The sequence below is a fragment of the Pithys albifrons genome, chromosome 3, assembly GCF_047495875.1.
Source record: "Pithys albifrons albifrons isolate INPA30051 chromosome 3, PitAlb_v1, whole genome shotgun sequence".
In the NCBI taxonomy this organism is placed as follows: Eukaryota; Metazoa; Chordata; class Aves; order Passeriformes; family Thamnophilidae; genus Pithys; species Pithys albifrons.
Genome location: NC_092460.1, coordinates 49,044,956 through 49,112,450, shown reverse-complemented (window position 1 = coordinate 49,112,450; position 67,495 = coordinate 49,044,956). Strand labels below are relative to the sequence as shown.

General features: G+C 51.7%; 5 protein-coding genes across 19 annotated transcripts; 1 reads left to right on the top strand and 4 right to left on the bottom strand.

Annotated features, from left to right (window-relative positions):
* Positions 1-8,258: 8,258 nt before the first annotated feature.
* On the bottom strand, positions 8,259-10,353 carry PDXP (pyridoxal phosphatase). Its single transcript, XM_071551746.1, has 2 exons — positions 9,737-10,353; positions 8,259-9,487 (listed from the first exon to the last, which is right to left on the bottom strand). Exons 1-2 carry the CDS (start codon positions 10,311-10,313, stop codon positions 9,162-9,164), a joined length of 903 nt encoding a protein of 300 aa, XP_071407847.1. The 5' UTR covers positions 10,314-10,353; the 3' UTR covers positions 8,259-9,161.
* An 858-nt stretch (positions 10,354-11,211) lies between these two features.
* SH3BP1 (SH3 domain binding protein 1) lies at positions 11,212-21,015 on the bottom strand. 8 transcript variants are annotated; one of them, XM_071551743.1, is made up of 20 exons: positions 20,587-21,015; positions 20,110-20,325; positions 19,895-20,016; positions 18,088-18,130; positions 17,602-17,706; positions 17,138-17,256; positions 16,747-16,858; positions 16,572-16,648; positions 16,059-16,194; positions 15,394-15,462; positions 14,916-15,006; positions 14,500-14,642; positions 14,292-14,403; positions 14,116-14,197; positions 13,733-13,813; positions 13,498-13,614; positions 12,949-13,040; positions 12,638-12,767; positions 12,358-12,473; positions 11,212-11,934 (listed from the first exon to the last, which is right to left on the bottom strand). In XM_071551743.1, the coding sequence occupies exons 3-20, from the start codon at positions 19,954-19,956 to the stop codon at positions 11,600-11,602; spliced, it is 2,022 nt and encodes a 673-aa protein (XP_071407844.1). In that variant the 5' UTR covers positions 19,957-20,016; positions 20,110-20,325; positions 20,587-21,015; the 3' UTR covers positions 11,212-11,599. The 8 variants fall into 8 exon arrangements, with proteins under 8 accessions (XP_071407844.1, XP_071407843.1, XP_071407839.1 ...); XM_071551742.1 differs by having other exon boundaries at positions 19,895-20,003; XM_071551738.1 differs by having other exon boundaries at positions 19,895-20,325.
* A 1,008-nt stretch (positions 21,016-22,023) lies between these two features.
* GGA1 (golgi associated, gamma adaptin ear containing, ARF binding protein 1) lies at positions 22,024-32,383 on the bottom strand. Of its 2 annotated transcripts, XM_071551736.1 has the most exons (17): positions 32,230-32,383; positions 31,743-31,827; positions 31,385-31,460; positions 30,677-30,775; positions 29,342-29,465; positions 28,743-28,843; positions 27,622-27,702; positions 27,075-27,212; positions 26,854-26,935; positions 26,535-26,642; positions 26,199-26,354; positions 25,382-25,446; positions 25,059-25,237; positions 24,668-24,951; positions 24,297-24,466; positions 23,941-24,051; positions 22,024-23,764 (listed from the first exon to the last, which is right to left on the bottom strand). In XM_071551736.1, exons 1-17 carry the CDS (start codon positions 32,258-32,260, stop codon positions 23,654-23,656), a joined length of 2,001 nt encoding a protein of 666 aa, XP_071407837.1. In that variant the 5' UTR covers positions 32,261-32,383; the 3' UTR covers positions 22,024-23,653. The 2 variants fall into 2 exon arrangements, with proteins under 2 accessions (XP_071407837.1, XP_071407838.1); XM_071551737.1 differs by lacking the exon at positions 30,677-30,775.
* A 2,434-nt stretch (positions 32,384-34,817) lies between these two features.
* LGALS2 (galectin 2) lies at positions 34,818-54,133 on the top strand. Of its 7 annotated transcripts, none has more exons than XM_071549852.1 (7): positions 34,818-34,887; positions 35,350-35,503; positions 40,297-40,435; positions 42,069-42,121; positions 52,532-52,614; positions 52,851-53,010; positions 53,951-54,133. In XM_071549852.1, exons 5-7 carry the CDS (start codon positions 52,559-52,561, stop codon positions 54,095-54,097), a joined length of 363 nt encoding a protein of 120 aa, XP_071405953.1. In that variant the 5' UTR covers positions 34,818-34,887; positions 35,350-35,503; positions 40,297-40,435; positions 42,069-42,121; positions 52,532-52,558; the 3' UTR covers positions 54,098-54,133. The 7 variants fall into 7 exon arrangements, with proteins under 7 accessions (XP_071405953.1, XP_071405951.1, XP_071405949.1 ...); XM_071549850.1 differs by having other exon boundaries at positions 42,069-42,404; XM_071549848.1 differs by lacking the exons at positions 34,818-34,887; positions 35,350-35,503; positions 40,297-40,435; positions 42,069-42,121 and adding an exon at positions 45,798-45,849.
* Positions 54,134-55,374: 1,241 nt separating this feature from the next.
* CDC42EP1 (CDC42 effector protein 1) lies at positions 55,375-63,633 on the bottom strand. The gene is made up of 3 exons (XM_071549847.1): positions 63,258-63,633; positions 58,857-59,743; positions 55,375-57,818 (listed from the first exon to the last, which is right to left on the bottom strand). Exons 2-3 carry the CDS (start codon positions 59,296-59,298, stop codon positions 57,019-57,021), a joined length of 1,242 nt encoding a protein of 413 aa, XP_071405948.1. The 5' UTR covers positions 59,299-59,743; positions 63,258-63,633; the 3' UTR covers positions 55,375-57,018.
* Positions 63,634-67,495: the final 3,862 nt, after the last annotated feature.

Here is a 67,495-nt window from a genome sequence, read left to right as displayed (position 1 = left end):
CTTTTTAATGCAGTGTTGTTTGGACTTCTGGGTTGTGTGTGCACAATTCTGGAAACACCATGACATCTGCTAAGGAGAATCATCCAGCACTGTAATATAACAGACCAGGTCTCAGCAGCACCAGCAGAGCTGATAGGAATGCAGGACTAGGCATGTGGCACAAGAGCCAGAGACAGATGTGGCCTGGTCAGTGGGTGAGAGTATGGTGGGTGAGCAAGCAGTGCCTTGGAATGACAAGAGGGAACCTCGGACCTCGAAAGGCAACTTCCTGGGACATTACCATATTGCACTGCTCCTGCCCCCACTGGTGATGGAGGAGGATGGTCAGGGCGTGCCAACACCTACCAGTCTTTTTCAGTAGCCATAGCACTCTTCCCAACTCTGGGTCTCCCTATCAGCGCCCAGAGCAATTTTGACCTGATGTTCCGCAGAGTGCTGACACACTGACTGTTATCACAATAAAACTGAGTGCCTGGAGGAAAACCTGCCTCTCACTCACACCTTGCATGGGTGGCTTCACTGGCTTCCACTGCTGGTAGCATCTCAACACCACCCTGGCTACAAGTGGACCCAGTCCCTGTCCTCCTCTGTCTGCAATAAGAAAAAGCACCAACAGCCCCAGCTCCCCAGCAAGCTTTTGCCCAGGTGGCGTATTTCAGCTCTGCCTAAAGAAGGGCAGTGAGTTCCCCCTCCATATTGCATCAGAGTGCCAAGCCCAACTCCACTGCAAGCCATGCCGGTGGGACTTCTGACTGCAGCTCTGGCTCTCCCAGAACTGGGATGGCTGGGCAGGCCCGTGGTGGCAAGCTCACTTGTGTGGCGGCTGCCCTGCTCTGGCTGAGTGTCTGTGGCCTCCTCCTGTTGAAACATCACCCCTGAGGGCAAACCAGATGGGCATCAGTGAATGAACTGGGATGAAGCTGAAGGCTGCCATTGCAACACCAAGGTTGCATTTGTGCAGCTTCCCAAAATCCTGCAACCACAGTCCCAGGTGCTCTCCTTGCCCCTGCCTGGCCAGCCCTGCATAGCTGCAGGCACCATCTGGCTGTGCTGTGCAATCTGGCTGCTCACCCAGCCTGCATCAATAACTGCCCTCCATCTGAGTCTGGAAATGGGCACTGCACATAGATTGGGGGTTGCTGCACCCCTCAGAAGGGATTACAGATAGCTCATTGTGGGTGGCTGTTTTCCCCATCCTGCTGCTCCAGACTTCAGGTCTGATTCATAGAGATTTAGGCTAAGGGCTTTACAGCAGTGCCTGAACAGATTAGGTACTCCTTCACTTTGACTTGGAAAGGCAAAAAGATTGTGCTACAGTTCTAGAAAACAGAAAATGGGACTCTTGTAGCAGAGCAGCTGATGGAGCAGCAAGTAAAGCAGCAAGGCAGGGCATCTGGCATTCATCAGGACATGATGGAGAACTGCACTGAAGAGAGGATGATGTGCAGACTGGAAAACATACATCTATGGCGTGGAACTATAAAGCGTAGGTGGAGGGCTCTTAGTCCTGCTAAGAGCAACTGGAAGCGTGACAGAAGATGCCCAGCACAGAAGGAGCTGATTAAGCATGCACAAAAGAGAGCCGTGACTTGGATGCAAACTGCAGAGCTGTTGGCCACATGGTGTGCCATTTGCTCTCCAGTACACAGCCTTGTGTTGCCAGCAACCAGGCCCTCCTGAGCAGAGACACTTATGTGACCAAGCCATTGCTGGCAGGAGCCGTGGGGCAACGTATGGATGAGTAGTGATGAGAAACAGCTCTGGACCAGAGAGCTGCAGCTGCAGGGTTGCTGAATGCACTGAGGGGGCCAGCAGTAGTGAGGAGCCCTGCAGTGTCAACAACATCTAGCAAAAGAAGCTGACACCTGAAATACAGCCAAAATTGTGGTTGTAAATCCAGCTTTTCAGCTCTTGGGAAGGAGGCTTGTTTAACAGCTTGGAGGAATAGAAGTTTAAAATGTGCAAAGGGATAGGATTTCACACTCTTTCCCCAACCAGTTGCCATTTATCAACCCATATTTCTATGAGTGAGCTCACATCAGCCAGGATGACACCCTACACTATCCCATTCCACTCTTCAATCTTCAGCTGTTCACCCCTGCTTGGCACAGCTTCCTCTCTTGTTGTGAAAGCATTCCTGTTGCTGAGCATCAGACTGATGTGAAAATAACTGTGGTTTCTGCAGCACCAGCTTGCACTAGGTTTACAGATCTATGGAGAAACTCTGATGTTTCCCACTCCTCCCACTCCTTCCCTCCTACTGAGACAGACCGTAGGCTCAGGCAACAGTGAAACTAAGGTTTTGATGGAAAGCAATTTCAGCTGCACTTCTTTTCATCCAGTTGCATTTTTATTTCTCTAGGTATCACCCAGCTATGTGTTAAAGGACAGGGTAACAACTGGTCCTGGTGGGTTGGATGGTGGCAGGGATGCAAAACTCACACTCTGTTACACAAGAAACAGTCAGGGAGTGGACCCTGGGGTAGTAGTAATACAAAGAAAAAAGGAAAGAGAACTTTTGACAAGAATATTATGAAATGAAGGAAAAATCTCGTGTCAGTTCACTCCAGCCAGCATAATGGGAACACAATATAGGAGTCTTCTACTTCTAGATTTATTTTCAGCCTAAAGAACAATAGTCCAGGGCATGGGAGAATAAAATCCCTAGACAGATACCTTACTAGAGTTGTCTGATTTTCTTATTGCACCTGGCACAGCATCCAAGTTCAAGAGACAAGGAGCAGAAAAGGATGATCTCTTGCAGGTGTCTTACTCTTCTGCATTGCAGAATATTGCCAGGGTAAGAGGAGAAAATATAGGTATTAGACAAGATAACTCCATATTCTGAGCCTGTAGGTTTGCTGCCAGAAGGAGTCCCAGGGTAACTCACTCTTTTCCAGGTAGTTCTATCTCTTCCTAAGTCACTATAGGGATCAGACAGATTTTCCTGCTGCTGTTTGCATCCCATTGCTGGAGATGTTGTTCTGGAAAGCTTACAACGCACACAAAGGAGTAATGGCAGAGTTTTTTATTGCATCAGCAAGCAGTACCATGGAGTCTGCCTCATATCCTGCCACTTGAAAGATGTGCCAGCCAGGACAAGGTACTACTTGCAATGACCAGCCATATCCATCCCCAGATTGACCTGAGAATCAGATATGACCCACCAGGTAAGACTGTTCTGCTGCTGCTTCTGGGTCATCAGCAAGTGAAAAGTCATCAGGAGGAAGACTGCTTCTGTAGAGAGTTCTCTTAAGAATCCTTAATATCAGGATGCCCAAACACACTGACAAAAAAGCAGCTCAAAAACCTGCACCAACAGGTGGATTTCTAGCAACATTAGCTCAAGTGCATGTGGCCAAACAGGCATCATAGTGTGGATTGCTCAATGACATAGGTCCTTTCACCCCGAAGTTGTTGTGGGAAGGTAACTAATGAAACTGTAGTGGATTGCAAGGCAGTGAGCATCATGAAATTCAACCTAAACACAGCCAACACTCTCCATGGAAGGAGTATGGCCACTCTGTCTCATGAGATGTGTCAATCTCCAGGTTACCAAGGCTGTGGCAGGCACATGGTCCTCCAGTCATACTGAAGTGCTGAACAAAGCATATTGCCAGTCTTCACACCTGCACCCCCAAACTTGGCAAGTGCACAAAAAGGGACTGGCACTGCTGTAGCCACTCCTAAGCTTTGCCCAAAGTTGACTTAATCACCAGTCTCCAAGCATTAGGCCAGAGAAGGACACCAAGACAGGAACAACGCTGTTTCATGAAGAAAGGGCACCTTGCCAGAGCCACAATCAAGTTGTTCTGGCAGGTGGGGAATCTCTCATCCTCACCCCACAAAGACAATTTCCTCTGGCTTCTTTGCTACAAGGATAAACCACAGGCAGCTGCAGTACAACAGCAGAGTGCACCTAGAGGAAACAGAAGCTCATATCTGAGTTATTTCAGGTTGCTTGAAACAGGTAAAGTATGGAAGCAATTCATGCTGTGAATTTTACCCAGGCACCACTTTCTGTGCAGCTTCTGTCAGAGCCAGGCTAGAGAGGTTCAGCAAGGGCTGGTGAGCTGAAAGGCTGGCAAAGGGCTTTGGGTGACCTGATAGACAACTGTGTCCATTTAAAGAACGGGTTTCTCTCATCCCTAACATGTGAAGAGAGCATCTCAGTGCTCAGCAATATCCTATACAGACGGGAAACTGCTAGTTGCTGGAGCTGCACATCTAGCAGGCTAAATCACAGGGCAGAACAACCTGGATTGTCACAGGCAGCTGCCCTGTGATCTGGGAATGTTTCTGGCCTTATGTCTCCCTTGTCTCCATGGAGGAGGCTTTCAGAGCTGACAGTGCTTTGCTGTGATGGTATAGTGAAGCTACAAAAACCAGTATAACTCAAAAACCATTAAGAACTTCACCAATTTTTAAATTGCTCTCAGCAAGTTCAACTGTTCAGTATCTCCCAGGATTATAAGGAGTACCAAAACAGCTTGTCTGCCAGGGGCATTTCCAATACATCATCCGAACACAATTCCCAGGCAGAATCCAACCACACTGCAGCAGTTCCTAGATGTTCATAGCCATGTAACTCTCCTGGGCTGTCTGATGAGTTTGCTCGGGTCAGAGCCCATAGAGCAAATGAGGTGGCAGTAAGGAAGATAAAAAATGGATAGCATAATGGGATGGCAAAGGGGAACTTGAAAACCCATGCTATGGGATGGAGGGGACAATGCCTTGAGTAAGGAGTGAGGAGAGGTAAGCTATGCTGCAGAGGAGGGATTTCTACCCACACTGCTGCTGGAGGAAGAGCAAATGCTGGCTGCTTCCCCAGGGCAGGCAGCAACAGGCTGGTGCTTCTTGCCTCCTCCTCCTCCTCCTCCCTGCTCCAGGTGCTGCGGGACAGGGTGGCGCCAGGGCCGCCTGCCTTGGCAAAGGGGGACTCTCACATCAGGTTGGGCAAGTATCGAGCGAGTTCCTAGGATCATGATCCTTTCTTGGCTCTGGAGGCACTTTCCCAGGAAAAAAAATCCTTCTCTGTCCTGCCAGTCCCAACACTTTCCAGATCCTCCCAGTCCTATTACCATGTCATGTGGCTGAGCACTCACAACTTCCCAGCCAGGATGATCACAAGTTCCTCATATTAAAGGCAGCTACTCACCAATTAGTATCTTTGGGCCCATTTGTTGTCTTCCTGAAGTGTCAGTCACTCAACCAACTTGATAAACTTCTATGATGAAATGGTTGGCTTGGTTGATGTGAGGAGAGCAGTGGACATCTACCCTGAATTCAGTAAGGCCTTTAGCATTGTCTCCCATATAATCCTCCCAGAGAAGAAAATGAAAGTATGGGCTCTGTAAGGAAACACTAAACTGGACTAAAAACTATGTGAACACTGGGTTCAGGGGATACTGATCAGTGGCATACAGTCTAGCTGGAGGCCAGTAATTAGGGGTGTCCCTCAGGGGTCAATACTAGGTCTAACTCTATTTAGCATCTTCATTAATGAACTGGATGATGGGGCAGAGGGTACCCATAGCAAGTTTGGTGGTGACACAAAACTGGAGAGAGCAGGTGATACACCAGAGGGTTGTGCTCCCTTCCAGAGGACAGGCTGGAGAAATGGGCTGGCAGGAGCGTTATGAAGTTCAGTGAAAAGTGCAAAGTCCTGCACCTGTGAAGTAATAACCCCAGATACCAGTAAATAGTGAGGACCACTCAGCTGGAAAGGAACATAATAGAAAAGGACTTGGGGTCCTGTTGGACACCAAGTTGAACATGAACCAGCAATGTGCCCTTGCAGCAAAGAAAACTAGGAGTATCCTGGACTGCATTAGGAGGAATGTTCCCGGCAGAAAAAGGAAGGTGATCCTTCCCCTCTACTCAGCACTGGTGAGGCCATACCTGGAATACTGGCTCCAGTTCTGGGCTCCCCAGTACAGGGGAGTCACAGACACACTGGAGAGAGTCCAGGGAAGGGCCATGAAGATGACTAAGAGACTGAAGCTTTGCCCAGAGCCGGTGATGCTCATCAGGTTGCTGCTTACATCATCCAGCCAGCGGTTGCCACAGTAACTGCACTTATAGATGAAGGATAGGAGATTCCTGGGGTAATGGAATGACTGCCACCCGCCTGAGTGTTGTCTCTGTTGTATGGCAGGAAAGCATGATGCAGTTTTCTGAAGATGAGAAAATAAATATCCTTTGCTACACTACACCAAGCTGGCCTTCCCATCTGCTCCACCCTCCCATGTGCAGCCACAGCTCTACTCTTCACAGCCTTGTGCTTCCTGGCAACTGCACTGCTTCCTTAAACACTCAACCCAAGAAGAAAAATGGCATTAGACAAGAAGCAATCAGCCTACCCAGGCAGGAGCCATCACTTTTTTCAGTTTCAATAGCTGATGTGCTCTGCAGCACAACCAGAGCTACCACAGAAAGAAGGAGGGCCTAATTCCCTATGAGGATCACAGACCCCTTATTATCAGTGGTTGAAGGGATGTCTAATGGGTTTGGATGGAGAACTCATCATCCCTCAGAGGCCCTTCCAGTCTAGTTTTCTAGTAAGGTCTGCTGACACTCATGCTCATTACATGCAGGAGTGGTAGTAGCAGGGGGAAGCCACACAAGAACAAAGCCTAGCAGAGGATCCAAAGCAGGAGCAGCCCTGTGGACACTTACAGGACAGAGGTCACCTCTACCTGGTGCCCTCACCTACGTGAAGAACAAAGGGAAGGGAAGGGCAGGTAAAACTATACTCTTTCTGCTCCAAGTCCACCACTGCTTCATAGCAAAGCCTTCATGGAGAGCTGCACCAGATGAAAAGAAGCTACGTAGTCACAAGAGATAAGGATCAGCCACCACCTTTGCTGAGCTGTTTTCAGTCACGCGAAAAAGAAAACCTGCAGTCTCACCATCTGGGATCCAAAGGACGAACTTCAAAGTCTCTTTGGAGAGGGCCCAAACCTAGGCTATAACACTCTTACTAGATATTGAATTCCCAGATTCCCAGTGTGCTGAGCATTCCCAGCTGTGGCTTCGTCTTAACACCAGCACTCCAAATTTAAGCCTGATACAAGAGGTCTGAAAAATAAATCAGGGTGTCTAGATTGGCAGGCCAAGTTAGCAGACACGTTTGATCTCAATCTTGCTCTGCTTAATGACACAAATGTTGGTCAAGAGCTCATTAAGGGAGTTCCAGTCCTCTGGCAGTCTAATTGGAGACTGGACAAAAGAGAGAGATGGTTATATATAAAGGGGACTGATTAAGATGACAGGCAGCCTTCATAAAGCTCTTTGGATATAATTTTATTTTGGAAGGCTGTTTCCTAAGTTATTTTGGAGAGGAATAAAAAAAAAAGAAAAAAGAAAGGTACTCAGCACCTGGAATTATCCTAGGGACAGTAAGTTGCATCCAGTTCTATCACGTGAGCTGACACCGCACTAACTTCCACTGAGAACAGCTGAGTTATTGAGCTGAACAGCTGATCTCTCCAGCGGGAGACGTGATGCTTGGCTATCGTTAACAGCAGTTAAAGGGGTCTGACAAATGGGAGGGTTTGGCTCCTGTATGAGGAAGGGAGGCAAAGTACATTTGAGTGATTTCCAGCTCTTCTTACCCAATGTTTTGTCCCTCCAGGCTGGGACCACAGCCAGACCCAGGGAGAGGATGCAGGCCATGACAAATTATAGTCTTGTGAAGGTCACCCCAGAAGTACAGTGACAGCCACCTCCCTGACACTTAAAGCTTAGCATAGTTGAGAAGGTCACAGCAAAACCTTACCTGGGCAGCTTTCATCCCCTGCAAGCTATCTGCAGGTGACAGACATGGTACCTCACCCCAAACCAACCAGAACTGGATACCACTGTGCAGGGCCATATGGATCATCCTTCTGGGGTTGCCCTGGCTAGCAGAGGGCAGCCTTCAGGCACAGCACAAGTCACTGTTCTCCAGCAATGAATCACCTGTGCTGTGAAGTGCAAGGGCAGGATCGCATTGCTCCCTGCTCCAATTCACCCCTTACCCTACACCACAGCCCCACCAGCCACTTCCACCCTCGACACCAGTTCTGAGACACCAGTGAGACAGCAGCAAACAGCAGCTCAAAGACACTATCCACAAGATATTATTCACCCTTCTCATCTACCCAGCAGCATCCCCTTGAGTGAGGAAAGGTCTTGCCATGTTCTCATCTTTGAGGGCTCAAAGATACCTAGGGTAGTTTCATCTTGATAGGAGCACATGTGAAAAAAGGAGGACATTTCCAGCCTACGCTCACACTTTATTATATACAGAGACACAGTGAGTGTAAGAACATCAACATGGGACATGGACAGTACAGAAGGCCCAAAGGCACTGCCTCCTGTCCCTTTGGTGTAACCAGTCAGCATACTTTATAATACAATATTTGAACAATAAATAAATTTGAATAAATTAAATCAATAAATTAAAAAAATTTAGAAAGACAAAGCAGCAAGGAATGATTTTGAGGACTGTGACACATTCACAGCAGTGACACCACCATCACCATCTCACCTGCACACCAGCAGCTGGAGCACAGACCCCCATCAGCCCTTTTCTCTCACTGTACTATGACAAAATCCCACTGAGGGGAAACCAGGATGTCCTACAGTTCACTAGTCCTGTGTTGTCATCATCTAGGAGCCCTCTCTCCTTCACAAGCCTTTTCAGAAAGGGTGCTTGAAAACACGGTACAACTGCAGACCCAATGTGTGCAGTCACAGCCTGTCTGTTTGGCACAAAAGCCCCTGTCAAAGGACAGCAGTCAAAGGCCGCCACCAGTTATCCAAGGGAAAAATAATACTAAAACAGGCAGTCCCTAACTCCTGCAGGGGAAGGGGCCACAGACACACTGATTTGACCCCCCTGTCAATCTCAAGACCTCCAGCTCTCTCTCAAGAGACACTGGCAGCTGATAATGAGAGAGAGAAGGACTCTGTTCATCATGGATAGCTCTAAACAAAAAGGAGACAACTTGAAACCTGTCTCCTCCTGCCAACCCCCTTCCCATCTGCCCCCAAAGCAGGATGTTGGAATGTGAAGAAATCCGGAATTGGGGGGATAGGGCAGTGAGAGAGAAATGGGAACAGATGGAGATCTGGGATGGGGAACCTGACCCCTCTGCCCTCACATGTACAGACCGCTACTCATCCAGGCCTGGTATCAAGTCTGCAATACTGTCCACGTAGTAATTGGGCACCAGATCCCTGGCAGCGGCACTGTCGCTGGCCATGTAGGCCTGCGCCTCTTCCAGGCGGGAAACACCTGTCAGGGTGAGAATGGTGGCGAGGCCGCAGTTCTTGCCGAAGAGGATATCTGTCTCCAGACGGTCTCCCACCATGAGGGTGCGGGACGGGTCGACGCCGAAACGCTCCACAATGCAATCAAACATGTACGTATTGGGCTTCCCCACCACCAGTGCCTTGCGTCCCGAAGCAGTTTCCACCGCGGCTGTGAGGCTGCCAGTCCCTGCAAGGAGGGAAGGACAAGAAAAAGAAGTAGCCGCGGGCGGCTCAGCACCCTAGGGCCCCACCCGAGGACGGTCAAGCGGAGTGCTGGCAGCTCCAGGAGCTGGCAGGGACGCGACTGGGCAGCCCTGCCCGTCCTGGCGCTTCAGGGATCCGCCTCGCCCGGACTTGGCATAGCGAACCCACCCAAGGGCACCCCCGCCACCAGACCCTTCCCCCGGAGGCGGCGCGGGACGAGGCGCGGGCTCACCGGGGGTGCGCTGGCCGTCGCTGAGCGGGTGCCAAGGGTCGGGGTCGGTAGCCACCAGCAGGCACTGCGGGTCGCGCAGGTAGCCGCAGGCCTGCGCCAGCTTGGCGAAAGTGAACTGGTCGTCGTAGCCCACCAGGACGGCGCGCACCGGCTCGTCGGGCGCCTGCTCGCCCTCGCCCGTGAGGCGCAGCCCCGCGGCGCGCACCTCGCCGCGCAGCCCCTCGCCGCCCAGCACGAAGACGCGACCGGCCCCGCCGCCGTTCCCTCCGCCACCGAGAAGGCGCTGGCGGAGGAAGAGCGCGGAGCAGAGCGCGGAGCTGAAGACGTGCTCAGCGCGGACGCCGCGGAAGCCGAGGCGGCTGAAGCGCCGCTCCAGCTCGGCCACCGACCGGCGGCTGTTGTTGCTGACGAAAAGGGCGGCCTTGCCGCTGCGCCGCAGCCGCTCCAGCAGCTCGGGGGCGCCGGGCACGGCGCGCTCGCCGGCCCACAGGACGCCGTCGCAGTCGAAGAGCAGCCCCTGCGCCGGGCCCAGCACCTCGCGCAGCCCCGCGCCGCTCAGCCGCCGGCAGCCCGCCATGCTGCCGCCGCCCGCCCCGCCCCGCCGCGTGGCCAATCACCGCGCCCCGCCGCGCCCCGCCCCGCCGTGCCGCCAATCACCGCCCCCCGCGCCCGCCGCCACCAATGGCAGACCCTAACGCCGTGCGGGGGGCGGAGCCGAGGGCCGGCTCCCGCAGAGTTGCCCATTGGCTGGAACCGCCTGCGCGGCCCCGCCCTCCGAGGGGGGGCGGGGCGCGCGGCGGCAGAGCGCCCCCTGCTGGCCGGCGGGGTCTGCGGGAGCCATCGTGGCGCGGCCCGGCCTGGTCCGGTGTGTGTGTGTGTGTGTGTGTGTGTGGAGGGGGGGTGTGTGTGTGGGGGGTGTCTCTGTGTGTGTCCGCACTCGGCCCTGCCACCCTCAGCTCCTCCCCACTGCATCTGCAGCACCTTGGGCGGCCAAGTGCACCCTGCTCACACCTACCTCTGACTTTGACACCAGGTCCTCAAAAAGCAGCAAAATGTCACAGAATCAGTTAGGCTGGAAAAGACCTCCGAGGTCATCGAGTCCGACCTATGACCAAAGTATCACCGTGTCAGCAGACCAGGGCACTCAGTGCCACATCCAGGTTTTCCTTAAGCACCTCCAGGGACGGTGACTCCACCCCTTCCCAGAGCGGCCCATTCAGATGTCTAATCAGCCTTTTGGTGAAGAGTTTCTTCACAATGTCCAAATGGAACCTCCCCCGGCCCAGCTTGAGGCCATTTCCTCTCCTGTCACTTCTTGCCTGGGAGAAGAGGCCAATGCCCACCTTGCAACAACATCCTTTTGGGTAGTGTAGACTGTGATGAGGCCACTGTGAGCCTCCTCCAGGCCAAACATCCCCCACTCCCTCATCCACTCCTCACAGGACAGGCACTCCAAATATATATATCTCTATATATATCTATACACACACATATATATCTGTATTTATATATATCTGTCTGTGTGTTCCTGGGCCAACGCGATCTAAGGCAAAATGGGGCTGGGCATCCGCAAATGGCCTCGCAAGGCCAAGCTGCCCCTGCTGGCCCAAAAGCTGCAGGCAATGTCTGGACCTTGGATGGGGCATCTGGGCTGAGACCTGGGCCCAGTAGGGACAGGGTGGTGTGGGGAGCTGGAGACAAGGGCAGGCAAGTAGAGCGTGCCAGGTGGTGTGAGCTGAGGAAGCAAGGTGGAAGAGCAGGAGTCCCTCAGGCCACCACCCTGGTGTTTCCACAGCACCTGCTGTTGTTCCCAGAGAGGTGCTAGGCCCCATCTCTCCAGCCCGTGATTCTCCAATGTCCTGCTCAGTTCTCTGTGGGCTGTCCTGTGGGAGCCGATGTGGCCAATGGGCTCCTTTCTCCCACAAGCAGAGGCTGCCCCTCGTCAGTGGTTCTTGGATCACTGTCCATGGCAGCTGTTGTGTTGGCCTCATCAGTGGAAGGCTTGGGGGATGGTGGGGTGTCTCGGCTGTGACGGGGTGCCGGCTGTGGGGGGAGCGGTGGTGGGACAGAGGGGGCTCGGCTGGGTGCGATCCGACGTGGCAGGGCTTTGGGGCTGGCTGCCAGGGCAGGAGTCATGCCCCGGGATTGGGCCATAGGTGGTGGTGGCATCGTGGGTCGGGCTGGAACAGGGCGCTTGCCTGAAAAGAAAGGTGGGTGGGCTGGGGTACTCTCCACCAGAGCGTCTCCATAGGGCAGAGAGGGCTGCAGTGTCCCCCACGGGTCAGGCAGAGGGGTTATGGGCAGATGGATGAACAAACTGCCCCTTGCCCAGCTCCCACACTGGAGACCCAAGTGCACACCAACTTTTGGGGGCTTTTCCCTCTTCCTCTCGCAAAGGGCCAGGAGCTTTGACACCTCTTACAGGAGGTGTTCAACCCAACACTGGAGGACGTACTGTGTCCATCCCATGGTTCCACCTCAGCTGGATCCTGGTCATGCTGCCCTGGCCAGAGGTCTTCTCTCATTTGGTGACAAGGACATCCCCAGTGCCCTTTTTTGCACAGGGACTGGCATTCAAGGGTGTCATTTCCCAAGCACTATGCCATCTGGGGCACCCTAACCTTTGCAGGTGGTGTCATCAGTCATCATTGCAGTTGGTGGCTCCATGGCTTCAGGAGATGGTTTGGTCAGTGCTGGGGATGTCAGCTGGAACCTGGCCTCGGGGTCTCTGGATGTACTGCACAGAGAATGGAACAAGTCAGGCTTTGGTTTAGCATGGTGGTCCTGGCCCGGAGGGCAGGCATCCACCTGCGAGGGTACAGACCCTGGCATGGGGTGGGATGGAGGTAGAATATAGGGAGAGCTGGGATAGGCAGAGCCTCTAGCTTCCACCAGACTTACGTCTCTCCATCCGGAAGGATGAGGGTGCTGGGTGGAGGGGGTTCAGGGGTCAGCTCCTGCACTGAGGCAGACTTGCTAAATTCACTATTTTCAGGTGATGTGAACAATCCCGAGACATTAAAATCTACTTCTGGGTGGAGAGAAAGAAGGAGACCCTGTCAGGAAGCACTTGTTGCCCAGAACAATGACCCCATGGCAGGGAGCCAGAGCAGCCCCCAGCCTCCCTCCTCCTTGGAATGGAGAAATGTCCCTTTCCCTTCTTCTCCCATTCACCCTGTGCTATGGCTCACCAAGTGACACCCTGGCCCTACCTCCAGGGAAGAGAGTGTCCACGTTCTGGATGAGGGCTTCCACCACGCTCTGGATGGAGGAGACCGAGGCCAAATCCAGTTGCATGGGGTCTCTGAGAGACAGGAGTGGGGGAGGCATCAGAAAAGGAGTTTGGGGGGACATTAACTCCAAATGGCTTTTGGTGTTCATTTCTGAGGGGTCATAGCCTGGAGAGAAGCCAGCCCAGCAGAGGGGAACGACAGGGTGGGAGATGGGGTTTGTTCCCTGTCCTGGGAACAAAGGTTTGTTGTTGGAGGCCAATAGTGTTGAATAACATCCATGTCACAAGTGTTTCAGGCCTCAGCCCTTTCCTCTGTTGCTTTGCAGAGTGGCTAAGAGGACACATGCTTGGTGAGGGGATATGCAACTCAGGGACAAGGGACAGGATTTGAGGATGGAGGATGGAAGAGGTGCAGATGCTTCAAACCTGCCTCAAGGGTGCTGGATCAGCCTTTCCCATGTTATTTGCATTCAGGGCACCCGAGCTGAGGATGAGAAGCTGCCTCACACACCACCAAACTGGACCTTACCCTGTGCTCTGCTGTGACCACAGCAGGTTTGGGCCCAGCACAATGGCAATGTTGCTTGGGGTCATTTTATTCACCTCCTGGTGTTCAGCCAGCTTGGCTAAAAACTTGATCAGATACCTGCGGGGTGAAAGGACGGAGACAGTATAGTAGGAATAGATTTTGGGAGGGAATGGCCATTTCTTGAGGCCATTTCTTGATTGCTTGAGGCTGAAGAAGCCTTGTTGCAGCAAAACACCTCAGATTGTTGTAGCTCTCCCGGGGCAGGCGGCTGCAAGTGTCTTGCAGGCTCTGTACACGGCTGTCAATGTCCTTTAAGCTGCAAGAGAGAAGAAGGAAGAGAGGAGAATTCAGCCTGCTCCCTATGGCAGAGAGGGACACAACAGGCAAGGAGAAAGGCCAGTGTTGGCCACCCTGTGTGGGCCATAGCCCTGGGGATGGAGATGTCCTGCTTTTACAGGGCAGCTAAGGCAGGCATCCATGGAGGTGCTGTGTTCATATTCCTCACACATGGCAAATGACGCTGAGCAGCCCTGCTCCAAGTTCCAGAAAGGATGGAGGGGGTTTACCAGGGGCTTTTTGAGGCCTGCCAGGCATTTCCATCCAAATGTCTGGACCTACCTGGCCACTTTGACCCATTTGTCGTAGAGCTCAAAGGTCATCAAAGGTTGGGGCAGCTCTCGCAGGTAAGATTTCAGTGCACCTGGGAGGGGAGGGGGAGCAGTGGGGATGATGGCAGCTCAGGAATGGCAGAGACTGCCCAATCATGGCCCCCCACCCCACCTAGCGGCACCCACCAGCCACAGCGTGGGGGTCTGAGTAAAATTCCTCCAGGGCATTAGAGCCACTGGCCAAGCTGCTCTTCAGCTTCCTCAGCACTGACGCACCTGCTGCCAGCCTGAAGAGTCCCTGGGGATGGGGTAAAGAGGGAAGGAATGCATTTTGAGTTTAGGAGGGGTGCATTTTGGGTGGAAAGGTGGTGAGGGGGTCTGGAGCACTCCCTACCTCTTCCCTCATGCCAGAGGCCAGCAGCATCATGACGCAGGCTTCAATGGGCAGAGCGATCTCCCGGCCCAAACTCTTGAGGTGGGTCTCTAGGGACACACCGTAGTACCCTGCCACTGGGGTGTCTGCATTGAAGGAGGGCTCTGAAAGAGGAAGGAGAATGTCAAGAGGGATGGTGGCCAGCATCTGACCATGGCAACATCTCACTCCAAGCCAAACTTGGCTGGCTAGAGGCAGAGACAGGACAGGCAGCATCCTCACCTCAAGCTGCAGTCCCCAACCCACCAGCCCAACATGGGAGACAGCAGCAGGTATTAGGGAGGGAAAATACACCTTTTCCAGCCTTACTGGCCATACTCGTATGCCCCAGGCTCAGCTGCAGCCCTCCCTGGGCTGCATGGAGAGCCAGCAGGTACCTGACTGTCTGTGGCTTTCCCTGAGCTCTGCCAGAGCTGTGTCCAGAGATTCCAGTGACTGCCGGTGGTACTGGGCTTGGATTTCCAGCAGCTGCCAGACAGAAGATAGACAAACAGCACTTAGTTTGGCATCAGCCCCGCTCAGAGAGATGCCCATTACCAGAACATTGCACCCTCATGCAGGCAGGGTAAAGAGGCAAGTGGAACCCACCCGAGGTCTGTTAGACTATGTCTGTAGTGAGGATTAGAGGGTAAATTGGAGAGAGGGATCATTGGACAAGTCACTCTGTTTGCAGCTGGTGCTAGTAGTGGCATTAACCTGCAGTGCCTGGAGCGAGGTCAGCTATAGGCATCTGCTGATGCCTCAGTCTGTCCCTTGCCCTGGGTGGGGGATTTGGTGTGGATGTGGGTAAGGCTAGACTCAGGCTTAGCCCAGTAGCTGTTAACACACTGAAGAGAAGTGTGAGAGAGCACTTACTTTGATGAAGTAACTGGCATAGCTGTCCTCTTTGGTAGAGAAGTGGTAGAGGTCAGCCATGTACTCATCCTGGGAAGCAAGATACAGAGAAGAGGAATCTTCCATCCCTTCCCTGGCACCAGAGGAAGAGGAAACACCTTCATGAAGTCTTTTTTTGTGATCTGTGAGTTGCCTAGACAGGGTCCCTGGGTGTGGTGGGGGTTTGTCCTTGCCTCCATTGCTTGCATTTGGGTAGTGGCAGCAAGATCAAGGTCCTGGCACAAGTGACTCAGGGACAAGAGGTCCCTGCATCTTTAGCTACAGTGAGCTCATGACCTCTGTGAGACAAGACGCTGGGCTTTTCTGAGAAACAGGGTAGAAGAGGACTAAGTTGATGTGAAACTTTCCTGCCACCAAGAGCAGATCCTAGATCCCAGCCTGAGGAGACCCCATAAGCTTCCTGCTTTAGCCCCTGGAGCCTCCTCTAAAGCAGAATCTTTTTTTCTTCTCTGGGTCTGGGACATCTCTCTCTTTTTGCTTGAGGGGCCTGTTTGCTTGCAGAGGGCAGGACATGTCAGCTGGCTGCAGTCTGTGTCAGCATGGGAACACCTGGGACAAGACTGGCCGGGGAAGCAGGTCTGCAGCTCTGGAACTGCCCAATAAGGGAGAAAGAGTGACATTCTCACCTTACATTGTTCCACTTTCCTCTTTACCTCCTCCTCCTCTTCCTTCAAGATCTCCAGTTTGTTGGCAGCAGAAGATACCCCTGGGCCAGCACCAGCTCCAGTGCTGTTACTGGAACTCCTTGCAGCCTGGTTCAGCCTTGGGGTGGGAGAGAAGAGGCACATTCATGGTCTCAGTGCCGGAGACACGAGGTGGAACAGGTGTGCAGACTGACAGAAATCCGCCGTGGCATGGGCTACCACTGGCAAAAGTTGGAATGGGGCAATCTCAGTGGTACCAAGTAGCACCAGGGCACTTTGCTGCCTTTAGCAGTGGTGCTGCCCTTCTCTCAGGAGCCATGGAACCAGCAGCTCAGCCCAAAGCAAGGATGCACCTGCGGAGAGGGTCTGGCAGGGTGCTCCCATAAAGCTGATGGAAATTCACTCCCCAGGGCAGTCATCTTCCTCTCTCCCTCAACCTGTCTGGGAGCTATGCTCTATATGCCCTGGCCACACAGGCTGTAGTGGGCCCCATACCGGCTCTTGATTGTGTTCCAGTCAGAAATCAACTTCTGGAGGGTCTTCTTGCGCTTCAAAATTATGGGAAGCTCCTCCTGTGGGAGAAAGTGGCCAGAGTGAGCGGGGGAGGCTTGATGACACAGGCAGGAGCAGTGGGATGGGAGCATGGAGCTGAAAGAGCATCCAGGACTACCTCACTGAGCTTGTTGAGTGGCTGCAGGACATTGTGCTCCAAGGCAATCTCAAACTCAGCCAGGATTTTTGCCAGCGAGCTCTGTATACAGCAGCCCATCTCCAGAGCTTTCCTGTGGGGGACAGAGATGAAATGACTGCGGACTGGAGCCATGCCCCTCTCTGACCCTATACATCTCTGCACCCACACCCAACTGGGACCCTGAGCCAGGCCCTGGCTCTACTCTACAATGGGGTGCTGAAGGTGCTGGCTGTCCCCTCTCCCACTCAAATGCCAGTGTTTGCCCTTGGGACAGGGTTTGAGCCATGGGCACCCCTGAGCCAAGACTGTCACTTCCAGGGTCTAGCATCTTTTGGGGTCTCCCTTACACTTTTCCCCCACCAATACTTACCCAAGGCTAGACTCTGTGTCCAATTCCTTGAAGCTCTCAGCCATTGTTGTGGACAAAGCCATCAAGGGCAGCTTCTTCTGCACAGAGCCAAGGTTTCGGAAGAGAAGTGGTGACACCAACTATGATTGGCCACACTGTGGTGCTGCTCACCACAGGGCCCGGTGGGTGCCAGAGGTTCACAGGGTTTTGGAAAGGGACATAGACAAGAAGAGCTTTGGAGGGTTATTTGGTACAAAGACACTGTCTCTCTTTCAGGAGTGTTCCAAATTAGTGATGGTTGAGAGGATTGCCCTGCTCTGCTCACCCCAGGCTGCTGGTGGCCACTGCTGGCAATGGCACCTAGGCTGAGCTCAGCTTTGGGCCATTCTTCAACAAATCTGGCAAAGCAGGGGTCTGGCACCCCCTTTGCTGGTGAGGGACAGAACTGGGGTGAGAGCAGGCTGTGGTGGGAGGACTTTACTCACCACTCGCTTGTCCATCTCGGAGCCACATTGCCCCTGCAGGCAGGCTTGGAGCCTCTTGGACACACTGTGAGCTGCTCGCTTGGCTGGCTCAATCCTCTGCTCAATCTGGGGCAGAAAAAGGTGAGACTGGGGAAGCCCTTTCATCGACCATGGGCACTTCAAGGCCACCTTCCCACTACCCAGCTCTGGGTGTGGGTGGCCTGCCCAGCATCTCACTACAGCCCAGAGCATCTCTGGTCCAGGGAAAAAGGAACACAACTCCTGGTCAGGATTCATCCCTCTGTGAGCAGCTGCAAAGCCCTTTCTCGTGGCAGAAACCTGTCTTTCCCTTAACGCCATGGTCCTGAAATCACCCTCCGGCACACAGGCACATCCGAGCCCCGTGACTTGGATGTGTGGGCAGGGCGAATGACAGGCAGGAGTGGGGCAGGTTTCCACACCCAGGCACAAGCAGACACATGCCTGCCAGCCCAGCCTGTGCCTCACCTGTAGCAAATCTTCTGACAGGAGCTCAGTTGTTTCTTGGGCTCTGCAGAGGAAGAAGAACCATCAGCAAATGGGGATGACCTCCACTCAGCCTCCTTGGAAAGGCAGGTCCTTATGCATCCTATCCTCCTCTCTTTGGGCTGCTGGGAGCAGCAGTCTTTGGCTATAGCCTGGACCATCAGACCCAAGGCTATGGATAAAATGAACCCACAGGAGCAGAAGCAGGGCAAGGCAGTCGGCCTTGCTGACTGGTAGACACCCCTCCTCAGACAATGTTTCCAGTGCAGAGTACCTCAGTCAATATGTCCAGATGTGACCTGGGTTTTGGAGACGTGGGCCAGCTTAGCAGGGCCACAACAGGACTGGGATGTTTGGTGACCCTGACTGCCCACCTCTCCCCTGAAGGTGAATCTACACATGTTTGCAGGCCAGAGTAGCCACTGGTTATGGGGCCACTGGTGCTGAAGCAAGTGGTCAAGCCACGGTCTGAGACAACACCAGCCCTTCCAGAAATGCCCACACAAACCCAGTTTTTGGCTGGTTTTTCAGGAGGTGTTTGCAGTGAATCTGACAAAGGAAATTTACAGTTTGCATCAAATTCTGCTCAAAAATCAAGTTCAAAACCTGTCAGCCACCATGACCCCAACAAGTCCGTGATGCTTCCCATAAAGGAAGACTTGCTTCAATGGCCCACAGTCATTGCTATGCCCTGGGAACCCTGTTTGCTTTCCCTCTGCTGCTGCTTTTTCACCAGTTCATGTTTCTCTTTTCAGCACCCGCCAAAGCCAATGTGGGACAAGGCTGCAGAGCTGCAGGAAATGTGGGTGGTTTTGTTGAAGATCACATGAGGTTGTGGCCCACAGAAGAGAGGCTCTGCAGAGGGTGAAGAGCTCTCTCTGGGACTGCACGAGCTGCCTGCCTGGCATTAAGCAAAAGGGAGATGCATCTAACATGGAGATGAGAAATCTTAAGGGAGGAGGGATGGTAAAGGGGATTATGCTCCCATCAGAAGAATGCAAGAAGAGGCCACCACGATATAGGAACTGCTTCCCTGTGGCTGATGTGCTGGGCTGGCTGAAGGACCTCAGTGGTCCAGAGGACATGGTTGGTCCTGCTCAGCCACCCAGTGCTGGGGAACCTGTGGAGGTGGCAATAGGAAAGAGGGAGTGGGGGGGCTGGGAAGCAACAGCCCAGCCCTGTAATTTCAGTTCTGGGTTTTGCAAGGGGAGAGCTTTGGAGAGTCAAAGACAAAAATAAGGAAGCAACAGATGTAGGACGGGGACAGACGGATTTGTGTGAAGCTGTAAGTCCTCCATGAGGATCCTTAGTTCTCTGCTCAAAGGGCATTTTGAGATGGCCATGCTGCTGGGCTGGCTAGAGCCATGGTCAGTGGGGAGGACAAGTCACAGCTCCTACCACCCTTTTGGTCACCATACAACCAAGAGCATGTGGCTGGAAGGTCCCTCCCTATTGCCCATTGCCCCACATCCTGGGGAAGCCAAACTTGGGGAAGCCCTGTTTATAGCCAGATGCAGCACCTGTGGGCCCTGGGAGAGGTGTCTGGGCTTGGGGGATGATGTCACTGCTGAGCAGCACCAGTGCAGCCTTCCCACTGCCCCTCAGGTTCCAGGAGGTTACAGCCTCTTGGCTTATGCTGAAGAGACCCTAAACCCAGGGTTGTTACCCCCTTTCCCCTTTTACCACGCCACCATCACCTGGAAGTCAGTACAGTCCCAGCACAAGCTCTCCAGGACCCGTGTCCCTCTCCCTCACAGCCCTCTGGTACAAGTAGTGGAGAAATCCTTACCTGATGGCGGCGTTGGGATGGGACAGCTGCTGCCGCATTCGATTAAACTGTCTTTTCATCATCTTGAGAGCCAGGTGGAGACCACGGGAGCCACTCTGCTTGACTGTACCTGGTCAGCACCCCTTGATAATGTTTGACATTGAATGCTGGCAGCCCCTTGGCTCCCAGGAGCTGCTTTGCTCTTTGCTTTTCCCTGAGGACCTTCCCCTACTTACTCCTCTTCTTCGTTCCTTCGTTGTTCCCCCTTTTTCTGTTTCTCCAGCTGGACTCCTCCCTAGACCTTCCCTGGGGATGCCCTGCCTGCTTTCTCTTCTCCCTTGAACTCCCTTCTCTTGCTCCTTCTCTTTTTCTGAGCTTCCTTCCTCCTCTGTCTGCCCCTCTGCTGCAGATCAGGTAAGAGCAGTTCAGGGCTCCTGCTCCGTTCTGTGTTCCTGTCACCACCCCACAAGTAAAAATAACTTCAGCCAAGCCTTAAAGGGGAAATATTATTACAGCATACACATAACAAGGCAGGACAAGCACATGCTGCTGCCGAGCCTGAGCAAAGGGCCCACACTGTCTTGCTTTCTGTCTCAGCTGGGGTGGTTCCCCCTCTTGTCTTGCCCACCACCAGGTGTGCCGCAGGGCAGCCTGTGCTGGTGCCAGCTGGCTGTGATGTTCATACAGAGTGCCTGATGTACACCCTGCCTTACCTGGTCACCCAAGCTCTGTCAACACTCCTGAGGCACCTCTCCATGCTCACCAGTGCTCCATCCTCTTCCCATGTGACATATCCCCCTTGTCATGACAAAAGCAGGAGAACAAGCAGCAAAGCCATCCTTGCAACCCCTCCTGAGCCCCTCACCTTGCTTTCCCTCCCTGCTGTTGCTGAGGCTTTCCGGAACCACAGCAAAGCTGTGGCCAACGGCAGTTGCCTTGTGCTTTGGGGAGGCCCCTTCCTCCCTGCTCCTCCTCCGCCAGCAGAGCTCCTCTGAGCAGGGTGGCTGCGCCCAGCGTGGAGCAGCAGCACCCGCACAGTTGCACGGGGACCACAAACTCCCCGTTCACAGGCTCAGGTGTTGCCTGCTCTCTGCAGAGCTGCAACAAGGCTCACACTTCTTTTTTTATTTTGTCAAGAAACATCCCCCTCACACTGCCATGACCTTTGGACCTGGTTCTATGAGATGTAAACCTCACTTCCATCTATGACTTTCCTCCTCCCGTACTAAGGGAGATGAGAGGTTGCTGTGGGCTGGGTTACATGGCTGGCAAAGGAAGTAGGAAACAGAGCCCAAATGAGAACCAGTCAGCTTGTGGGCAGAACAGGCAAGCAGAAAAGGAAAAAGAGACAGAAGGGCCACTCTACCTATGACCCAAAACCTGGAGCAGTAATCTGGGGGCTGCTGGGTTGTGCTCCTTGATAAGGGTCAAATCTCCAGTGAGGGCACAGCAAAGTGGTGAGGGAGCACCTCTTTTCCTGCCCAAAACACCAGGCTGCTCTAACCCTGTGGCAGAGCACATCTGATCCCCTGGGCTCCTGATAGGCAGTGTGGTCACTTCTAGGACCTCTTGCAAAGATGCAGCAAAGCCCCGTCAGATCCTCCCTGGCTGAATCAAGTGTTGGCCAGGCCATTCCTCCCCTGTAAAGTCAGAGATCCACTCCCAGCCTCTGGCTGCTGCGTGCCAGAGATCACCCTCTTTTTATCCCTGCAATAAAACTGCCCCACAGAACTGTTTCCAAGAGGCAGCCCGGGGAAAGAGCAGGAAGTGCTGCTACCCCAGTAGTGGTGAAGCTGCAAATGGTCATGTGGGGCATGGGAGTGAGCTCAAGCTCTGCTTCCCATAGTCTGTGGGCACAGATCCCTGACCACTGCCTTTCCATGGGGAGGGAGAGAAGGCGGGAGGACACAGTTCCCAGCCTATAAGTGATAGCTCTCAGAAAAGGAATTGAAAACTACTGGGGGAAATTCCATCATTCCTGCTCATGGGAGTGGGGAAATCATTGTGGCAAGACCCTGGGTGACCAAGGGATGATTTGCAGGATTTGAGTGGGAAAGGACCCTGGGCAGAGTGTAATAAAGCTCCTCAGAGATTAGGGAAGTAAGGTAGTGAGAATGCATTTCCTTGGGACAAAAGGCAGAAGGACAGGATCAGGAAAGAACTCTTTTATTTCCCATAAATACAGCAGATTCTTCGCGCCGGGCGTCTCATTTTAAATTTTTGTTTTCTTCCATTTACAGAATTTTGCACTGAAAATATATACAAGTCTATTCAAGAACCAAACAAGATCTGCAAAGAAAAGACCCATACAAAACCCTGAACAGACTAGAAAGGGAAGTAAGACACAGCAGAACCCCAGCATAAAGACCTTGCTTCCCCTTGTCCTCTACTGCTCGCTGTGCCCAACTTCCGAGACACCTCACCTTCACTGCCCCAAGCCAAGAGTGCAAAGCACCCCACTCATCTCCATCTTACACATGCCTCCTTCTAGCTCTGACAAGCCAACACAAGGCACAGCTTGCCTCTGCTTTTTATGATCAGGGCCTCTCAAAACCAGCTTAGGGATGGGAAGTGGTTCCCATGGTCGCAAGTCCCACGGGGATGTGGATTGCTTGGGATGTGCCATTCCCCAGTCTCCTCTGTGCCTGCAGATCCTCGCTCTTGTGTCACAGTGATCAGGTGGCTGGAGCAGGCCCCCTCCCCACCACAGGGAGCCAGGCCTGCCCTCAGCTGCGGGCAAAGGTGAGCAAGGCACAGCTGAACCGGCCCCCATATGTCCCTGTGCAGAGCTTCATGGTGATGGGCTGGGCTCCCAGCCCAACACCTACCCCACCACGAGCTGGAGAGCTGAGAAAGCTTCCCACCCTCCAAGCTCTCCAGCCCAGCCAAGGTGGAGGAAGACTAAGTGCCGCTTCCTCTCATCATCTGTCAGGAGGCTGCAGGGAGACTCACCCCCTTAAGTGTGCCCCCTGCAGCTCCCAATTCCAAAGTTGTTATGATAAAGAATGTGGGAAGGGTGCAGGCTTCCCAGCTGTGGGGGTTCAGAACTCCAGCTGAAAGGGGCTGGGAAGGCACAGAGCAAGCCCTTCCCAGCCCCCAGAGTCTCACCCTGGGGCCCACCTCCCACCAACAGCTCTCTAAGCAGCTAGGACACAGGGATGTGATTGTCCCTCCACCTGACCCCCCCAAAGCAAGGGCAGCTGCCTGTTCTCTGGTGCTGGAGAGACATCTAGTCTCTCTTCAGCCTTATTTCCACACCAGCTCCAGTGTGATCCCACCCTACAGGGAAACACTGGGGCCCAGCTTAAAGAAGGGAGGCAAGGGGGACAAGAGGGAGCACCATAGAGCATGAAGCAGTTGAAAGGCTGGGAAGTGTGGAGGGGGCAGAAAAGGAAAAGGATCTTCCTTTCCTAGGCCTTGACCTGGGCTGAGGTTATTGAAGCTCCCTGTCCTTGTTCCCCACTGCACCTAGAGCAGGAAAGCAGGGTTAAAAGAGAAGCTGGACAGATTAGGGAGGGAGTGTCATCTTCAGAAGAGCAGGGAAGGCAACTGTTCACACACACAAAGCTTCCAATCAGCTCCTAGTCTTGTGGGATGAACATCTCCTGGCATCTCTGCTCTCCTCCTCGAGGCACGCTCCCTTGGGCCCTCGCCCGACTGCCTGGAGAATAGAGCATGAGCAGCAGCCCCCTACCCACCCTCCCATCTCCTCAGGCTGCTCCAGCCCAACAGGGTTGGCTTCCCAAGGAATCTGCAGTGTAGTGCCTGCAACATGGGGCTTTAGAGGTTTCCCCAGGACTCTGGTGGGGGAAACTGGTCCACATCCCCAATTTCATTGTAGGTTTGCTCTCCCATGGTGAAGGTCAGCTTGTACCGTAGCCTCACTTTCTCCTGGAGATGGGGGAGAAAGGATAAGCAGTCAGAAGGAGGGAAAGAAAGGCATGAAGCATAGACCATTCATGTCTCTCAGATGCTGCTGAGAGTAGAGGGAATAGGCACAGGGGAGAGAGGCTTTGCCTAGGCCCCAAAACCAGCCTCTGCTCATGCCTCAGGGACAATGCCATTACCTTCTGTGGGTTAGCGAGAAGCAGGACTTGGGTGATGGCACTGGGGTGGACAATGGGATTGAACGCTGGCAGCTCTGTGCCTGAGGGAGGCTGTAGCTTCACCTTCATCACCTAGGGAGAGAGAAAAGCATCCCACACTCCTGAGTGACTTGGCAGCCAGAAGTCCTGCTCCTGTACTTGGGGAGCTTCCACTGTTTAGTCAAGGAGAAAAACATTGTGCTAGTTCCTGCTGATTTGAAGGCAACACAACTCACTCCCATCCCCACAGAGCTCTCTCCCCCCGTCCTGCCTTTCCTGCAGAAGTAGAATCATGCTTTGGTGCAGTCTGGGGACCTCAGACCCAGCAGTTTCCTTACCTTGGGGACAGCAGACTGAAAGACAATGTTGCGGATGGGCTGTGGGGCCGTGCTGAGCATAGAAATCACCACCACAAGCACATCAGGCCTCTCGGGCAGGGCATCCTTAGCAAAGTGGAAGAGGACACGGAAGCCATGTTGATCATACACTGTCACAGGGAGGATGCTGCCTGTGGGAAAGGCAGGGACAGGCAGCAGTCAGCCAGGAGGGAACTGGCCTCATCACCCAAACTCCATGCAAGTGACAGAGAGTGTATTCCTCCTCAACCTCCACAAAATCCAACAATCAAGAAGTTTCTTCACGTTGGTCCCTTCCATGTGTGCAGGGTTTGTTTCCCCCATGCCTGCCCCCCTCTTTTGCCCCAGCTCACTGGGTTTGATTGACTCCAGAGGCACAGTGATGTTGGCCAGCGAGACCTCCTGGGGCGGCGCAGCAGCAGGAGGCCGTGGTGGGACTGCAGTACTTCCTGATGGTGTGGTGGCAGCTTTTGGAAGCGCAGCAGGGGCAGGCAGCTCTGAGGTCAGGGGCATCGTGGGATTAGGGGAAACACTCTGAAGCACAGGTGGAACACTGGGATTGTGGGCTGTGGTGCCAGAGCTGCTCCTGTTCTGCAGATCCCTCAGGGTGAGCCGAGGGGGTGGCTGCTGCTTCTCCCTGTAGGGAGAGAGCAAGGAGTGGAACAGGGCATTGAAATGCTGTGTCCAGCACACGAGAAATGGAAATGATGGGGAGAAACGTCAGATTGCACTACCCCTGCTTACCATCGCACTTGTTGAGACTCCGGAGGCAAAGACTGCTGCAGCAGAGTCTTGCCCAGGAGGTCCAGGTCATCCAGGCCACTGCTACTAGGAGAAGGTTTGGGGGAGGATGCACCAGCATCTGCTTTGACTGGTGGTGTTGCCATGATAGGGGTGATACCGAGCTCATTGCTATCTGATGACTGCAAAAAGAATACACAGGAGAGCCCCCGCAAAAGCAGGGTTGCATATCAGCATCAACCATCAGATGTGTGATTCTTCCCTACCTACCCCATTTGTTGCTTTCACCACCCTCTCCACACTCTGCCATGGCTCCCAGTACATACCTGGAAGCTGTTCCAGCCACTGATGTCACTGGCTGGGGCAGGATGTGGTGCTGGGTCATTCAGGCCTGCCAGGAGTAAGGGCAAACATGAAGCTCATTTACCAAATGGGTAAGAGCAATAAATGTGGCATGAATAAGACCAACGAAGCAGAGCAGAAACCACCAGCATGGTCTCCATCTCTGGCCCCCATTCTTGCATGGGGGAGAGCCAGGAGGGTGATAGTGCTTCTCACAGACATCCTCATTTGCAGTTCAGTTCTCACTGCAATTGGCAGAAAAGTGAATACTACTGGGCTGACAAGTCTGACTGACCATGTTGTCTACTTTGTGCTATTGTACTCAAAGCACTTGTCTCAGCAAACAGACACTTTGTTGGGCAAAGCAGGACTCTAGAGTCTTTATGGACTGGCAGCTCACAAGACTTCCATGTGAACAGTTCTGGAAGTCTTGTCAGCTCGTGACTTCAACAGCAAGCAGTAAACATGGGAAGCTGGGGGTGATCCACCCTTGTGATCCCATCTGTAGATGGCCATTGCATCACTCTTGATTTACCTGCCAGGTAAGCTTCCCCAGAGCAAATCAGTGGGCACATCCCCGCTGGCTCTTTCTGACTAGCCAGGAAAACACCATGGGACAGAATCATAGCAGGGTCTTTCTCTCCCTTTCCCTCATGCTAAATGAAGAACATCTCTTGCTCTTTCATTATTCACCTCTCCTAGAGTTCTCCCTTATTCATGTTCCTTCCATAAGAAAAACTATGCAAGCAGAATATCCCAAATCAAGGAGAGAATAAAGAGCTTTTGCTCTGGATTTCTCACCTAAAGACATGAGTTCATCATCCAGCAAGGAGACAGAGCCAGCCTGGTCTGGCAGGGGGACTGCTGAGCCACCTGAAAGGGTAGGCAAGGCTGGGTAGGAAGGACATGTTGCTGGAAGCTCCAGGCCAGACAGATCCAGAAGTGCTGAGGTGCTGCCTGCAAAAAAAAAGGAAGAAGCTGAGAATCAGAAGCCTTATCCAGTCCTTATGCAGCCCCACAATGACCTCCTGAAGGTTTCACCTTTCCATTTCTCTCAATCTTGTCTTATACTGCAGGAAGCTAGCAATAGGGTCCCACTGTTTGATGCTCCTGACCCCATTCCCTACGTCTCCTCACCTCGAAGGGGACCAGCCACTGTCTCCCCATTGATCTCTTCTCCCCGTACAAGCTGCTTGTAGAGATTGATCACATGTGTTAGATTGTCATTGGCTTGCAGGATTTCCGCTGAAATGAAATAGGTGGGAAGTAAGTTTGAAAATAGTTAAGGGAGTGACTTTTATAATGATTCTGTCTACTCCTTCAAAGCAAGGCCCAAGGAGCAGCAAACAACCCACTGAAGATAGCGTGTTTGCCACTGTTGCTGCAGACTGCACCAGGGCACAGTGACATCTCAACAGCACTCTGAGCGGGAATGAGAATGACCAGATAAACTTACCCAGAGCTTCATCATTGTCTTCTGTGTCACTGGCAAGCCGGAAAAGCATGGGCCTCATGCGCTCGCAGCGCTGATACAGCTCCTGGGGGAGAGGAGAAAGGGGTGTTGAGGTAAGCAACAAGATGCTCAGCTGGGGGTACAAAACAGGCATGAGGATGGGAGGATAAGGGTCACCCATTTCTGCTAAGCCCTGGGAGGATGCTGAGATGGCCTTTCCTCACCTTCATTAGGTCCTCATTGCTTTCCGTCGTCTCCCCCTTGCTGTAATTTGTCACCATTTCTGTCAGCAGCTTCACATTGCTGTTCACCTTTTCAATGACATTCACCCTCTTGGAGATCTTCTCCATGCGCTTCTGGTCCTGCAAGTGAGGCACATGGGTAAGGATGTCCTTGCTTTTGGCTGTAACTTGGAGAGGAGGAAGGCTGGACCAGCCAACCACCAGCTCCCTGGACTAAGACACAGCAATACTGCCCTCAAAACAGCTCCCACTCCAGTAAAAAACTGTTATCTCTGGGCCATAACTTGCCAAAGAGGGAAAGAATTGCTGCACATGTAGTGCTGCAGCAGGGCTTGGGTCATAGAATGCACCAAGAGCCATTCCTCCAAGAAGCCAAGGGATGGCAGAAATCACATATGGACTCTAGCAGCTGCTAAAGCAAAATTCTGGGCAGAAGCTCTGTATGAGGTCACAGAGCCACTACTCCTTTGGTGCCAACCATCACCACCTAGACCATGAGCCCCCCAGCTTCCCTATTCCCCAGGCACACCTCCTGAACCATCTCCTTGATGAGCTTGTTGGCAGCCCGTAGGTCCTCAGGATGGGAACTTTTCAAGAGGCGAGCCAGAGTCTGCAAAAGAGAAGGTACCTCTGAGCCCAAGCTGAGGGGCAGCAGCCAGAGTCACTCCTGCAACACTGGAGCCAGTAGCTCCCTCTGCCCCAAACTCATACTTGGCAGAGGCAGTGGACAATGACAGCTGTTTAGAAAGCCCAGCCACAGGAGCTATCAGAGACCAGGAGAGAAGTACAACTGGCATTTTCCCATTATGGTTCTGGTTATGTGGAATAGGTCTTTCCCTGAAGATCCTCTGCCTGTCTGTTACCAATCATGGAGAGTCTGGAATGCAGTATACTAGCACTGAGATAGAGAGAAGGCCTGGTTTGTGTAGGAATTGCCATGGAATTGCAATGGACTCAGACCTCTTAACATCCCTCTTTGAGGGTCCAGTTGGTGAAGAGGCAGAGCTCCCACTTTCTCTCCCTCTTCACAATCACTGGCCACCACAAATTCTCATATGAAGACTCTGACCCATGAAGGCAAAATGTATCACCTACAGCAAACTGGCATCACACCTCTGCTGAAAAACTAGACCCAGAGGAGCCCAATACCTGCTTAAATGTATCAGCACTGATAATGCAGAGGTTTGTCTGAGTGGTGACACAATTCTGATGGAAAAACAACAAAGGATGGGTCCAGGAGGGTTTAAGTAGTTGGGCAATAAGCAGATTGCAGTGCTGGAGGTGGGGAAGAGATAACAGCAGTAGCAACTGGGGTTGGGATTCCAGCCTTGTGGTCAGGTAACTCAGAAGCCTGGAGATGTCACAGCAGTAAATCTCCCAGAACCTGTTGGGCTAATATCAGCCCCTCACTCTTTGCACCATCCTGCAGCTAAGTACTCCAAAGGTCAAACAGACCCACACACCCCACCTCTGCTCATTTCTTTTGTCATGATTTTGTTGAGGGCCCTCAGCATTCCTGTGATACATTTTCTGAAGGGCAGCATGTAGACCAGGGGCCTCAACTCTTTCTGGATCTCCACATTAGGGGGACATGAGATACTGGAGCAGGAAGATATTGCCTGCTGTCCCTGTCCTTGCACAGAGCCCTACCTTGGATTTTTCTTCATCATCAAAGATGATATTCTTGGGCCGAGGGGCAGGTGGTGGAAAAGAAGCATTGTCAGGCAGTTTTGGGTCACACTTCACAATTCCTGCAATAGACACCAAAGCAGAAGTCAGGAAGACTCACCCACTTAGGAATGGCACCGCCACCCAGACCTTTTTTCCTTAATGGCTCACCAAACCGACTCTGGACTGCCAGTGTGTGGATTTGCTCCTGGTATGCAAGATCCTGGATTGTGTTTTCATGGAAGAACTGCCCTCCACGCCCCACACATACCCTCTCTGAGAAAATTCCAGTATCTCCTGCCAAAGCACTCACGGCCCTTTAGCCCCAGACCATTCCAGTGCCCCATCTCCCATGAGATCAAGCAGATGTGCCCTCCAACCCAGCAACTTGGATCACCAGCAACTCCCCCTGCTCAGCTAGTAGCCCCAAGTGACCTAGTCCTTTTCCTGACCCTGCTACTAAGCCAGACTGAGGGACGTCCTGGGTCTGGGCACAGGGAAGAGAGAGCTTGTTTCGGATTCTGCCCAGACAAAAAAAGAGGAAGGGCAATCCATCCATCCACCTTTCCCTTCCAGATCACCTTGTTTCTTCAGCATCTGGTAGGCTTCTGAGATCTTCACCTCGTGAGGCAGCCCTAATGTCCAACTGTACATCAGCTCCAGGATCTTTGACTTCACTTTTTCTGGTGTTCGGCTGCCAAGATACTAGAGGAAGAGAAAAGAGGTGGCTTGAAACTGATTTGAGCCATTGTAAGATCAGCCTGTTCCTCTCCTCCCACCCCCAGGAGAAGTGAGACCGTTCCCAATGGCAAAAGGAGGAGGAAAGAGGAAGCAAGCAGGGAAGCTCACAAGGGCCTTGCAACACATGCTGGTTCCTGCCACAAGAAAATCAAGAGCAACACACAGCAACAGGTGGGAAGGCTCAGGCAGGTCTCTGCCACCTTGTCAAGGAAAGGGTCTTGCTAACAGAAGCTGCTTGGCAGTGCAGCCTTTGAGAATGAGGGGACAGCAAGCCTGGGAGAGGAAGGACTGTGGGGTCTCTGAGGCAGGCCACAGTGCCTGGCACCCTTTAGAGCAAAGTGAGACCCAGATGACCAGCACACAGCAGGAAGATGTCCAAATGTTACAGCTTTCCCCCCGTCTTGAAATTATCCTTCACCCTTCTCCTGTGGGTCTGCTGGGAGCACTGGTAGAAACAGTGCATGTGCCATCAGAGGCTGGTGGCTTAAGGCAGAGGACATACTCTAGAGTGCCAAGAAAGAGGACTTTAGGATGCTGCTGTCACTGTCCCTGGTTGTTCATCATTGTAGATCACAAGCTGTCACAAAGGTTTTCCTTAGTCATATTTAGTCTGTGTTGCCTTAACCCTACGTTCACTGCCTTGACAGAATAGGGGAGCATACACAGCTTGTTCTGCTGCAGGAACAGAAGCATCAGCAGAGGAGCAGGTAATGACTTGGTCCTTCAGATGAACTTGCCATAACATCACTGACCAGGCCTGGGCTTGTCCTCCCTGAGCGTCTCATTCAGATTAGGACATCCCAGAGAGACACAGTCACGATGTCAAAGCTGGGGGAGGTTCCTGAGCACATGTAGCACAGGCAGAGCCCAACAGCGGTGCAGAGAAGGTGACTTCAGCCACGCACATGAGCTCAGCAGTCTCACAAGTGCTGGCTGCATCATGTCTAGCTGGCCCTCAGCTTCCTACACTGAGAATCAGCCTGGAACAGAGGGTTGAAAGCTCATCTTCCAATCAGAAAACTCATCAGGGAACAAGGACTAGATCTCCTACAAACAGTATCCTGTTTCCCCCCTACCCAGTGACTGTCTGGCCTTTCTGCTCAACCACCACTTTTACCCAAAGCCCTCTTGCCACCAGGCAGCAGTCCCCTCCTGCATGATGCCCTGAGACACACCTTGGGTGACACCACCTTGATGAGCTCATTGAGGAAGCGGAACTTGCCCACCTCATCATGGAAGCGTTTGCCACAGCTCTTCATGCAGGACTCCAGCACCTGGAGAGAGGGGCCAGGTCAGTCCCAGCACAGGGCCAGCAGCAGGATCAGGAGGCAGTTCCCTCCTGCTTCCCCTTCACCAGGTAGGGAGCCTGTGGCTTCTGTCATAGCAGCAAAAGGACATGCTCTTTTCCTTCCCAGGTGGTTAAACACCCTCCCACAGAGAAATAAGATTTTTCTCTTTGGGGCCGGTTTTTGCAGAGATGGCTCAACAGCCCATGGAAAGGGATACCCTTAAAGAGGTCACAAACCCCCTGGTTTCACAGTGTGGATCCACAACACAATTAAGAATTACAGAATCATTTAGGTTAGAAAAGACCATCAAGATCATGGAGTGCAACCATTAAACCAGCACTGCCAAGGCCACCACAAAAACAACCAAAAAGCTTCCTATCCACTTCAACAAGCTATGATCCTAGGGACATGACTTTTTGAAGTAACCTCTCCAGACTAATTGAACCACCTTCACTCCCTCTCCCACCCAAGGGCCCAGGTGCTCCAGGGCTTTCTCAGAGGGAATTCAAAGCTTCCCATGCTTCTCCAGTCAAGCTGGAGCATCTCCACACCCTGCCCCTCTCCCTAGTTCTACCAGCCTGCAGATACCCTTACCGTGAGGGCCTGGATAGCTTCCCATTCCTGCGGAGACTGGATCTTGTGGGCAAGAAGTCGGGTGGCAAGTGGAGGACTGGAAGGAGTGAGGGGAAAAGAAAAAGCCAGGTGGTTATTGATGAAAAGCCTGGTACCTGTGTTTCTGCCTGGGAATCCAGGGGTGAAAAGCACGTTGCAAGTTGAAGACACTGATAAAGCACCAAGACATCTCAAAACCCTGGCTGAACCTTATATCAGTGGACCAGGCCCCCCCCCACCTACCCCTACCTTGAGGGCCTTTGTGCCTATTCAGCTCTTGGGACTATTCCACTGAGATTTTACTGTGACCTGCAGCCTGGGTAAAAGATGAAGCACTTACCCTTCCAGCTCCTTATTAAGCTGCTCACAGAACGCATTGATACCATCCCAGTCTAGGTCCTTGTTCAGCGGGTTTGTTGCTTTGTCTGCGGGTGGGAGGAAGGGACGGTGAGACAAACCTTCCGAGGCGAGGGGCAACGTCGATCCCACTCCGTCCGTGCCAACTCCACCAGGTGCAGTGGCGGGTGATGGTGAGGGAGGAGAAACGCGCCGGTGTCCACTCGCCCTTTCCACGGCATTCCTGTACAGAACTCTCCCGCCCCCTCCTCCCTGCTGACACGCCGTGCGCCCCCCAGGGCTCACCGCAGCCACCAGCTGTGCCCACACCCACCCCTCGCGTGGGTGCCGCATCTGCCCGGAGCCGCGTCCTCCACGCGCGGTCTGGCCCGCCCTGACACCCCATTACGTGCGACCCCCGGCACCCCCTCCCTCAAACCTGCCCCGCCTCCCGCCGGCCGTGTCAGAGGGGCGGTCGCGGCCGCACTCACTGATGCGCGCCTCCAGCGTCTCGGGCTCCATGTCGGGGGGCCGCGGCTCCTCACCGGGGCAGCGCCGCTCCGCTGCCCGCCCGCCTGCCCCGGCGCCTCCGCGCCATGGAGGGCCCCGATCCCTTTGGCCACAGACACCCGGAAGTCGCGGGCCCAGAACGCCGCTCCGCCGCCAGCGCGCCCCCTGCCGGCACACACCCTCGCTCCGCCATGGCGCTCACTGCACGGGGAAAGGACAGGCGCGGGACGGCGAAGGAAGCGGAAGAGCCTCACAGAGAAGGAAGGACACAGAGGGCAGCGAGCGCGGGGCGGGGCGCCGGAAAGCGGCCGCCTCCCGGGAACCGGCTGGGCTGGGCTGGGCTGGGCCGGCCCTCCCCGGAAACACGCGCGTGCTGGCAGAGGAGGAGAGCCGCGACTTCCGGCCGGCATCGCGCGGCGTGTCCTTTAAAAGGACACGGGGGGGGGGGGGGGGGGGGGGGGGGGGCCGCGGGTGCGGCGCATGCGCAGAGCGCGCCCGCCCGGACACATCACCCACCTCCCTCCCCTCGGGGTCGGGACTTGGGACCCGGTGCTGGGCGATAATAAGTGTAAATATAAATATATTATGAACATAAGTGCCAGTAAGTGAGCTCCCCGGCCATGATCTTTAAGCAGCAGAAACAAAGTCTCAATCTCGTAGGTTTTTAATTAAAATTTATTATATGATAAAGCAATTTTAGCATGCTGGGTACGATGGACGCAAGCACTGCTCGCCATCGCACCCCGAACACAGTGTAATTCTAACATTTATTTAGTCTCTACATACATATTCATTTGATTCATGCACAAACATTTTAAGTACATTGTTAAGTAGTTGAACATATACTGTTATAGCTAAGTCACTCTTACAACCCTAGTGATAACCCCGTTATAAATTCTGTTCCCTGCTGTGGGAAGGTTTTAACTCTTTAATCTTCCTGGTACAACTCATGTAGTCCTTGACAGTTAAAGGAGATAAAGTGATTTATCACTATCTTGTTTATCTCACCATGTGGGTGTAAGTTGGATTTTTTGTTTAATTGGCTGGCCATGTTTTTTTCTCATGTCACTATAGGAGCCCCAATAACCCATTCATTTTTACTGACACGAATCACACTCATACTTCTCACAAGCTGATCTCCCCTCGGCGTGGCCGTGCGCCTCGCTGAGCAGAGATGTTGGCGGAGCCCTGGGGAGAATCGGAGGGTTCCAGGGAAACAAACCCCGTTTGGCCTCATTTTCCCCGTGGCTCTGGTGACGAGGCAGCTGTGACACCGGACACCGCCCTTGTGCTCTGTGCTCCGGCGGCCCTGGCAGGAGGTGCGCGACATCTCCCTGCCCTTCCCGCAGCGCCCGCGGGAGTGGAGTGCGGGGCGGGAGTGCGGACTCGGGAGCTCGGGATGCGCCAGTCCCGCCCCGTCGGTGTTTGGGGATCGGCTGCCAGAGAACCTCGGCGGTACGAGCACAGTGCAGCCCATGCAGGGCAGCCTGCTCGGCGTTCCGGAGTCTGATCCTGCAGACAGACGTCTGAGCCTGAGTCGTCCCGTGCTGGGTTACTCATTTACAGTGCTAATCACCACGGCTGACGAGGGAACTGCCCTGTCGTCACACCTAATGGCTTTTCCTTATGGATAGCCATTGTTTCGGTGGGGACTTTTTGGCCATTAAAAAGCACTTTTTTGGCCCTTGAATGTAGTTCTTTTTTTAACTGTTACTGCCTTGCATCACAAAGCCCTTTTTAAGCACCTTTCATAGAAAATTGCAACATCCTTCCCCCTGCTGTGTTCAGGCACGTTTTACATGGGTTATTTTAATCTTATGAGTCAGCCTTGCCTGTCACTAGTACCTCTTTGATTTTTCTGAGAATCCTGAAGTCATCTTTAGGAACCCTCCAGGTCCTGTACGATCTGCATAGAAGGCATGCAACTCTCCATCACCCACAGCGATGCCTCTGAAGGAGGAGTTTTGCAGGCTGGTGTTTTACACAGCCACTTTTGCTTAGGTTTCGGTCTGTCTGAGTCTCAGGCTTGTTTGTTTTCCTCCCTTTGGCAACACCCAGTGCTTAGCAAGTCCAGGATGAATGTAAAGCTGCACCTCTTTTCAGTTGGTTGCAAACAATGGGGAGTGAACTCGTGCATATCAGTCCTGTCAGCAGCGACCTTGCTCTTATTTCTCATAGATTTAGGAATCTCGCCCCTTTTGGTACATCTGCTTTCCATATAACAAGGATCCTAAGTGCAACCAGAGGAAAGAGAGATCAGAGATTGAATTTTACTCCCTGTGACAGTGGCTAGATGATGTGTGAGGAAGAACCTTTCTCACTTTCCTCGATTTATTTTTACCAAGAGCTGGAATTCCAAACTACATTTGGACGGAGAGAGGCGCTCCATGTTGTAATTAACACCGCTCCAGAGGGAAAGTGCTGGCACTATATAATTAGCTCGTAGCCAGTTGTGGAGGAAAGTGATGACACGCAAGCCAGGGGCCTGGATGAGCCCAGCTCGTGGGGGCAGAGGCGTGCCGGTCCCAGGTTCGGCACAGGGGGGGCGGGTCCCAGGGCAAGCCCTGCCCGCAGAGGGTACCAGCAGGCAGGGGAGTATCTGCCTGAGCCGCTGGGCTCTTGCTGCCCGTGCACTCGAGGTGAATCGCGGGGCAAACCAAGTCTCAGGTCTATCGGGAAGGGAAGGTGGCCTTGCAGAAGTGGCCGGGTGGCCTGGGAGAGCGGTTTTCTACCCAGCAGCTCGTCTTCAGCCAGCCAGAACCACCCTGTCACCCCCTGCTCTGTCCCAATGTTTGTTTGGTTTCTATGCCATGTATGTTTATGTAAACCCTGCAGTGTTTTTCAGATCCGCTTGTGTGGGGCAAGGAGAGCTTTTGTGTGCTTCCTGCTGGATAGTCGGCTCTGGCCCATGACGTGAGCTTCCCTTTCCCTGTCACATTCTTCTTTCTTTGGCAAGGTGTTTTGTCAGAGAACTTTCACTTTCCTGAAGCTTGGTACTGTGGTCCTTGTTCATTTTCTTGTTTTCCTGTTCTGGCTGACTGCATCAGCCAGTTGCTGAGGGGCTGGCTCAGTTTTAACTCTGCTACTTTCTCTTGAAACAGGCTGGCAGCACCTCTTCTGACATCACCTCGGACCATGCACCTCTTTATGCAATCCTCTGGATTTACAGCCCTGCCACTCCCTGACCTTGGCTAATCTCCATCCTTTTGCAATACTTTTAAGCACCTTTCCCAGTGGAGAGTTGCAATTAGAGAGGCAAGTATAGAGTTTCATACTTCTGTAGAGGGAGAGCAGGTTTGAACTCCTTTAATCTAATAGGAAATGTCTCCTTTCCTTCATATGCAGCACTTTCTTGTGGTATGCAGTCATCCACCAGGATTGCTACCTTCCATTTCATTCAGCAGTTTCCTTTTCAGCTGTAGGAAGACCTGTCCCAGGTGATCAAAGGCATCCTTCTACAACTACAGGAGCAGAATGAGGAAACAGGATGCTGGATAAGGGATCAGAAAACCTACTGGCTAGATCTCTGCAATTAAGAATGTCTTGGAGCAAGACTCAGAGAAATGTTTGGCTATGCTCATTGCCTCAGTTTCCCTGGTCGTTAGCGTGGGAGTAATTGCATTTGCTTCCTTCGGGGAATTGCCTTGACCTCTGAATACCCAATTTCCTTTCCACGTTGGTTCTGTCATTAGAGCAACTGGCTCAACAAGACAAGTGATAGAAGCAAATACCAGAGTTAGGGGTGAGCTGTGCAGCTCACTGCTTCCTTATGTTCGAGCTCTCCTTCCAAACAGGGCAGCTCGAGGGGTGCCTCTATCCCTTGACTGACCTGGCAGCAGTGCCCTTCTGGAGAGTACGGGGAGTGAAAGTGCCTCCTTACTTCCTGGGGAAGGCTCAGATGGGTTTGCTGTTGCTGATAGCTTTTTCCCAGGAGAGTCTGGGACGTTCAGGGGATGCCCTGAGAATACGGGAATGCTCTTGCTGCCGAAGAGCATTGGCAGCAAGCAGTGATGAAATAAAACTTGGCAGGATGGAAGCACTAGTCTTAGCTGTGGCTTAGGGGCTGATAAGTTATGTGGCAGATGAGCCAAAATCTATGTGGCTGGTGAGTCAAAACCTGACAGAGGGAGGAAGACCTGCAAGGTTAGAGAGAGCTGCTTATATTTATGGGGCTGTTTGTGAGCACTGAAGGCTCTGAGCCCGCCAGGGGGAGCCTCGATGGAGTCATTCATAGCTGATGAGATCAGCTCCAGAGTGTAACAGATCTGCTACCGATACTGTGCACTTTGGACTCAGGAGTCGAGAGAGGCACTGGAAAACGTGAACAGATTCACCCATTCCTGCTCTAGCCCTCCCTTGCTGTGTTGTCGCTAACAGATGCAAGGGGCAACATTAGAAAGCACAAGTACTGGGGGAAGAAAAGTACTTTAAGAGCCCGGATTTTGCTGAGATAATTTGGCTCCAAAAAACAGCAGGGGGGAGAAGGAGAAAAACACTTTTGCAAAGGCATTTTCCACGGTCATTCAAGCATGGTCTGAGCAGAGATTGGCAACAGAGAACTAGGCATCCTGAAGCAAATCGGGGAACCCAGCTGCGGCAAATCTCCCAGCCTGGATGATGAATACATCTATGCATTGCAGCGACAACAAAGTGTGACTTAGTGAAGCGTCTGCTCGGGATATTCAGTGTGGCCAGCGCCCAGGCTGCTGAGAGATGCAGCCATGTGCAGCCTCTCTTTTACAACGTGGCACAGTGAGGAGGCATTCCCGCTGCAGGGTGCCCCAGTGCTGAATACACCTGTACTCGGCCATGCAGCTGGCTCAAGTGTGGCAGCTGGTGAGTTTGAATAGATGGGTTTTGACTTGGGCTTGAAAATCCCCCATTGCCAGCAATCCTCTTTGGCCGCAACTGCCTCAAGTTCCCCAGGAAACTTCAGTGCTTTAAGTAAGGACTGTGAAAGAGCAAGAGGAGGCAGTCTGGTGGCGCTCTCCCTCCAGCCAGGCTGCTCAGTCTCTGGTACTTGGCACTGCAGCCAGCTTCTGCCCTGCCTTGGGTGACAGTGAGGATCAGTAGGGCAGAATGATCCCAGTGCTGGGGCATGGTGAACGTGGAGCTAGGAATGAAAAAACTGTGACCCAAGAGGAGGAAGAGGGGGATGAAGACTCTGCATACACAGATTTCCCTGGCTTTTCATAGGCTCCTCTCTAGCTGCTCTGGTTTCATCTGCCCTACTAAGTGCTACAGGAGCAGGGCCAGGCCTGAGCACTGCCTCAGGGTGTTTGCTTATGCCACAAAGTTGTTGGCAACCTCCCTGCCTTGGTTTGGGGCAATGCTAGCTAGCAGTGCCACAGCACCCAGTCACAGCTGGGGGACAGGGTGGACTGGGGGCAGTTCCCAACATATCCTTGTCGCCATGAGTTTAACCCCATGAATGGGAGCTGTGTTCTGCTCCTTGCTTTTGGGGCCAAGAGTGAAACAGCTATACTCCTAAGCCCAGGTCCCTCAGAAGACAGGCTTTTGAAGTGCAGTCACCTGCAGCCTGTATATTTACCCCCTAATTTTCCATCATTTCCCTCTATGAAGATGGGAAATGTCATGCAACAGGTTGTAGGTGAACGCGTGGGGTGGGAGTGTGTGCACCAGACTGAAACGGGAAAATCCTCTGTCTGCTGGTTATGGCTGAACCCTGGGCTGTGACTCAGTGTCCTACACTCCGTGCTATGGATCACTGTGTTTGACTTTCTGCCATGTGGGGTGGGAGAGATGCTATGAGAAAACATTGCCCAAGTACATGAGGTCATGGGGATGTGAGGGCCAGCTCCTGGATGCAGTGGATTAGACAGGCCTGGACACACAGACATGTTGAATTTGCCCCTCTGGCTCTTCTTCCTTGGGCAGGCAGGACAAGTAGCCCGTGGAGCACATGTTTCTGTGCATGCATACTTCTGCCCCATTTCCTCTGCCACCCTAAACTACATCAGATTTGGGAACTCAGCCAGAGAGCAGAATGAGGGCAGAGCTCTTGTATCCCCCTCTGTGCAGAAAGAGGAGACGCTCCCATCAGAGGCTGCTTCTCCTTCCACCTCCCTTCTCTTAACAGATTAGCTTTGCATATTGAGTAGCCTGCTTCCCTGCAGCAGTGCTCTGGCTGAAGGAGGATGCGTGCTGGAAGTTGATGGGGTTAGAAGCAGTGGTGTCATAGCGTGATTCAAGAGTGGGCTATGAGACTTCTTCCCTGTGGTGTCTGGCTGCTATGCTGCTCCTGCAGCCGAGCAGCCACTTGCTGGTGTCAAGAGCTAGTGTGAGGCATTCTTCGGCTCATCATGAGCCAGGTCTCTGAGGAGCTGTCTCTGACAGAGCTGTTCAGGAAAGATTTCCACCCCTTTCCTAATGAGGCCAAGTGAGTAATAGAGATGTTCCTCAGGGATGGTCTTGTAAGGACTACTATGTGCATGTTCAGGAGCAGAAGGCAGGTCTCCACTAGCTTTTCCCTGCTATTGTGCAGCAGAGGTTGATGTGTGTCCCACCTTGACAGAAGAGATAAACTATCTGCATGCAAATGGGAACTTGCCTGGCAGTTGGAGCCACCTGTCATCCTCACAGTTGTCCTTATCAGTTCTTCTGGCTTGGCAAGTCTGTTTGTTGGCACCATGTTTGAGGCTATTCAGCCTGGGATAAGATTAGTCTAGAGTGAATCTCATTCAAAACATTTAGTTTCTAGTACTCTTTTCTCGTTTCTGGAGCAACTGTTCTCCATTCAGGATTCTGACTGCAATAAAAGCCTGGTGTTTGCTTTACTGCTGGCGGCTGTCTGGGAGGAGAGGAGAGTAGCACAAAGAAGCCTGGGGGCAGCCAGAGGGACACAGGGAGTTTCTGGCCCATATATATTGCTGGTGGTGGGAAAAAAAAAGGACAGCAGAAAAAGGCACAAACTGGAAGGAAGGGAAAGAGAACCAGAGAGAACAAACAGCCTGGCATAACCGTTGGGAATGCAAAATAAACATCCACTGTGGTCAAGTGAGAGTTTATGTACTATTCACTACATGGGTCAGAAAAAGGGTAGAGGTTCATGGGTGCAGTTCAGACAAGGGACAGGATGCCTGTATGGGATGGGGTGTCCCTTAGTGCCCAGTATAGTGCTGGAAAGGGAGATCAAGTATCCCATCAGTGCAAAGCAGCTGCAAGCAGCTGCTGCCCTGCTCCCTGTGGTACCTTGTGGAGATGAAACATCTCTGGTCAGTGCCATGGCCCAGAAAGCTCATATGCTGGCTTTGAAAGCTCCTTCTGCTAGTGGCAACTCTAAGCAAGACTATGGCTGTAACTCCTCACTGGAAAGCAGGGAAAAAGTAATTTAGCACTCCCCATACCAGTGAGAGCTGAGACCTCCTCTGCACATTGGTTATGCTTTGAGCTCCTCCAGCAGGTCAGGCTCAACTCTTTTCACTGTGTCTCGCTCTGAAGGTCCATGGATTTGAGTATTTCTGGTGCCCTTCCCTCCGGAAAGCAGGAGGAGGGGAATATGGAGAGTCGCTCATGTGGGCCTGATCTTTTCTTAGGTCTCCTTCAGCTGCCTGCAGTTCCCTCTGTAGATGCCCATTTCCTGCACTGAGTCAGCCATTTGGGGATTTGGATTCCCTTTTTTTTGGCAGCTTTTCTTTCCCATTTTCATCTGGTTTGGTTTTTACTGTTTCATTTTGTAGGGCCACCAAAGAGAGTTTTTTCAAGCTGATGTTGGAGCAACAGATAGTTTTGACTTAACAACCTCTTCTACAGACCTCAGCCATGGCCTTAGATCCAGGGTGGGTTGCCTGTTCAGACCCTTTCAAAGCTGATGTGTGGTAAGATGGCTCGCTGCTTCCCGGTGGGGATGAGGGATACTTGGCTTTGGTGACGTGAGCATGAGAGAACAGACCTTTTCCCCTTTTTTTTTCTTTTTTTTTTCTCTTCCATTCTTTCCAGCCCATGAGCTGTTAATTCTTGTGGCTTTTCAAAACTTGCTATTTATCCTTTAACATTTCTTTCTCTCTCTCTTTTTTTTTTTTTTGCAGTGGATGAGCCACTCTTGGCATCGCGCCTCATGTGTGTGACTCAGATGGATTCTGCTTTGTCTGAGAGATTCCTGTAAGTCCTCAGAGTTGTCCAACCCGCCTGGGCTCAGCACTGGAACCCGTGAGAAACACACTCAAGGTGAGCCATGCAGTGGCAGCAGCCTTGTTCTCAGTGTGTGGAATGGACTGCTGCACGCAGGAGCTCAGCACTCAGTCTCACTTCCTGCCTTTGCTGTCCTGTGGGGTTGAATCTGGGATGGCTGCTCAGAGCTCAGCAGAGGGAGGTCCCATGGACCTTTGCGTATGGTGCAATGCTGCATTTCTTTTTTCTTATTCTAGTTCCAGCCAGCTGGTGTCATTTTGTCTCTGTTGTGGGAAATGGTCTGCTTGAAGTCAGAAAAGTTGGGCTTGGGGCATCTGAGAAGTCCCCTGGCTTCCACTATTGGAAGGCTTCTGTGCTTTGAATGCCTCTGGTTTTCAGACTGAATTGGAGACACCCAAGGGCTAATCTTTTCCAGAGGCATTGAATGCCTCAGTACCTCCTGATGATAGTAGATGGTGTGATGAGAGATCAGCATCTCTGATACTCCAGCTGTATCAGCTAAGGGTCCACAGCATCCTTTTCCCTTCTTGCACAGTTTTTGATTAGATTATGTGGCCATAGAAACTTTAAGATGAGAATCCAAACAAAAAGAGTTGGCTTTGGATGTGAACTTGGGACTCTGTGCCTCAATTTCCTCATGTGCAAGATGAGGGAGCTGCCATCTGCCTTACTTAATGGTAAGATACCGCTGTTGGAGATGTTAATCTTTGGGTGCAAGATGCAAGTGGAGCATAAGAAAGTTCTCATGAAGCTGATCCTTTGTGGAGAGCTCTTTGGAAGATCCACTCTCCATTAAGTTAATAATATCTCATGTAGAAGATCTGGGTAAAGCTGGGGTATCCGAAAAGTCTCGAAGAGGGGGAAGCTGTAAGCCTTCTGTACATCTTCTCTTTGCCAATAGGGAAGCTTTCAAAACAAGCACATTTTTATCTCCAGGCATATTTTTGAAAGCCTTTCCCACAACCCACATTCCTGGCATGCACCCATGAATGAAAGAATTAGAGAAATTAAGTCTGAAAATGGAACGGGGTGGTATGTAATCAGTCCTCTGACCTCCCTTCCCCACCCTTTGCCAGTTCTGTTCATTCTCCTGACCCTCAGGCAAGCTGGAGACCCAGAAGACGTGACTCATCTCACTGCTTGGGTTGATGACATGGCCATGATGCCTTACAAACCAGCTTCCTTGCAAACAAATCACTTTTCTCCTTTTCCTGTGCAAAACTTGTACCACGCAAAAATGTTGTCACAGACTCCAGAGCTGTGTGAGAGAGACATTCCCTGCAAAGATACAAGGACATAACTTAGCTATGGGGATGGAAACCATCTATCAGAGCACCTTTGAACTCCCCATGGAGATGGGAGATGCCAGTCACTCTTGCCCCACCAGCTTTCTGATTGAGTGGAGGGAGAGATGGAGTCTGAGGCTACACCTGTTCCCTATGCTTTTGATCTGCTCCACTGCTTGGTGCAGGTTTCCTCTTTTGCTGCTGCCCCTAGGCCTGAAGAAAAGTGTGGGGTTTTCCCACATTTTAGTTCTTTAGCACACTTTTTCCTTCCTCCTCCTTATTTTCCACATCCTAAGGAAGAGAAATTGCACCATACAGCTCAAGGGGGGTGATGTTGTGGAGAGCCTATTTGATGCTGATGGCTTCTAATCTCTTGCCCACAGGTTCAGAGCTTGGATACTTCCATACTTCCCACCGGTGCTCTGGATGATGTGATGTAAGGGAGCTGGGGGAGGAGGGATGACAGAAGATGCGCCTCCTGTCCTTTATGCCTTCCCACTTTACCTGATCTGATTGAGGAGACCAGTGCTTTCTCTAAAGGAGCAATCCCACTCTGGTCAACCTCTTAGACAGGAGCATAGTGCTCATGGGCACCAGTTTCCTTGTGCTCATCATTGCTTTGGCTTCTCCTGCATCTCCTGGACAATCCTCTCCTGTACACACCCTTCAAAACCACAGACCTGCTTACCCAGTCTCTTGCTTACCACAGTTCGGCTGAGGTAAGTACACTTTGTTCTCTTGGTCCTCCTCCATTAGGAAGATGGCTGGCTTTCAGAACTTAGGGATTGGTTGGCTGAAGGTTGCAACACTGTCTGCTGAGGCAAACCAACACCTCTTGACTAAATGGGAAATCAGTTTTGTCAAACCTGTCTGGGAATTTCTGTGATTGGAAGCTTGAGGATTGAGCATCTCCATCATGTGGTGGTGGAAGCCTCTCAATCGTGTCCTGAGTCCGAGACTCTGAAAATCCACCTCACAGTCCAATAGGGCAGGGGCAATTCCCCCCTAGGCATTATGAATGAGGGAAACCAAGGCAGAAACAGAGCTTAATCACAACTGTTGGGAGGAACTGCAACCAGGGCCCAGATGAGGTCAGAGAACACAGTTTAAATCAGGTCACTACTCAATATTTATTGTGGGGAGTTTTTCTTTTTTCTTTACTCCCGCACTGAAATCTTTCCCCAGAGGCTATTCAAGGAAATAAATAGCCAGTGGAAAGGGACAATAGCTTGCTGTGGAGTACAAATTATATGAAGCTGTAGGAAATAATAGCAGAGTGAGCAGCTGCTACTCTAAGAAAGAATGCATGGTTGGTCTCTCCAGCTCCCTTTGCCTTAAGCAGATGCTGATGCCTGGTCCAAAGCACAGGCTCCCTGGTGCCTTGAGTGCAATATGAGGCAGGCATGTTATCCCCTCTGCTTCATTGTCCTCCAGTGCTGCTTCTTTGGTTTAAAATTAGCACTGAGCAGTAACTACAGCCTTCCATGAGACTGTTAAGGGGATCTCTTCTCTCTTGCAGAGCTTGGTTTGATGTGGGGACAGTGGGACATCCATCCATGTACCTGGCGTGGCTGCCTTGCCTTCTCCCACGCCCATCATCCCTTCTGGACTGAGCTTCACACCCTGTGATGACTCGTGTCAGTCCTGCAAGGGACTGTTCATAGCTCATGTTTTCTGGGGAGAATGTGTTGGCTGCCTTCTCTGAGCCCCTTGCAGCCATTCCTCAGAATATGACTGGGAGAGATGGTGGGGACAATATTGGTGTGCTGATGTGAGTTTTGGGGGTTGCCCCTGCCACAAAAGGCCCTGAGAAACCTCTGACAGCTGAGGCAGTTCAGCTACTTTGGCTAGGAAGTGGGGAAACCTGTGGCTTTCCTCAGGGCTTCCTATCTAGCTGGCTTATCTCCTGCCTGAGTGAGAAAACGAAATAAATAGTGCTGCCAGCAATGATGCTGCTGAGGATCTTGGCAGCCTGCTGGGGAGGGTGGCATTCAGTGTGTTCTCAACAGCTGTGTGGGTGCCCTGTGGTAGAAGTGGCAGCTCTAGGCTATAGTACATGAGGTACTGCTCTCTGGACGATTCTGACATCCCGTGAGTTCTCCTGGTGGCCTGAGATCTCCCCAGGACCTAGCAGGAAGGCTGGGAAGGACTGTTAACCCTAAAGTTCACCTCTGCCCATAGAGCTGCTGCATTTTAGTGGGTGAAAGTACTCTGCAGAGGACATGGACTTCCACCCTTCTGGCTGAAAGCAAACATGGTTGCATTCATCTTTTCCCTCCTTAAAATATGGTTTCAGGTTTTTTTTGTTTTTTCCATGCAAAATTGCAGACTTGCCTGTTTCCCTGTTGGAAACTCACTTTGCCCTTGGGTTGTGTATGGCCCCCACCCTTGCACCGAGTGACTGCTTGAGTCTCTGCAGTCCCTCTGGGAAAGCATCAAATCCTCCTCTGCTGTCAGTGGTGTGAACGTGGGTGTCCCACACCAGCACAGGCTAACAGTCTCTGGCCAGGCTGAATGTCTATGGGGCCCTGGAGGCGCACTCCCTGTTTGATACTGTATTATAGGATCATCTCTCTGTGGGGTAAAGGGTTCCTGGATCCATTGCACCAGTGGCTGCCAGCTTCCACAGCCATTGTTTATGTTTCTCTTACTGCACAGATCCTCCACCTCTTTTGCAGATGCTCTTCAGCCGGATTTCCTCTTTCTTTGGGATTTACATTCCCATGCTATCATTGTTTCCACAGGCTTTCTGCTTTGCAGTGTCAGCAGAAGAGAGTATCAACCTGGCCCTGCCACCCTCCTTTCATCATACCAATTGCCACCTCCAACTGCAGTGGAGAATTTTGGCTCTTTGGGGGTCCCTAAAGTCTCATCCCCTTCCTATGTGGGAAGCACATACCCCTGCATGAGAAAGGCCATCTGCACAGGGCTGGTGTTGGACGATGTGGGGGCTCAACGCTGCAGATGAAGGAAGTCACCAGTGCTGGCAGACTTGCTGTCTGGTTTCCCACTATTGTTCCCAGTGGCAAATAAAAGGGGGGTGAACGCCCCTGCTGAGCATTGTAGGAGGGGGGTTAATGTTATCTCAATAAAATCTCATGGCCCCTCATGCCTCTTTCCTTCTTGTCTCCCTCTCAGCATGTTCTCACATCTGTAGTACTTGCAGCTCTGCACATAACTCTCTGCATGGGTAGTTTCCCTCATCCCTCAGACAGAATCATAGAATGGGTCAGGTTGAAAGGGACCACAGGGGATCATTTGGTCCACATGCCACCAGATTTCTGTCCAGACAGTTCTCGAATGTCTCCAGTGAGGGAGACACCACAACTTGCTTGGGCAACCTGTTCCAGGATGTAGTCATCCACAAAGTGAAGAAGTTCTTTCTCATATTCAGGTGAAACTTCCTGTGCTTCAGTTTTTACCCATTGTCTCTTGTCATATTGGTTGACACCACCCAGAAGGGCCTGGCTCCATCCTCCTGGCATGCCCCCTTTAGATATTTATACACATTGATGAGGTCCCCTCTAAGTCATCTCTTCTTGAGGATGAACAGGCCCAGCTCCCTCAGCCTTTCCTGAGATGCTCCAGTCCCACAATCGTCTTAGTAGCCCTCGGCTGGACCTGCTCCAGGAGCTCTATGTCTCCCTTTTACTGAGGAGTCCAGAACTGGACACAGTAACAGACAAACACTACTCTTCCTCCTGGGCAGCTCTAAGGAAAGGTTTAATGACATTTGCAGTAAATGCCTTAAACAGGCATGGAAGTGAAACTTCTTGCAGAAAAAAGCCATGGCTGCCTATGCACAAATCACAAATGAAACAAGGTTTTGATTCTGGCCCTGTTTTTCATGTCAAAGCTTCACTGCAAGATGTCACGTAACAAATGAATAACTGCACAAGTGCAGTAAGTGGAGTCACCAATTGGACACTTGATTTTTGGGGTACTTGTCTTGCACAACCCCCAGAACAGACCCCCAACAACCACCAAAACCATGCCTGCTCTTGTCTCTCTTGCTAATGAGGAACCAAAAGTCACTCGTACCTTTGCTTTTCACCCAAATAAGGGACTGTATGAAAATTACTCAGGAACTGAACTGAGTGGGATCCCACGATCAAGAAGCTCAGGGCACTGAAGGACCAACGGGACGCTGCTGGATCCATGGTGGTGACTATCTTCTACTTAGACTGTCTCCTTCTCCCTCTCTCACTCTTTCCCCAATACAATAATTTCGTAAAATAAAAAGTCGGCATTGTTGAATGGGCATTTAATCTCATTTGCACCTTAATTTGGGCAGAGAACCTTAACATCAAATTGTAACATTTTAATTGGCATCACAGACAGGATACTGTTCTCTGACCCAAAGTGCCATTTAACATTTCCAAACTTTTACTGTTCTTCTGCCTGCCTGGTGGGCTCTGTCTCTCTCTGAGGGAGATTGAACAAACTTTTGCTGTTACAAATTGTCTGCTTCTGAGGGAGACAGCTTTCTCCTGTCAGGCAGGTGCAGGTTGTCTCCCACTGAGGGACCCTGAAGAAAAAGGGTTACCCAGGGTGACTGGTGTAATGCTAATGTTTTACTCTCTCCTGGAGAAGTGTGATACTTGCCCCTTTCCCCCAGGGTTGGAATGGGCACAAACTAATTGAGATAATGTACAGGCAATAGCTGATCACATTACTAGTTTGCAGGCTGAACGAAAAATGGGAAAAGGTAAGTTACTCATTAAAGTTAAGTTATTTGTGCAGTTTTGGGAGCTTGTTTATCTTGCATGAAAAAGGAAATCTAAAGCTCCCTGCCACCTGAAAGGGTTGCAGATGTGGAATATACGACTTTGAAGTCAGAAAATTAAGTTCTTGAAACATCATTGTCTTTTGAGAAAGAGATAAGAGAGAAATTGGAAAAACTAGTAGATATTCTTCTAACTAAAAATGAACAATTAGGAGAACTACTGTCTGTGGCTGAAAAATGAGAAAAACAGCTTCAGAAAAATCTGGGTAAATTACTTGATAAAATGCCACATGAATCATCCTCTCATTCAGTCCAGCACATCCATAGAGTGGTACATTATGGGGATCCCAAAACATGGAATGGGGTCATTGGTACGATGTGGATGATTTAGAGGAAGACCTTGACCTTATTCCAACATCAGGAAAAGTTCAGTGTTTAATTAAAACTGGAACTGCTGATGAGGGGGATGGAGAAGCCCACACTACCATTTCTCCTGTTTCCTGGTCCCCACAGAGTTAGGTAAATTGCAGGAAAAATATTCCAGATGTCCAGGAGAATTATGGGTGGTGAGTTTCCCTTACAGGCAGGGGCTTAGTCTTGCTGAGTGAGGAAGGGGCAGAAGTATTTTTAAGTACTGCTCTGGGTAACCGTAACTACTCATTGACTGCCAGAACCACTTACTGGGCTGAGGGCATAGAGCCACAGGACAGGAAAGCCTACTACTATTAAAACCACATGATTCTCAGATCTGGCAGCCTCTGTGCAAAAGGCAGTATGTATTCAAGCAATGTATGAAAGACATAAATTAAGGTAATCCCTTATGGTATCTCCCATCAATCCAGCAAGATTAAATCCTCTCTTTCATGGACTTCCAGGTAGCCTGAACATGTTTGTATCTAATGCCCAAGATCACCTACAAATAGATGAGTATTGCTGCAGCAGCAGCAAAACCACCTGGAGACCAAATTCACATACCTACCTGGTATAAATTTGTCCAGGAAATAGTGAATTATGAGTGCCATACAGGATGGGTTGTAGCAACTTCTGGGAAGCCACCTGAAACCCCCTGAGTAAGTCAAATTTATACCATCACACCAAAGCCAAAACCTAAACCACAATTTGATTAGATTAACAATACCCCCTGCTGCAGGTATTGATGAAGTGGTCACAAAATTAAAGCTTTCTGTGTTACTCTTGGGAAGTAAAAGATAGTTCTGAAAAAATTAATCAAATTAGTATCAGATGGATAATGCCCTCCTCTTAACCCACTGTACACTGGTTAAACAAAAACTGTGTAATTCTATTCTATGGATTTTCCAGGTTATAGGTATCCGCATGATAGAAATAGCATGTGAAGCTGATGATTCTCTTATACTATCAGTGAATGTCCACAGGAATTGTTTGCTTTTGTGTGTAGTATATTTTGTGGTTTTTTGATTTGTGTGTTTATCTCTAAGTTTTGTTTACAAGTTTAACTAAGTAATTAAGGTTAATAAGCACGGCATTTATAACCTGTGTTGGAAAGACATGCCTTGGTTTAATATGTTTATACTTAATGAAAAGAAGTGATTACTGCTTGCTTGCCTTTGCCTAAATCTGTAGAAGATCCCCTTCCCATGGGTATTCTTCCTAAGACTGTGGAATACTCACGATATCCTACAGATAGTAAATCCTTACTCCTCAGAGAAAAAAACAAATTACTGTGCAGTTTAGCCAGCCATTCAATTTTCCCATCATCAGTAGCCAAATGCTACTGATTTTAAAAACCCCACTGAATAAGTATGCCTAGATAGCTACAGATGATCACAATAAGGAACATTCAGTTAATACCTGATGGATTATTCCATCCTTTTGAGCCAGTTCAGAACTGAGCTGAGTTGTTTGTTTGATCTTTTACAGGTAAAGGCCAGGTGCCAATAGGAGGAAGAGGGAATTTCTTCTGTAGTTTATGCCATATCCCTCTATTAGGAATAGTTATGATGTTTGTGCTGTTATATATATGATTATGCATTATGTCCACCACTGAAAAAGGGAAATAAACCCCAGAGCATGGAAGTGCTAATTCCATCAACTTTGCATGGGAACTAGTTTTGGAATCTGTGCGTCTTTGGAATCAAACAGACCAAGGAATTTGTATGGCTTTACCTGCATCTGCAGAGTAGGGCCTAAGATTTTTTTGTAACATGCACAGATCTATCAATCAATTTAAGTGAACCTCAACTACAGAAATGATTTTCTACTCTGGTACCTACCCCTTGGTGGTTAGAGAGTAAATTACCGTTGAAATAGAGGGATCATTGCCTATTAATTTAGGGAGTATCTGAGGTTGTTGAATGCCCCTGGTTCCCACAAGTGGGATTTAGTGATACATATTTTGCATACTATAATAACACAGATGGACTTTGGGTTTGGAATACATGTAAAATGTCACACCTGGAAGTCAACATCTTGCTAAACTCTGAAGAGATTGGCCTACCTGGGAATATCAGTGCAAGTCCTCTATTACCAGAGAGGTACCAAATCTGCAAATCCCTAACTAACAGGATTCCTTGTCAATATTTCCCTTTTGATCCCATTTTTCATCTACTAAAACAACCAGATTATTATGAAGCACCATACATTCAATTTTTTGCAGTGTACAGAAATACCCAGCAGAGCAGGAGCATTACCTATAGATTTTTCAATATGTATTTAAATATGTGGCGTGCATACCTGTTGGGGATACCCTGCAATAGGATTTAAAAATGAATGCCTGCTGTGTAACTCTATGGCTAATTTCAAGATGTATGGGGCCCACATCCAACAGGCGCAGCGTTCTGGAATCCCTTGCACCCACTACCCATTAAAGAACATTCTGATCCTGTTGGTTTCCTTTAAACCAGGATACCTCCCCAAAAGTACTTGATTGACTCTAATAACATACGGACTTGTAAGATGAACAGCAATCCTGCACCACTTGGATTAGCTTGGGGATGTTCTGATGGAAAGTTTTAACTTGCAGTTAAGCCTAACTCAGCACACTGGTCTAAGATGTGGGATAGTACTCCCTTTCTTTGCCCAAATCATATCTGCCATTATTTATTGGTGAGAAGAACATGATGAGAGCTGAGTTCTCCTGAACACATCTGAGAATAGATCAGTGATATATGTGCCCCAGACTATTACACAGTAGTTAGCTTTGGGATTTAAGATAATTTTTACACCTTATCTAGTTATTAGACAACATCAATGGGCATTAGAAAACATAATATGGCAAGTGCATACATCAAGCAATTGGACAAAGTATCTTTTTGGAACACTTAACTTGCAAGTCCAACAAGTGTCAAAAATAGCTTTACAAAATCGGTTAGCATTAGATATGTTATTACTTAAAGAACAAAGTGTATGTGGAATGTTAAATTTAACAGATGCTGAATGTTATATTACAATTTGTAATGCCTCTACTTCCATTGAGGAAGCTTGAGACAAAATGAAAGCAGCAGCTAACCAAACTGCAGAATTGTTCCAATCCATGCAACTCAGTGACTGGTTTGAAGGTTGGAATCCCAGCTCTTGTTTAATGTCTGTACTCTGATCACTGGGACTCATGGAGCTGGGCTCACGGTTAGTGTGAATTGGAATGATGCTGTTGATTCCATTTACTTGGTGGATAAATGATTGGAAATGCAATTGTTCAATGTGTGATTTTTCATGTTATCCCTTCTGCTTTATCCCTCTTTTCTCCCTCTGCTGCATGAGCATCACCACTGTGGGCAAAGACAATGACAGAAGACAATGGCCACAGATTGATGTTTAGTCATGGGGTGGCATAAGGAAAGGGTTAATGACATTTGCAATATATGCAAAACTTGTTGAATTAAAAAAGTCATGGGTGCCTATGCACAAGCCACAACGGAAACAAGGTTTCAGTTCTGGCCCTGGGAGGCAGGACTGACACTGATACTTCTGAGGTCAAAATTCCATTGCGGTATGTTATGTAAAAAGTGAATAACTATAAAAGTGCAAGCAGTGGGGTCAGTGGGATCAGTGGATAAATCCTAGTGAGAGCATTGTTTCTGTCTGGTCTGTATGGGAATGTGGGGTAAGACTCTATACTGTCTCTGCCATGGCATCCATGTGTTACTTTGGCCAGCAATATAGGCCCGAGTTTTCTGAGTTTAAGTTCTGTCTTGGGATGTAACCTCTTGAGCCATAGAAGGGCTTGTTTCTCCATACTGGCTTACAGTGAGTTCAGATAACTAACCCTGGTGGTGGCTATAAAAACAATGTCTTTGTACTTCCCTTGTCCCTGCAAAGGGACAATTGAGTTGCTGGAAAGAGAAACCTCTCATAGCCAGTGGGATGCTCCAGTATTTTGAGAGGGGGACTCTGGGTGCTGTGTTCTCCCTGGGATGGCTGCAGGGGAGCAGGGTGATGTGAAGGTGTGTACAGGTGTGTCGTGGACACAAGAACATGATGGGAAAAAACCCAACGCCAGAAAAAACCACCCCCAGCACCTATTCCTGCTGGTTCCACAGTCAGTCCAGGGAAATTTCACCAGTTTGTGTCCTCAACAGCACAAAAATTTCCCAAGACTACTGGGCTTTATGGCCCCCTGCTCACAGGAAACACCTCTGGGGAAGGAGTGCTTATCAGCACTTGCTTCTACTTGCTTCAGTATGTTTTAGGGAAGGGCAGAAGCTGTCTACCAGCTGTCTGTGCAGCAGCAGGGTGAATGCATTCAGCTGCTCTGCAGGGCTTTGAAGGGGAGCTAAGGCACTGCTGATCTCCTGAGCTGTGACCTCCTCCTCCTTCTCCCTTTCCCACTTCACTTTTGGAGACTTACAAATCTGTGACTCTGTCTACCTACTCATATTGTAGCTCTTACCTGGGAAGAAGACATCAGAGATGGTTCTCCTCTGTAAGGACATTTCCATGTCTCAGGGTTAGGGAGGATGGGGCTGTTGAACCTTAGGCACATGGCTACTCAGGCTAAAAGGTTTGGGTCTTGATGGGGCTTGGATGGGAGGTCCCACATGTTCCTATTGCAATCCGCGCAGCTGAGGCTGAATCTAGAGCCACAAGAAGGGAAGGAGCTGAGATGTCATTATGTCACTCCTGCAAAGGACTGTTTATAGCTTGTGCTACCTAGAGGGCATGTGTTGGTTGCCCTCTCCAAGCCTCATTGAGTGCTTCCTCAGAGCACTGTGAGGAAGGATGATGTAGACCATTTTGGTGTGCTGGTGTGGATTTTGGGAGCTGCCCCCTGCCACAAAAGGAAGGAGCTGGGATGCTTTTTTTGGCTGAGCTGTTACACACAGAAAAGTACTGAACATTGTGGTCACACTTCCATGACCAACTGGGAAGATGCTTGTCCTGTGTGGTGTCTGAAGTAGCACACTTAGAGGCTGTGTGTGGCAGTCCTTCCACTGGGAGCCCACCGAGGGGGATGGGATTGCTTAAATCTCCTGAATTCCCTAATGAGAAGTGTACACAAGGAGGCTTTTTCTTTGGCTCAAAGTCTTCTGGCTTAATAGCAGCCATTGGAGCTTTGCAGAGGCAGGGGTCATGTTAATATGTAAACCACAAGGAAGTATAGAGATGTAAGGTCCTCTGTGTAAAGCATTTCTGGGCTAAACTGCTGGTGTCTCCCTGCCTGGTTACTCTGTCCTCTGAGAAAAATGTCTGTAAGGGCTGCTCTCCTGTCGTTTGTCACCCAGGGTCCTCAGCTCAGCAAGACTGAGAGTCTGGCAGGTCACAGCCACTCTTACCATTTGCATTTCTTGGGCAGCATTGAGTTTCCACCAAATCCTGTGTAGTGCCCCTCTGCTTTAACTCTCTTTGTACCTCTGCTATCATGCTTTCCTTTCTTTCTACTGAGGACAAGCCTATTTTCATCTCCTCTCTTGTCTCATGTATTTTCTCTCCCATGGGCCTCACTCAGCCCACTCTTCCTTCTCTGTGAGAGATGCTCTTGCAAGACCTCCAGCATGGAGGGGTTTTGGGCATGAGAGGAGCACCAGCTGTGAGCAGTAGATGTTCACCTGGCTGGGGCACCTTCCCCAAGCAGCACCCTTTTACTTGCAGGGATAGAGGAAAAACAGCTGAAGGAACCTCACAGACTATTTTTCTCTGCCTTAGGATTCTTTTCAAATCTTAAACCTCGATATGAAGCCAGGAAACACCCTGAAGGTCAAAGGCAAAATATCCGCTGATACTGCTGGGTAAGTACAAAGAAACAACCTTGACTTGCCAGGATTGAAGGTGGGCTGTAGAGGGAGATTGTTTTCCAAGGTCACCAGATACAAAATGTGTGAGCAAAGCTCGGTGTTAGGGGATCCCCTGTGCCACCACCTGCCACGCCGATGAGGAAATTGGGTGCAGAGATGTGTGTTAGATCTAAAGTCTTCCAAAATCCTCTCCTGCGCATACTGCTGACCTTCCTCCTGTTCATCCACAGCTTCAGCATCAATCTTGGCTCCAGCTTGAAAGATCTGGCGCTTCACTTCAATCCCCGCTTCAATGAGTCTGTCATCGTCTGTAACTCCAGGTGCTCCAATGTGTGGCAGCAAGAGCATCGTGACAGCCACTTCTCTTTCTTCAGGGGCTGCACTGTCAAGGTGAGGAGTCTGTGCCAGATGTTGGAGGGTGTGTGTGTGTGATGGGGGAAAACCCCTGGTTAGCAGATTCCCATACCCTAGCTTTCCCAGTCCCAACCAATACTTCATGCTTCCTGACCCCCTCACCTGCTCAGCAGGTTAGTGTACCAGGGGCATGGATGAAGGTAAAACGAGTCTCAAAGGAGCAGAATCTTGCTGCTCTCTACCTTATTTCTCTCCTTAATTCCCTCCTATGTAAACACAGGCTTTAAGACAATCCAGAGTTTGGAGCACTCTCCCTCAGCTCTTCTGTCCTCATTACTCCTGGATCCACACTGCCGATCTGTCCTCTCTCTTCTCCTGCCAGGGATGTTTTCCTAGTTGCTGTCTCACTCCATCTGATGTCCTAAGTCATTGAGAGGCCTGCATTTAGGAGCAGTCCAGTTTCTGTTGCTGTTGAGAGAAAGCTTGTTGCCTCAGGCATGTCCGACTCTTGGGAAGGTGGTAGTGAGACGATGACTTTGGGGAACATTCCCTTCAGTTTGCAATGATCACTGATGCATTCTCATCCTGTCTGCTTGTGCATGTTTATCAGTAAAGCTCCTTTTTACAGGTTCCAGTGAGCTGCTGAGGGTATTGGGGATCATGTTTATTCTGCCCTGTTCAGAGCGGAACAGTGGCATATACATTCCATGTGTACATGTATGTATATATTCTGTGGAGACATGTAAAGACATACTTGGGTTGAGCCACTCTGAGTTTACATTCTGAGTAGCTGAAACAGCCTCAGGAGAGATCCTGTCCCCAAATCATAGTTCTGTATACCAGCTTATACCCTTGATATCAACTGCTCATTTCCTGAATCACCCTCAGCTCAGCCCCCAGCACCTTGCCTAAGGTTGTAGTGAACAGGTCTGACCCTCCTTGCCCCCAGTTCACTTCCTCCCCTCTCTTCTCCCAGTTCCTCATTGAAATGCTGGCAGACAAATTCCGTGTGAAACTACCAGATGGGCATGAGGTGTGTTTCCCCAACCGGCACAACTACCACAAGATCAACTACATGAGCATCGTTGGAGGCTTCAAGATCACCTCCTTCAAGCTGAGCTGATGGGTGCCATTTTCCAGCTCTAATAAAAGGCCAGGCCAGTGGAAGACTGCTTGCTCCATCTGCTTTGTCTTCTCTGAGATCTCTGGGTCTGCCTCTGTGTGAGCCACTGTTAAAGCCTAAGGTTTTCCCACCACAGGAAAAGAGTCCTTGTTGGATGGAAATAGCTGCCAGATAATGTCAGGTGCTTTCCAGGTCAGAACAGGATGGGGGGTTGAATGGGTAGTAGATAAGCCAAAACAGGCTGTAGGTGGGGTTCCGGAGAAGGTAACTACGTGATTGCCTGGGAAATTGTTTTACAATCCCTTCACAGTGCTCCATTTCTTCCTCCACCCAAGTTTTTAGGAGGGAGGGATAAAGGAATGGGAAGAAAAGCATGGATGTGAGTGATGTAGCATTTGGCACCACAAAAGTGCATAATTAAAATGTTATGTGGCTTGGGGAAGGCAGCACAGGTGTGCCCCCAGCCAGCACATTCCTGTCATAGATATGGGATTGTCTCCTCCAACTTTCCCCTTTACCTCACCTCACTTATCTGCTGGCACATTCCAGTCAGATTAGCCATTATTCTGACATTTTTACAGCAAACTATACTCAGTGAAAGTGAGGCAGGGGAGGCAGTGGGATTTGGGTTGAGCTATATGGCTCAGCACCTCCAAGTCTGTGTCCGTTGCACAGGACTACAGGCAAAGAGTTCAGATTATTTTATGCTTCTGCTCTAATTGAAAAGTATCTTGCAAGCCTACAGTGAGACTGATGCCTGACAGCAAACATCAGGGCACTTTAGACTGGGTGGGAGGACAGCAGAGTAGAAAAGCATCTTAGGGAGAACCTGGTCCAAGGGAAGGTAGCAATGCCTTTGCCCCTGCTCTCCACTTCCTTGCTGCCCAAGCTGGAGGGACTTGCTGCTGCCTGAGTGCACAAGCAGAGGATGACTGATGTCTGATGGGCTGGACAGGTGTACCTGAGCTATCTTGGGAAGGGTACTGATCTGCTTCAGACTGCAAATGAATTGTTGCAGAGCTGGACAGGAAGTTTTCACTCTTTTGTGTGCTACATGAGGCCAGGTGGATGGGGTGTTGCTTTGTGTGTGTCACAGAGTGGCACAATATACCAAGCTCATTAGTCCCAGGATCCCAGAGGTGCTGGAAAATCCTGCTGAGAGGGAAGAGAATGGGATTTGGTGGCTGAGCCATCAACAGACAAGGAAGATGATAAGGTACAACAGGCACCAAGGAAGATGGTAAGGTCGCAGCAGCCAAGGAGAGGTACCAGAGAAGTTAGTATCAAAACTGTTTTAATAAGGACAATAATAAGTGCATGGGATACAGAGTAGAGGCAAAAAGGATAATTCCACAGATGTGGGTCTTTGGTCTGAAGCTTGTGTTACAGTCTGGAAAACAGAATGAAGGGGAGCTCATCCTGAGACCCTGGGTCCCCGCTCCGCAAGGTGCAGGGCTGCTCCTGCTGGATGCCAGTGGCCACAGCTGGGGACTTCTTGAGGTTGATGCCTGCCCCAACTTGCTGCTGGCTGGCACCAGGCAGCCCCTCAGGGAGGCTAAGAAACATGGGCTTCCCTGTAACCTCGGTGGCCTGACTGCAAGTGGCACTTGCATGTGCAATATGTGTGCACACCGGAGCTCTTTATTCTGCTCTGAAGAGCTCCCTGCCAAAAGCAGCTCGGTGGTGGGTGAGCTGCGTGGGAGCAGAGTCTCGCAGCCATGGCCCAGCATCGCGTCCCACTGCACACCCCCTCCTGTCCCAGAGAACAAGGGGGGTCCTATTAGGGTCCCTCTGGTGACCTCAGCCCCTGAGCATGTTGGCTCCACACCATGGCACAAAGGCGCTTCTGTGTGAGGGCCAGTTTGCACACGGGGCAGCGTGGGGGCAGCTCATTCCACGGTGGCTGTGTTGCGCAGGGCCACTCAGTGAGGGACATTAGCAATCGTCTATGCTTAGCTCTGAGAAGGGGTGTACTGGAAAGAGGGGTGTGTGTATGGGGAATAGGGAGAGGGACAAGGATGGAGGTATAAACCACCGGCTACCACCATGAGAATGGTGGCACAAACTGAATGGCTGCAGCAGAGGAGTCTCCTTGTTGAGGCAGGAAGAAAGAAAGGGAATTTCAGGGCCTGAACTGCAGAATTTGGTGAGCTGACAACCTGCTTCTGCCTCCAGCCAACCAACAAATTTGTCCCCTCCCTGTTGAGAGGAGTTGGGGTCAGAAAGGAAGCCATCCTATGTGATGCCCAGCAGCAGGAGGCAAGTGGAAAGACCCCTTCTATTACCTCTGTGCATACTCTCCCCTCCTGAAGGCTGAACACATAGGTTTTTGGGCGGGAGGGGAAAAGAGTAACCTCAGCTCTTTGCCTGCTCCTTGTCCCCCAGCTGACCTCCCCCGGTAGACAATGTGCTATACTTAAGGGTCTTGCACTAGCTGGAGCAGGGGAGATTCCCCTACATGCCAGAGCTATTGGCGAGAATATTTCCAGGAGGGCACAGTGCAGGGGGTGGCTGGGGACTTCAGTGGCATGATAAGGTATGTCCCCAGACATGCTGGTGGGGCCAGGCTGAGGGTTGGGAGAGATGGCGCTGGGGAGAATGAGATGGGGTAGGAAGGAGTTTTGGGTTTCTTTGGCATGTGGAAATGTCTCTTTGGTGTCTAACAGCAGTGAGGGCAGAGAAGGGGCACAACGCCTGGCACTGCAGTGCTCACTGGTCCTCTGCAGCAGCCTGGCCCAGCCCTAGGAGCCTCCCAGGAGGCTCTCCTCCTGCCCCCTCTCTGGCCCACCCAGTGTCCCCAGCTTGGCAAGGAGGCCATCCACTGGGTCTGCTGTTGGTATCTGAGGGTGGGGTATGTGGAGGAGGGGTAAGATCCCAGCACCAGTGTCTCTGGTGGGGCCTGTGATGGGAGGGATGGCCATTCACACCTTGACTTCATCATCCTCTTCTTCCTCCTCATTGGTATACTCAAAGGAATTGCTGTGCCCACCTCGGGCACCAGTGTAGCTTTCCTGGAGGCTGGAGAGTTTGGTCTCCTCCTCATCCTCCTCTCCTTCGTTCCAGCTGGCCTCAGGGGACTGGCTCTTCCTTGTCACTTGTGACCGCCATGAGATGCTGCTGGGGCTCTCCCACAGGGTCTGTGTCCGGGCCTGCCGGGGACCCTCGCCCTTCTCCGAGCTCTGTGGGGTGCTGGTTCCACCATAATGGCGGGCCAGGACCTGGGTTGCTCGGTCAAATTCTCCTGCCTCGATGGTGCAGTCATTCCAGTGCCCCTGCCACGGGGTCCCACTGGGCACTGCCCCCGGCCCTGACGCCCACACAGAATCCACTCCAGAGCCTTCGATGGCACATGCCTCTCCGTTGACATGGACTGACAGACCTGGCAGTGAGCTGGCCCCTGATAGGTTGCTCTGTCTGGAGTGGTCCCAGAAGCTGGATGTTGCCTTGTCCTCTTCGTGGGATGCATCCACTGCTGGAGAGACCCTGTCCTTGGTCCCCTCACCACACAGGAGATGTGCGTCATCCTCCTCCACCTCATTCCCATTCGTTTCAGAGAAGCTCATCACCTGGAGGAGCTCACTCATCAGAGAGGGCCCCAGGTCCAGGCGGAAGGATAGAAGGGAGTCCGAGCGATCCAGCTCATCTTCCCCGGAAATGGTGCTCTCTTGGGGCTTTTCCAAGCGAGGGACACGAGGGATGGTACAAAACCCAGACTCCAGCCCTGTGAAGCAAAAGAGATGGCTGGTGAGGTGAGGGGACAGCTTGGTAGGAGAAAGCCTGCCCTATTTCTGCAGGGACACGGAATGCTGCCATCAAAATGGTGCAAATCACACTCCTGTCTGTGGCACTGGCTTCTAAAGGACAGGCCAGTGTCTCTGTGGACATCTCCAAAGCTCAGAGAATAGCAGAGGGTCTCCAGGTGGGCTCTGGGCTTGGTAAGATGGCTGCAGGGGCTGAGCCAGGCACAGGGACCAGGAGATGGCAGTATTGCCTCACCTTGCCTTTCCCTCTGAGCCAGACCACCTCCCACAGCTGCTGCAGGCCCCCCAGATCCAAACCCTGAGATCTAACAGCCCAGCCCCAAGAGCTTCTGCTCCAGACCTCTCTCCCTGGGGAAAAGTTGAGCCACAGCCCAGTGCTGTGGGGCTGGAGAGGAGCCACAGAGCTGTCCTGTTCCACCCTGTCCACAACCCTTCCCCAAAGGAGACCCTGGCTGGCAGGGAGAATTATAGGCATGATGGAGAAGGGGGAATGGAGACCCTTGAGGAGCAGCACATGCAGGTGTAGAGGTTGGCACTGCTAGGCACAGGGTTAGAGCATCTGTGTGGAGGTGGGGAAGGCTGTGCCATGAGTCTCCTTGACCTTGTAACCTTGGGGTGGGCATTGGTCCACTGTCCCTCCCAGCACCTCAGGGAAGCTGCTTATGGTAAAGGTGTAGGGCTGGGGATAGATAGGACACATACCCTTACTACTTCTCTGCAGAGGCTGCCAGCTGTGTGAGGCTATGGGAGAGGGAGAGAAACAGAGAAACCATCCATGCCCCACTTTGAGCATGGCAGGAGCAAGGACCATGGTTCAGAGCAAGGTTAGGGTTATCTGCTCACGGGGATTATCATGACTGGGGACTCTTAAATGTTCCATCTCTCCTGAGAGCCTGAAGTTCCCCAGTGGGGAGGAAACTGAGGCATGGAGCAATGGAGAGGGGCTGCAGATGATGCACAGTAGCTGGGTGCCAGCCTCTGGCTTGTGCTTCACTCACCATAGGCCTGGTGTGTTTTGGAGAAGCTGTTGGAGGCACTTTTGAAGGAGAACTTGCTGGTCAAGCTGTGTTCACCACCACCGTCATACATCCCCTCGTTGAGCTGTGGCAGGGAGACGGCATTCTTGATGATGGGCGAGATGTCTGGGGGGGCGGGCGATGCCCCTGCCTGGCCACCACTGCCCCGTCTCTTCAGCGGCGTCCGGCGGACATGGCGCAGTGTCCGGGTGAAGAAGTTGTTGGCTTTGGCTGTGTCAGCCCCGCCATGGTTGCTGAGGAAAGAGGTGTCCCCAAAGACGTCCCCGCCGCGCCCCACGTGCATGGTGTGCCGAAAGTCCCCCAGTGGTGGGCTGATCATGTCCGCTGTCAGCTCCGACTTCAGCCGCCGCTTGCCATGGGAGCCTGATACCCAGCTGAGCACTGGAAGTTTCCCCAGGCTCATGTTGCACCCTTCACCTCACCCTGCCTTTGATAAAGCCCCAAAAATCAGCCCTTGCCAGGAGTCCAGCACGGAGGTGATCTGTCACATCCCTGACCTCCCCATTGCTTCTGCACAGATGCTCTTGGGGTAACAGCTCGCGTCACTTTGGCTTCCAGCAGGTTTCCTGCTTCTCTGAACTATGTCACACTCATGAAATCACCCTCAAGGGGTACTTCCTCAGTCGTAAAGACAGTGGTGACACAGAGGTGTCCCTAGGTGGTGTCTGGGTTACCTCCAGTTCTGCAGAGGCCGCTGGAAGCTGTATCTGGACATGGGCTTTAGGGGCTAATCCACTGTCTTCTGCCACTGCTGGGGGAGTGGAAGCCAGTCACACACGAGGCAGCGGATGATGATGGGAGCTTGGGGTGTGCTGGCAGGGCAAGTGCATTGGTTCCTTGTTTCCCACCTAAACAAAGTAAGAGGAACAGTGAAGCCCTTGGAGAGGATTTTCTCAGCCATATTGACTGTACCCCCAGAACTGTCTGGGGAGCTTAAAGACAGTGTGTAAGACAGTGGGGAGGTTGCTACTGGTTATCCCCTTTGCCTGGCCTTCCTGTTGGGGAGGAAGAATAAGGCTTTCCTCCAAATAACACATGCCCTGCCTCACCTCTCTGACCTCCCTCAGTGTGCCTCAGTTTCCCCTGTCTGCAAAGCAGCTTGGCCAGGCCCACGCCACAACACAGGCTGAGGATTTCCCTCCCAGGCAGAACCTTCCTGAGCAGTGCCCTGCCCGGCTGCCCCAGCTCCTGGGGCAAGAAACCTCTCCCTCCTTTTTGCTATTCAGATGAGCCCTTGAGGAGAGGGTGAGGCCTGGGGACTGTGTGCTTCTTGGGGAGGAGGAGTGGTGGGAAGCAAAAATGCAGTATTTATATATTGCTTTGTTTGTCCTTCACTGGCTGGGTCCCCAGGTGCTGGGCAGACATGCTGGAGATGCAGGGAGCTAGCTGGCAGTGCAGGGAAGGCAGCTGCTTAGCAGGCAGGGGAAACTGAGGCATGGCAAAGGAGGTGATTTTTTGAGGCTGGACAAGGTGGGATGGAACCCTGCACTCAGGCAGATCCTGGAGGCACTGAAGGGCAGGCAGGAAGTAGCAGCTGGATGCACAATGGCAGGGCAATGACTTCCCCAGTCAGTGGGGAGGACACTTAGATTGGCAGATCCCTCATTGGTGTGTGTGGCAAGTGGGAGAGGGTGGGTTGCAGAAAGAAGATTTGGATGCGGGGCATGTCAGAGTATCACTGCTTTGGGTAGCCACCTGGGGCCATTCCCCTTCCTGGGGACAGTTCTGGGTCCAGGGGAACTGGATGGAGCTGGGTCCCTCCAGCAGGACTGGCTTGGAGGACAGCATGCCAAGGGGTGATGTAGGAGCCTCATATCCATCAATCTCCCTATGCTGGGGACCCTCACAGCTATATGATTCTGACTGTCTCCCCCTGCGATGTTGCCTGCCTCTCCCACCCATCCCCATGTCACCTCGGAGTAGCCAGGCACTGCCAGGGTGGCAAAAGCCCTGGTGAAAGGGAGTCCTTGGCATGAAGTTGCTTTCCTAAGCTGGCTACATGTGTTTTTGCTTTGCCCTGGCCCTGTTTGCTTACCTGGGGCCCCTCTTATCTGCCAGGGGTTAATGCCTGAGAAAGGGAAAACAAACCTCCCCAGCAGCACCCAGCACCATTGGCTGCCTCCTGGGGTGGCAGTGACCAGTGGCAGTGGGGACAGGATAGTGGCAGATTGGATTCCTGCTGGCTCCCAGATCATGCTTATGCAGCTCATATTTTCCTCCTCATAGAGGCTGTGCAGTGCTGCCTCGCAGCCAGGACATGGCAGATGGCAGATTTGGGGTGGAAGGACAACCGGGAAGCTATTTCCTCTCTCTGGCAGAATGGCCCCTGGGTCAGGGCTCTCCTGGAGGGCAAGGAAAATACTAGGGTGGTCCCTGCATCATAACAGGGATCTTGTATTGAGACCACAGGGAGAGAGATGCAACCCCATTTTTGAGCTGTCCCTGGGATCTCCCAGGAAGACACATGACCCTGGGAGAGGGGATTAGGTGAGCTACAGCCCTAAAGTTTTCCTTTCCATCTGCACATTGGAGCTGCTGATAAACCTAAAGTGGGGAATGTGCCCTTCAGCCTGTGCTACTCTGAGCCTCCTCTGGCCAGGCCAGGCCAGGCCTACTCTGAGCGGTGGACCCTGCTACTCTACCCCAGGTTCCCAGCACAGTAGAGCTGCCTGCAGATCTCTGTAGGGGACATCACAACTTGAGATGGGGTAGGGAGGCAAGAGAAGCAGGACTGCGAGAGGAAAGCATGCCCTTGCTCCCTGTCTGGACAACTATTCAGTGGGGACCATGGTGGAGGAAAGTGTTTCTCCTTTCTTGTCCCTTGGTCACCACATGGAAGCAAGCCAGCACCTGGCCCCTGGCTCTTGCTGCCTGCTGGCAGGCAGCAGGCACTGGGAGAGGAGGGAGGGAGGAAGGGAAGGAAGTGAGTGAGGCAGCTAGTGCCCAACCCTACCTGGATTGCAGGTTTCTGGCAGGCCTGCTGGGCTTTTTCTCCTTCCGACCTCCCCTTTTTTGTCCTTTCCTCTACCCCTGATACGTCTCCCTGAGGGCTGTGTCCCTTTGAGCCCTTGCCTTCACCCAACCAGACTCCTCCATGCCAGGGAAACTCGTGATTCTGTGGGCAAAGGGTGACCTGCATGCTGTCCTTTCCCCGACTCGGCAAGGGGACCCCTCTGCCTGGCCATCTGTCTTTCCAGGTGCCAGTGCTTCTATCTGGCAGCCCTCCATGTTCACCAGTTCCAGGCACAGCAAACCCACAGCCCATCACGACCTCCCCTTCCCTGGCATCCTCTCTCTGGCTCCCTCCTTGCCTCCTCTGGGAAGCCCCCTCTCCTCAAAGACCCATCACCTGAACCTCCTCCTCCTCCCAGCCTGGCCTCCCCCATTTCTCCCCTGAGTTCAGCTGGTTACTACTGGTTCCACTAGCTGGGAATGGCCTGAGCTATTCTGCTTGCTGGGAAGAGCGGAAACCAGAAAGGGGGGGAAAATAATCCAGATGTCTAGTTGGCTGGAGCTGCTGAAAGCAGCCTCTTCCCTCCTCCTCTCCTTATACCCCCCCTTCTCCCAAAAGGGGACATACTCCAAAAGAGGGTGAGAAGTTTGAGGTAGTCTCAACAGTGGGAAGAGTGTGTGGAAATGGCTGTGGGTGGCCAGGAAAGCTTTCCCAGCCTTCAAAAGTGCTGAAAACCCTCCCTTTACCCAAAGGAAGGGAGGCAGAGGCTCCCGTTGGGTGACTGGAAAGCCAGCAGGGACAAGCTTTTGGGGAAGGAGGAAAGGGGCTTAGCTGGCTGGGCTGGGCCTCTTCCAGCTTCCCTGGAGCAGTGTCAGGCAGTAGGCAAATGCCTAAATCCAGCTCCTGTGCTACTGGCTGCTATATATATACATAGTGATATGTCTCTGTATAACAAGGATATTTTTCCAAGCAAACATGCTAGGACATAGAGGGAGGCCACGGCTATGAAGGTGGGCAGTTTCCAGCCATCCATTCCTTGCTCCCTTTAGAAAAAATTGCTCCCTTTCTTCCTCCATGACCCCGAAATCGAAGTGCTGAGAGCCAGTGAGGTTTTGAGTGGTATCCAGAGCAAGGTTTGGGAGACCAGTGTCTCACTGCCTTCCCCCATCTGTAGGACCCTCGTCTCACCCCCTTTCCTTCTCTCCTCTTCTCCCTGGCCCGTGTCCTCTCTCCTCTCTCCTCACTCCCAGTTTCCTGTTGCATTCCTCCCTTCTTCTCCCTTTCTTTTTCGCCATCCTTCCCTCCCTCTTCTCCCCTCTCCAAACACCCTTACCACCCTTTTTCTTCTGCTCCTAACACCCCTCCTCCCCAGCTCTACACACTGATCAATCAAAACTTTCAGGACTTACCTCTTCCGAATCAGCGTTATTTTTTTCGCCCCCGTCCTTGGGACAAAAAGTTGTAAGACACTCCCTGTGGGCCCCTGTAACTTGCTCCGAGGGTTACTGGTGCTTCGTCCTGGAATGGAGGGGGGGAGAAAGGGGAGGCATATCCCCCCTCCCTTTTCCCACGGCTGTCTCACCAAGGCTGGCTCTCCCAGGCTGACGCCCTGATGCCACGGGAGAGAGGAGCAAAGCTGGCGGGGAGGGGACGTGGGAAGGAGGAGGGCGGGCTGCAGCACTGCTGAGCCAATCCTCGACTCAGCAAGAAGACCAGAGAAAATGCGATTTATTCCAGCTATCCAGGACAGAAAACTTCAGGAACTTCTCTGCTGCTTGCCTCCTCCTCCCCACTTCCCCACTGCCATTTCCCGTCTGCCAGCATTGGCTGCCTCCTGCTCCCGGGTGCTCACTTCCATGGATCTGGGGGAAGGGGAAAGCCCAAGTTGCTGGCTGACCTGGTTAGGGGAACCTGGCTGGGGGGCAAAGGAAAGGGCTTTGACCTCTGTGTGTGTGTAAACCCTCGGGTATCACATAGGGTCATCTCATCCCATATTGGACATGAAGTCCCCGGTGCCTGTGGTGTAGCAGTGCCAGTCAGGACTGGGAGCTGGCGGTGGGTGGTCATACCAGGACCTGTGGGTAGCATTGGGTTGGGTGTTAGCAGGATAACAGCCTCCCTGAAGGCTGTGTGGGCCAGGTTGGCATTTGTTACAGGGTCAGGACAAGTGTCACTGGATCAGTACAAGCATTACATTAGCAGCAGTGCATCAGATCAGTTTGAGGGGGTGGCAGTGGATAAATGCAAGGAGATGCTCTTTGGTCACACTGAGTTTCTGCCCATACATGGGACGCCACATCTGTCTGGCATCCTGCGTCATCCACTCTTACTAGTGACAGGGCAGAAGACCTAAAGGTGCCAGTGAGGAACAATCTGCTGGTGGGTGCTGCATTACCAAGTGCCATCGGTGACCCTCACGGCCTTCAGCTGAGACTCAGCGGCTCTGCTGGGGACCATTTGGCCAAGCACAAGCACCTATTCAGGGCCTTTTGGAGGAGAAGGGAGGTGTCTGTGCTGGTGAAGGCAAGACAAGACTTGTTGGGGCTAAGTAGGGCCTGGCTGAAGGGATGACAAGATGTCTGCAGAGGAGATGTCAAAATGGAGCCTGGCCTCTTGCTGGGCTTGGGTGGCTCGTGCTGGGGTGCCCAAGCAGAAGCACCTCATTGCTCAAAGACTTGCTCAGTAGTAGCAGGATTTTTGCACTGTTCTCAGCCTCTCAGCTACAGGTTCCTCTTCCGTGAAATGGAAGCTGGGTTTTCTGCCTTCTGTGGAAATTTTCTCCCTTAGACATTAAGAGCATATGGACTATGTATGTTGCTGGTACTTCTGTGTGTTGGAAGAAGATGGGACCTCTGATCTGATGGGGGATGAGCTCTGCCATCAGCAGGGAAAGGACCTACATCCTTCCAGCTTTCCAGAGGTATAATAGGCATCCCTTCCCCCAGGTCCCACTCAGAGGAAGCTGATGGGGGTGGTGGGAGAGGCAGGAAAAGACCCTTTCTTTGGTCTCCTCCCCCTGCACTGCCTACCAGGGCATCTCCCCCCACGCTGCCTGAGAGGCTCCCCCTCACTCTCCTCACCTCCATCCCCATGCCCTGCAGCAGAGACTGTGTCAGGGAGCGGAGCCCAGGCGACGGCAGCCGCCTCCGCTGGGGAATGCAGAACAAATCTTTTCCAGATGAAACAGGGGCCATGTTCCATTTCTTGCAAGGCGGCCAGCTCTCTACTGCCTCCTCCTCCATCCTCCTCTGAGCATCTCTGTGCTTCAGGCCAGGATGGGCTTCATTTCCAGGAAAGCAGCTGGAAATCCCTCCTCTTCAGCATTCTTCCCGAAACCTGGGATGTGGGGCCATGTCAGCCAGGCTCTGACTTTTGTCCTTCTGGTCTAGCACTGAAGTGCTTTGGAGACCTTCAGGGTATGTGCCAGCTCCAGGTCTCAGTACTCATCCTGATCTCTGGCTGCTTGGTTACACCAATACCCCCTTCTTTCATATACAGCTGCCTAAAAAGTGAATCTGTACAATCCTGGCTCTCAGCCTAGTTATCTACCCTGGCTGATAAATGAGAGGTGGCTCTGAGACTGGACAGTGCTGCAGAGCCACTGTACCACTCATGTGTGCCCACTCATGTGAGAAGGAGTTTATGCCTGGACCTCTCCCAGCTCGGCTACCTCATTTACCTTCAGTTACCCCAACCTTTCATCCCGTCTGTAACCCTAAGCACCAGGCAGCACTACCAGTTTCACCATTACAGTGAGACCGGCCATTGGGCTTATCACAGAGCAGATAAGTGACTCGGCAACTTTTGCAGATGAGGATTTGCTTTGATTACCACAACATCAAAGACTGGGCTGTGCAAATTGCATCCCCTCCTCTTCCCAGCACTCATTCCTCTGACATGGGTTTGAGGTCTTACAGGTGTCTGAGTGTGATGGGAATGGGGAGAGGAATGAAGGGATGTGTGTGTGGGGGGGGCAGGCTGAGGTCTCTGCCCCACACCTCCTGGTGCTCAGTCCTTCCTCCTATCTCACTTTACAGTCCCTTCTGAAGGAGGCTTATGCAGGACTCTCCTCCAGTAAAGAAAAACCTCTCTTCTCCCTCTCTCCAGTGCCTGAGGGGAACTGAGGGAAGGTGATGAGGGCATTTCAGCTTGTGGATGGGGTGAGTGCGAAGGGAGTGCCTCGCTCAGGGCACAAGAAGCAGATATCCTGCTGCTGCCCAGGGTCTCTGGCTCACATTTCCTCATTAACTGAAAGTGCTGCTTGTTTGCAGGTGACTTCCAGATGTTTCCATTCTCCTCACAGCAGCTGTGAGGGTGCATACGGCATGGGCATGGGAGTTACTGCCAGCAATGGGGTGGGGGACAGACTCCTGCCAGGATGGGAGAGGGGTCCATAGGGCTCCACCACATCCTGACATGGCCTCATCCAGCTCCCCCTCACCCTGGTGCTGTCAGGTCCCTCCTCCCTGCTCCCAACCCTTGGCCCTCAGTGCTGCCTCCAGTCCATGTCTCACTGCCCTGGGGATGAGCTGAAGGCAAAGCCGGTTTTAGGGTGAGCAAGCCAGGGCGGTGGCAGGAGGTGACACCCTTGGGCAAGGGATAGGTGTAAGGCACCCAGCGTCTTGCCAAGAGCGTCCCTGGTCTGATGCCAGCTCTGGCTCTGCAGTCACTGGATCCCTCATGTCCAATAGTTTCTTCACCAAGATGATTTCTCCTCTGGCAGCATGTGCTTGGCCAGGCTTAAGCCATTTTTGAGGCTGTATTGTGAGTCCCCCACACTGTGCCTGTAGCCTTTGAGATAACCAGGAAAAGGGATCAGAGCAGTCTGGTTCCCAGCATCCTTGTGTTGCACTGGGAAAGGAAAGCGAGTAGGTTGTGGTAAGCACCATCTGGCAGGCAGCAGCACTGAGTTAGACACACTCATGCTATAAGAGGGGTAGATCTACCTCTCTAAAAGCCCATTTCTAATTTCCCCCACTGATTCCTCCATCTCCCCTCCCCTGGAGCAGTAGGAGGCTGAAGGAATGGGATTGACCATGTCCTGCTTGTCGAATTTGCATAGGTGGAATGTGTGCTTTTCCCTAGGGAGCTGGGCTGAGAACTCAAAGTCTCAGGGTTTGCTGGAGCCCAGGAGGAGGTACAGATGAGTTCCCAGGCTTGCTGGCGGACTGCCTCCCTCCCTCTGCCCATCTCCTCCTATCCCAAATGTTTTCATCTTTCTTCCTCCCTCCATACTCCCCAACTTCTTCTTGGTATGCTAGTCCTGTTTGCTGGCCTGGGAGGTGGGGTGCTGTAGGGGTGTTGTGGTTGTGAGGATGGAGGGACAGACCCCAGGACAGATCTGATCTATGCTCTCCCTCTGACTTTCCCCTGGGCACAGAGGAGAGGGAAGGAGGTTTTGGGACATGATTGGGAGGGGAGGATGTTGCATAAACCAGAAGCAATCCAGGAACAGCTGACTATAGCCTTGAAACACCTCTCTGATTTCAGGTTCTAAGAATGGAAATGTAAATAGTTATTTATATTTATGTATGTAGACTACATCCCCCCAGAACACCCCCTCTCGCCCTGCCCCCCACTTGATTCTTCAGTTCTTTTGCATAGACCTTGTGAAAGTCTATGCAGCAGGGACTGGGGAGAGGACTTA

Bases quoted from the DNA above. Each gene is read 5' to 3' on its own strand.
- PDXP (XM_071551746.1), bottom strand. From the start codon at position 10,313: ATGGCGGGCTGCCGGCGGCTGAGCGGCGCGGGGCTGCGCGAGGTGCTG. The intron at 9,488-9,736 runs GTGAGCCCGCGC...CCCTCCTTGCAG, and splicing joins CGACGGCCAGCGCACCCCCG to GGACTGGCAGCCTCACAGCC.
- SH3BP1 (XM_071551738.1), bottom strand. From the start codon at position 19,956: ATGATGAAAAGACAGTTTAATCGAATGCGGCAGCAGCTGTCCCATCCC. The intron at 15,007-15,393 runs GTAAGTGCTCTC...TCTGTCTGGCAG, and splicing joins ATGCCAGTTACTTCATCAAA to CTGCTGGAAATCCAAGCCCA. The intron at 12,768-12,948 runs GTAGGGCCAGGG...CTCTCCACCCAG, and splicing joins GGACACTCTCTTCCCTGGAG to AAGTAGATTTTAATGTCTCG.
- GGA1 (XM_071551736.1), bottom strand. From the start codon at position 32,260: ATGGAGCCCGAGACGCTGGAGGCGCGCATCA. The intron at 25,238-25,381 runs GTATGTACTGGG...TTCTTTTTGCAG, and splicing joins GTGGCTGGAACAGCTTCCAG to TCATCAGATAGCAATGAGCT. The intron at 24,467-24,667 runs GTGAGCTGGGGC...CCTTTCCCACAG, and splicing joins TCTGGAGTCAATCAAACCCA to GCAGCATCCTCCCTGTGACA.
- LGALS2 (XM_071549848.1), top strand. The intron at 52,615-52,850 runs GTAAGTACAAAG...GTTCATCCACAG, and splicing joins ATATCCGCTGATACTGCTGG to CTTCAGCATCAATCTTGGCT. The intron at 53,011-53,950 runs GTGAGGAGTCTG...CTCTTCTCCCAG, and splicing joins TCAGGGGCTGCACTGTCAAG to TTCCTCATTGAAATGCTGGC.
- CDC42EP1 (XM_071549847.1), bottom strand. From the start codon at position 59,298: ATGAGCCTGGGGAAACTTCCAGTGCTCAGCTGGGTATCAGGCTCCCAT. The intron at 57,819-58,856 runs GTGAGTGAAGCA...TTTGCTTCACAG, and splicing joins CAAAACACACCAGGCCTATG to GGCTGGAGTCTGGGTTTTGT.